The sequence below is a fragment of the Brachyhypopomus gauderio genome, chromosome 16, assembly GCF_052324685.1.
Source record: "Brachyhypopomus gauderio isolate BG-103 chromosome 16, BGAUD_0.2, whole genome shotgun sequence".
NCBI lineage: Eukaryota > Metazoa > Chordata > Actinopteri > Gymnotiformes > Hypopomidae > Brachyhypopomus > Brachyhypopomus gauderio.
The window spans coordinates 19,191,640-19,262,313 of NC_135226.1; the positions used below are offsets into that span (position 1 = coordinate 19,191,640).

Genomic DNA, 70,674 nt, shown 5'->3' on the forward strand with positions numbered 1-70,674 from the left:
GCCCATTCAGGGAAGTAAGGCAACCTTAAAAACCAGCTATGCCACCACTGTCAACCTGCAGATTGCTGGGAGTGGGAGAATTACATCCTTCAGTAATGCACAGGTTAGTCTCACGCAGACCCTGGCTCCAGTGACAGACACCCAGGGCATGAGACGAATCAGCATTCATGGCTGCAGCCTACCACTGCAGAACTGCAAGAAATTGTAAGTGGAACTTCTCCGAGGCCGTACGACGGTTCCTCGTACTCTGACACTTTACCAGGCACTTTAGGAGTCGGACAGAGATGCAGGTCCACCTCACTGGGCTGTAATGTTTTACAGGTGATAAATTACGGGTGTTGAAAAATTATGCTTGTGATCACTGACCATTTTTGCTCCTTATTTGCAAAGGGTGCTTTGCATACAACAAGTGTGGATTACTCTCTAACCAGGATTTCTGAAAATCATCACCAGTGAAGTGGTTTGTGCTTTTTAGCAGTGTTATTTTATTGTTCTTTTTATATAAATGTACCATATTCTAATTCCCTATGTATAATTGAACCAAAGCCTCTGTCACTAAAAGCTTTTCCATTGATTGCGATAGGCAGATCTTTTATTTATAAAGTAGTGTTTTATTACTTAATTCTTTTCTCTGTTTTGCAGTCTTTCATGTGGTCCAGACGCGTCTGTAAAATTATTGGGTTTCAGACAAATAACTCATAAGAAGAAATGTAAAATATGTTATGGTTTATATTAGGAGATCTGTCAAAATAGAATTCTATATGAAACGGGAAACATTATTGTTTTTTTATGAAAGTTACACAAGGTCTTTTGATTTTTAGAAAAGGTTCAAACATTGTAAATGCACACTCCATTTCTACAGTCCATTAACGAACTTATCCCATCATACCTATGCGGTGCACTTTAAAAGTATCCCGTAACTGAAGTAATGTTAAGGTGGTCTCATATTTTCATTGTAGATTACCACCATTTCATTTGAAGTGATCTCCAGTAGATTTTGTGGTCATAATGCCAAAGCCAACAGAAGATGTTAGTGTGAATGAAAATGAGCTTGTAATTTAATAAACGCTGTAAGAACACTTTGGACAACCTTGCAAGGACCTTGATGCAGTAAGTCAATCCACTACATTAAAGTGTGTAGTTCTTCACAGATCTGAACAGCCCCAATAATAATAATCATTATCATAATAATAATAATAATAAAAAGAATTGCAAATTATAAATAGTAGTAGTATAGGCTAATAATAATAATGTGCCCCCTGGTTATTTGTTTCCAAATAAAACAAACAAACAAAACTTTGTCACGTGAGGGATTTTGTATGTAAAATTTAAAAATAAAATTATAGTAAAATTTCATGTAACAATTCCAATCTAACAGATCATTTTCTTATTCTACAATATGGATTATTCAGTACTGAGGGAAACTAAAATTAGACGTTGGCTTTTTCCTGTCCTTTGACATAACAACCAACACTGCCACACAGAAGCACAAAGTGACCAGACGACTACAGATGCCTGAATCAACCTCCACACGTACGTGCCAGCGTCTCCTGCTGGTGCAGGTGGGCATCTCACCTCGTCGTTTACTTGTCTTAGGGCTTCAAATTCCAACCGATAAAGATTTAAGTGGAGGTTTCCCAAAAACCAGAGCTTTTCAGCTCCATCCATGATCTGAGTGGAAGACCCCTCTGCCCAATGCATTCACACGTACATGTCAGATGTACATTTAACTTACTAATGAGGCAGAGAAGTTGAAGACCAAACACACCCACCTCTGTGTGTGCACTGACGATATGAGGATAAATGTGCCATATTTTGTCAATTGTGATTTTTACACCGCAATCAAAATTTGTCCTCCGCTTTTAACCCATCTGTGCAGTTAGAACACACACACTAGTGATTACTAGGGGGCTGTGGATCACACATGCCCAGAGCGGTGGGCAGCCCTAGCCCGGCACCCGGGGAGCAGTTGGGGTTAGGTGCCTTGCTCAAGGGCACCTCAGTCATGGCCTCAGGTCTGGGAATCGAACCCACGACCCTCCGGTCACAAGACCAGTGCCCTACCACCAGGCCATGACTGCCCACGTCATGGTAGTCGATACCTGGCTTAGATGAAAACCCTCAAGGAAATAATCCACCGACAAATTCCAAAGTTTACCAATGTGCTTCCTGTGTGTAGAACACCATTCCCAGATCCAGATCCCTCCCTCCATATACCAATAGATTGTGAGTCATCATTATTGCTGAAGTACCATAGCAGTAATGATGAGACTCAAACCAATGCTGGTGAACTTGCAGTACTAGCCAGACTTCATTCACGAACACCCACAGCTACTGCAAAGTTTTGTGTTAAACCTGGTTTAATAATAACCAGATAACGCAGCGATTTTTCCTACAAATGCCTGAGTTTCTTCAAAATACAGACAGCAGCTGACCCTGGACCAGATCTAACCCGGATCCGACACGAATACGTAAATTCAGGTCACTGGACATTTTTCTGTGTTTTTCTGTCAAAACACGCTTGCAACATATGAAAGGAATGATGTGATATTGTAGGACATGTCTACTTAACTGTGAATATTAAATAACGGTGTGTGGGTTCATTTTTATAGAAGGATGTCATACACGTTGCACAGCTGCTACAGTAAAGCGTGGGCGTGATCTTCTACAAATATGTCGCAACTTCACTTACTCCGCGCTGTAGGTCTCCTGCTGCGGATCCAGACTAAACTGCATCGATGTCCTAAAACAAAGATTTTACATGATCCTGTCATAACTGTATATGAAAGCAGAATGAAAGATTTGGGTTTACTTTTTTTAGATTGTAAAAAAATATAATGTTTTTAGATATTGTTGATTGTGTAGCTTTGTAAAGAACTGTACTGACCTTTTTTCAGTTTCTTATCAAGAGCTACTGAGGTAAGAGATTTACGGATATGATTACATGTATATATGTCTTAGCTTAAAATGAATGCATAAATGTTCTTTACTGACATGGAGAGATTAATCGATTTGTAAACAAAATGTTCTTTTGAGAGAGCTCCCATCAATATATAACGTGTTGCCATGCTAGAGTAAGCACAGTACTGCCTGACAGTACACAATAATACCGTTAAAGTAACCAAGTAATAAAAACTTAGTTTAGAATTAAAGCGATGTAAAACATAACGGGAGGGAGCTTTAGTCATACTTTGGAAACCAGAACTATATTCAGGGCTCGATTTGGGGAGGGATGCGAGGAGATGCTATAACCCCCCAGGTAAAAGAAGCATGGGGACCCCACCCCCCTTTCTGAAACGCTCATGTCATCTCTGGATTAATGTGTTGTTGCGCATGTGCTGTTGATATTTTTATTCTAACCATAGGTGCAATTTACACTCATTTCAGGAATTCTTCATGTCGGACAACCATAGGCGCAGTACAGTACAGACGAGGTGGCACCGTAGATCTGCGGGTTTTCTCTTCATTACTCAGAGGAGAAATTCGTGCAGTTTGCATCTGCTAGAAATCTGTGTACTATCTTCAAACAGAAAAACAATAACTACCATTAACCAATGGAGCTAGCTAATGCAATAAAACTGAAAAGCTGTTGCTATAATGTTAGGGGATTGTACGGAGCCCGTAAGGTGACATCATGTAAAAAATATGATAACGCGTGGCCACGCCTTATTAACATGTGCGAACGACTTATTATTTTTTTTACATGATGTCACCTTACGGGCTCCGTAGGATTGACTTAATAATTGATGAAATAAAAGGTAAAAAATAGGTTCATATCAAAGTTATACCTCTGCATCATCAAGATAAGAACTGCTTAGCTGACCCTGATGGTAAATGTTGACTGCAGTGCTAATATTACCTGCATGTCTTCAAATACATACACATAAGACTTAAACTGCAATAATTAATTTTATTGAACAATATTCTTTGCTTATGTATTAAAATATTGTCTGAATCATCTCCTTCAATTACATCTATGTTCGTTACAACTTTTAATAAAAAGGATTGCCTCAGCCTTTCTAAAACAGACTGGTTAGTAACCAGAATATCCTAAATCAATAAATATGGTAGAAGCCCAAGTTTATGTATGAAGCTGTATATCAGGCGTACTCAACTAAATTTGTCCGCGGTCCAATTTTGGCAGATACCTGTGACCTGAGGTCCGGTGCGGCGGGGGTGGCGAACGTAAGTTGTTGAGCGGAGGGGGCGAACGTAAAGCCTGGTACTTTCGCGAGTGACTGTAGCACGTGACTCCACCCACCTCGCGCGACCCTGCGCGAACGGTGGAGGCGTTTATACTTTCGCGAGCGTCACTGCAGTGTTCTCCGAAACAATAGCTATGTGTTTCAGGTTTGAAAAGTGCTGGAATTTAGGTTAAAGTACTTTAAAATGCTTGAAATTGTAACTACTTGGTTTCACAACAAATATCTGTCTGACTGAATAGTTCTCTTGTATTAGGTTAACAAATACGAGCCTCTTGTAATTCCAGGACGAAACATGAGAGAACGTGAAGACGTGAAGATTGGGCGTTTTTAAAATAAACAACCATTAAATAATGTGATAAAAAGATAATTATTTTGAGTATATGTATAAATATTTAACTTAATTATGTTTAACATGCTGGGAAATATTGAAATGGACCTTGAAAGTGACGTACAAGTGCTTGAATTCCACCTTATAAAGGTGTATGAACCCTGAAAACGTGACTTTGTTCATTGCGCTGAAGCGCGGCGCGCGCGAAGTTACAAAATTCGAGGTGCACGACCTCGCGAACCGACAGCGCGCGAGGCACTCGCGCACACGCGGAGCCACAGCGATTACGTCATTTTCGCCGCGCGGACCCTCGCGCCGCTCGCGAAGCGTCAACCAGGCAGGCGAACGTAACACTCGTGACGGAGTGTTTTTTCAATAGCCCTGAAATAAATGCTCCGGTTTTGTTTTGGTCCGTATCCAGTTAATCTTGAGATTGGGTCCGGACAGGACTGCGTTCGGGTCCGGATCCGGACCGCGGTCCGCCAGTTGAGTACCCCTGCTGTATATAGTTACTTGGTTGCATAGTCACAAAGGGAGTGTTCACAACGCGTGTTTGATGCGCACTTTGTTTTACGCAGATGGATTAACCAAATGAACGTAGGATTTAAATTCATATCAGTTGTATGCAAATTTCTAACAGTGATGGAATTCGCGAATTTACAGAGTAGAACTTAAAAGTTGCGTATTGAATCGAAAGCGTAAGTAATTTCTAATCTTGATTCTATACTGATCAAAGTATAGACGCAGATCATATGCTTGTTTTAGTGTTTTATACAGTCATGGCCGAAAGTGTTGGCACCCCTGAGTCTTTTTTCCAGAAAATTATTGCAATTACACATGTTTTGTTATAGGCCTACACATGTTTATTTCCTTTGTGTGTATTGGAACAACACAAAAAACAGAAGAAAAAAGGCAAATTTGACATAATTTGAAAAAAAAAACTCAGTGAAAAAATGCAGTGAACATAGAATGGTCTGAAGTTTACAGCACTAAAACAAGTTTGAGCTAGTGCCGACAGAATGAAAGGTACAAGGGGAAATTGTCAGGAAATTGTCTTTGTTGGGGGGTGGGTCCCACATTCCTTCCCAAACTAAGCGAACTTGAGCTTTAGTTCAGATAATGTCAGGCAGATATATTTCTTAATCCGTGCCCTCGTGTGAAACGTCCCACCCCCTTTACTCGTTTTTTTTAATTTATCCAATTCGGCTCCTGTATTATTGGCTTACATGAGCTTTCATTTCGGAACCGCGTGTCTAAGAGTAGGTTAATGACACTGATGCTCTATTTTTTTTTTAATCTGGTTTAATCTCAGATCTAAAATAAATTTCTTATGGATTAGCTCGGACGGCAGGACACACCAGTGACCATCTGCACACCACAACACTGTGTAGACGTTTCTCTTTTTTTAATTTCCCACCAGATAAACCATAGGAGGGCAGATGCGGAATTCTAAGGACACGTATCTTCTAGCAAGGAACATCGGCACATTTGTGAAATGTTTCGCCGTAACTTTGCCGCGGATGATTGAGTGAGCCAAAGGTTGTCAGAAAATGCAAGCTGCCGTGCTCCTCACCCTGCGTTTCTCAGTGAGTGGAGTGAGCTGGGCTTGACACGCTTTTACTCAGGACACAAGAAGAGGAGCGCACCACATGGAGACCACCGTCTTGTTTCTTTATTTGGTCGCCGTTCTTCTGAGACAGGCCAAGTGTTTTCCAGAACGCAGTACCGAGGCTGTGAAGATGGTGGCGTCGTTATTGAAACTCCCCACAATGGTACCACGACATGTGTTTCTTTACCTCATGAATTTAAATGTTTGTCATGCGTCACACCGGGTTACTTGTGTGCGGTGGGTCAAAATTTGTTTTCATACCTCGCTGCACTTATTCATCGTAATTTTTGTTGATGCTTTCTTATTATTTTTTTCTAAACAGAAAGAGAAACTTGCTAGCTTTGTTGTCTGTTTGATCACTTATCTGCCTGCTTTCACTTATCAGTTTGATCCATATAGCTGCTGACACACCTAGTGCATGTTCTAAGTCCATGACGGTCATTTTCATAGAATACTCAGCACCCACTTTATAGGAAGCGCTTTACATATACGCTTTACATTACAGGAATTTCCCTCTGGGATCAATAAAATATCTATCTATCTATCTATATATCTATCTATCTATCTATCTATCTATCTATAAAGAGACCATTCGCTACACCTGTCTCACAGGTGTGCAGTTACAGACTGTGGCCCATCTGTTGCAAATCATAACTTTACCTATCCTCCGCTTCATATTTATATATATATATAGCCTACATACATAGAACTTAATTCAACTAATTCAACTAATTAATTAATTAATTCAAACTGCTGGGTTGCTAGTTGATCACTTGTTGATTTGAACAGGCTGTTTATCTTGTCATCTTAAGAGAATGATGGGTTACTGGTCCTTCCGAAGACAGTTATCATTTGCTTTGTTTAGTTTGTTTTATTCGCTGCTTTTTTAAAGCTTGATTATCCTCTCCACAGTCACAATCACTCATAATATTGTGGATAACATCACCATCTCATTCCATATTCAGGTTTGAACATGATTTCAAGCATCGAAGCTTGACAAGCAATAAAGTTATTCTGGTCCTGAACAAAAATGTATTACGACACTATAGCAACACTGAAAACCATAAGCATCAAAATGGGCGATGTGATATTGGTAATCTAAAAAAAATTTTTCGGCAGTGATCTGATGACTTGTCATGTTGTAACCACCAAAGCTCCAGGGGTTATGAAGCATGCAAGGGTCCAGTTTCCTCAAAAAAAATACATGTTGTTAAAAAAAATCAAAACAGGCTGTAAAAAGGTCTTTATTGCTTATAATTTTAATTGATGAATTCAAAATTGTAACAAAATTTTAACATATCTGAAGAATAATTATTGAAAGGAAAAACCTAAATCTAATCGTCAAATTTTTTTTCCCCTCAAGTCTGGTGCAGACTTTCCCATTACAAGGAAAAAAAATCATTGTCCTATAATGCTTAATGAGACCAGAGGACACATTGTAAGGAAACTAATCATTTTTCTATATAAAATGTCTCCTATAGATCTCAGAATCTCCTTTAGATTCTGAGGTCCATGCTGGTAGACTCTTCTCTTTAATGAATCACACAGGTTCTCTATGGGGTTTAGGTCAGGGAACTGAGATGGCTAGGGTATGTAGACTCAGTGAACTATTTTTGTATCGATGTTTAGACGTTCTTTGGAACTTTTGGACGGAGCTGGGGAGCAGCAGAGGGGGTTGAGGGAGGAGTCTGGAAACTCCAATTACACTACTCACAAAAAGTTATGGATATTTGAATTTTTGAGTGAAATTTCAGGATGAACCTAAAATGCACTCTTACCCTTTACAGATTAACTTAACATGACATTCTCTAAACCTTTGAATCACCATGTCCAAGTTGTTTCTGTACTTTTTGCTCAACGTCCTGTGCTCTAACAAGGAGGTTAATGGCAAAATTCACAACAGGTTGATTAACGAATCAACCAGTACATTTTCTGGTTCAATTACAATTAGTATTTAAACAGTTAGCAATGTTTTGAAGGTGAAAATAAGCTGTCTTGCATGTAGTCATGATGTGTGATTTGAAGCTGAGCTCATTATCAAAGGTGACGCCCAGGTTCTTAACATATTGTTTGGCATTCTGATTCATTTGATTTAAATACATCTGGACATCATTCCTTTGTGAATCACACTACCAAGAACAAGAACCTCTGTCTTCTCTTTATTTAATTGCAGAAAATTGTCAGACATCCATGTCTGTATATCATCTATGCAGTCAAACAGTGAGCAAATTGATTTTAGGGCTTTAGATTCTAGAGAAATGTAAAGTTGAGTGTCACCTGCATATTGATGATAACTAATACCATGTTTGTTAATGATATGTGGTAACGGAAGCATATATAGGTTGAACAGTAACGGCCCAAAAATTGATCCTTGGGGGACGCCACAAGTTATTTTTTGATGTGTGGAGGAAAGAGGTACCTAATGCAACATAGTAATCATGCCCAGTTAGATAAGACCTAAACCAGTCTAAGACTAAGCCACTAAGGCCTACCCAGCTCTGTAGTTGATCAAGAAGTATTTCATGATCAATGGTGTCAAAAGCGGTGCTTAAATCTAGCAGGAAAAGGACTGAGAGTTTGCCGGCATCCTTATACAATCTCAGGTCATTTACTACCTTAACTAGTGCTGTTTCAGTGCTGTGGAGAACTCTGAAACCAGACTAACACATTGTATCCAAACAGTAAGTAATCAATTGTATTTGATACTTTTTTTTTTACTAAAAATGTTTTAAAATCACATGAGCAAGCTTGTTTATCTGTGATACATATGTGGTTTTATTAATGTTTCAAAGTTTTGTCCCCAGTTTTTGTCAACACTATAAGTCATTCAGTAATATATAATAGAGTTAGAAAATATCAAGGGCAGATGCCACTCAGAAATCCTCTTTGCCTCATTTCACTTCTACAGAATGCATCAGTGTCAGACAGACCCTGGTATGTTTTATAGTTTTGAATATGTTAAATCTTAATATCTCATGTGTCACAACCATGACATGTCATGTTTGATTTCCAAAAGGAAAATTTTTAGATAACTTTATTCTTATGAAGTAAGTTCTGAAATCAGAAACAAATAACATGGCAAATGCATAAAGTCTATTTTTTTATATAATGCATAATTTGTCAACACTGTTAGAAGTCTACTCCATCAGAGGCTCATGGGAATAGGCTAAGGGAACACAAACCAAGAAGAAAAAAGAAACTCAAGAGACCAAAAACCAATAACAAGCTGTTGGAAAACCCTCCAGATAGTCCATCTAATGACTTTAATGAGACACCACAGCCAATTAACCCTCAGTGACAACTGCTCCATTAGCCAATTATCCTTGTACCACAACTTCCACTTCAAACCTTTAGACTGAACTACCCCACAATCTATTTGCTCTCAACCACAACACCCCTCCATGTCCAAATGCCTTTCAAAAGCCATAACCCCCCCCCTTCCAATCAGTCCAATATCCTTCAACCACAAATATGCTGACAATTAAATAATCCACTAACGTCATCTAGCCTACAGCCAAGTACCCCTCAACCAAAATACCCTTGAACAGCCAAGAGAATGTCAGTGACATCTACTTCTATCAGTCATGTACCCCACAGCTAAATATCTCTCAACCAAAATTATACCTATTGTTGGGATTTTCTTCTCCGGACCCAGACGGGCCCCAACATCGCCCCGATGAACCGACTGGTTTTGACTGAGTGGCCCAAGCAAAGTTTTGGCACCAAAAGTTCTTTTAGATTCATTTATATGGAATATAATTGAATACAATATAATCAAAGTATACGTGGTACAAACTCTTCAGTGCACTGGTGCTAGTTGCCTAAGAATCTACCTAACCCAAGTGGATCTCAGCAGTGTCCAAGCGAAAATCCTCTCGTGCTGGGCGATGTCCTCCCTTTCATACTCCTTGTCTCTAAGTTTCGATTCTTCTCTAAGTTTCGATAACTCCCCAATCCTGGCTGCTCTCCATGAAAACCCACCTGCCCCTCTCTCCCAGCCTGTCTGCCTGGTTATCTAAAAACTGCTTGCTACACATCCTGCACTGAATAGGCCCCATCTGTTCTCCTCAACGCCACTGAGGCCTCCTTACTCCTGCTTTCCCACAGTCTCTCTGAAAAACATTAAGTTATTCACCTTTAAATTTCTTTTTCCTTACACTATCAGCCAAAAAATCCCTCAACAACTACCCCATCAACCTAACAGCAGTGGTGGACAGTAACAAAGTAAATGTAATTTGTTACTGTACTGTAATTTTTTTGTGTTTCTTTAGTTTACTCAAGTATTTCAATTTTTTAACTTTTTACTCCACTATATTATGCAAAATCTGTTGTTCCTTCAGACACGTGTGTTCATTAAAAAAGTAACAAAAAACAAGCGCAAAGCATGTGCACCATCTAACAACATATCTTGCAGTTTCTTTGTATATCTTAAAATAAGTCTGAAATTAGCGTTGTATACATGGTTGGTTAACTAGCTAGCTAAGTAGGCTATTCCTAGTACACGAAAGAAAACGTTCTTAGCAACGCACTTGACATGTAACTAGCTATGCTAGGCTAGCAAGTTATTTGTTTTATCGTAGTTCATAGAATGTGGAGCTTCCAGCTGCCTAAATGCATTGATATTGTGAAATAATAAACATTTGAACATAGCATTTTATATTAGAAAGCAAATTCTATTTTGACACGTAGAGCATCATGCTCAATATTAGAGCCTTTACTTTTACTTTCAGTACTTAAGTACTTTTGAAGGCCAATACGTTTGTACTTATACTCACGTAGAGGACTAAAGGGGGGGGGGTCTTGTACTTGTACTGGAGTAATGTTTTAGCTTGGGTATGTGCTTTGTGTACTTCATCCACCACTGACTAACAGCCATCAACCACAACAACCCTGACAGACAAACAACCTCTCACCCTCAACGTCAAGACATCTTGTTTTCTGTTAAAGTCAAAGTTTTAAATTGCATTTCACAGTATAATTGAAAAAAGCACAGAAAGGTTTATAACTGATAAATGACATATTAACAATAATAATGTACAATTATAATTTTTTTTATGATACTACTGTTTTCTTTTATCACAACAGGAATTATATGATAGCAAGCTATACACACCAACTCCAAATGATTATAAGGTATGTAAATTAGATGTATTATCTATTACTTCAAACATAGTACTACGATGTGAATGTGTTTAAATTAATATGTGTAGTTTCTTGTGTATAATTTCTAGTCAATTGTGCAAATATAAATGAAATAGACCTGTATTAAGTATTAATACTGTATTAATATTCAGAAAGACGTGCTGGAATGAATGTCTGATAGAGAGAATAATTGGTTTGACACATTAGAACTTTTATTTAACAGTTTTTTGCCCCTCTCATATCAAGATGACATAAGAGGAATAAATTAATTCATTAAAACCTTGTTCTATCCATATCTTATCAGATCTATCCTTGAGGTAGAGAATGGTTTTACATTTCTAAATAAATTTACATTTAATCTTTATAATCTTAAATGACATATTAGAATTTATTCAGAACAAGTTCAGAACTCTGTCTCAGTCAACATTTACAGGCTCACTTATTGCCTAGTTTTCCCACTTTATGAAATTTATGAAATTTTACACTAATTTTACACTAAAAATACTACACATGCTGTAGTGAAGACTAAACTTGAGAGTTAGAGCTGGTCACTGGTCTACCCTCTTTTGCTATATTCAACCCCGGTGTGTCGGCCAGAACACCACTTGAGGCCAAAATGCATTCAACTCTTTATTCTTCAGTTCAAGGCAGGGATATGAATGTGAGGTGTGTGTTACAGGATGGCTGTGTATAGTGCAAATGTGTAGTTGTGTGTGTGGTTCTGAAAATACAAATACAGATATGAGATGTATAATCTCCATTTACAGATAACAAGCACAAATAGAATAAACAGTACAACTGGTGCCTTTGCACCCTCTGGTGGCGAATATATGCAATTGTCTTAATGACTTAACGCTGTACAACGAAATATGTAACTACTCATAACAGCGAAATAGTATGCTATGTAAATAGTTATAAGGTAACAAACATACAAACGTAAGGGTCGGACATAACACACACTGTAAAGAAACAAGTCATCGTAACTGAACTAACTTAATAATCACGTGCTAACCGCTAACAAGTTAGCTAAACCCGTGCGGTGAACTCAAAGCGCCGTGATCACACGAACGCAAACGTGATCATATTACATTACAACTACTACTACATTACATCCTCCGCCATCCAGAACAACAATAAACTTACATTAAGTCATGTACGCACGAACGATGCACTATATACAATCAAAATCCCTCGACGAACATCGCACAACGGGCTCCCCACAAAGACCAACTGAAACGAACTCGTCAACTGCCAGAGTGATGACGTCACGTCCAGCCAGTTAAATGGTTACGCTCCTGTAGGGCCTTTTGTACAGCCGCCCCCAAATGTATAGAATACATTTGCTTAAAAAACAAAAGGGCTCTATGGCTGCACACTGGTTGGAGCTGCGGGACTCTTCTCATCTTCATCAGACGGGAGAGCTGGAAGGAGGACCAGCCTGGCGACAGGTCGTGTGTATACTCTATCCTTTACCTGCACATCAGCCGATCTAATTCGTCCATCTGGACTAGGGTGGACCTTGATGACCCGTCCAATTGGCCACAGAGCTCTGGGGAGCTGGGGGTCGACAATCATGACTACAGAGTCCTCTGTTAGATCCGCTAGTGTAGAACGCCACTTCTGGCGTGACTGAAGACCAGGTAAGTATGAGCGGATGAAGCTCGACCAAAAGTGGTCTGCTAGTACCTGGGAGTGCCTCCAATGGCGGCGGCTCAGGAGCTCATCCTTAGGGTAAACCACCTGCGGGAGAGATCCATCTGGCCGCCCCATCAGGAGGACATTGGGTGTCGCAGACGTCGGTCAAAATCCTGGATCAGCAGCTTGGTTGTTGGATGTGCTGGCTCTAGGATGATTGGATGTAGGGTATTAAACTCTAGATGCTCCGATCTGCGAAGTCTCCCCCCCACGCGGATAAGCTCTACGCTTCCATCAAACTCGGGAGATAAAGCTATCAGTCGGCTGCTTTTGGGAATAGGTTTACCATCTCTCAGACGGTGGAATTCCTCTGGGAAGCTGCTCAGCTGGGCTCTGCTCAGGATAACTTGCTCCGCGTCGCGGTAATGTTCGGCCGTAGGTTGACTGCTCTTATCGCCCGTTCCACATAACTCTCGTGCAGTGCTCTCTAGGAGCTCCCCCCAGGTATGGAACTCGCTGTGGTCTGCATCTGAAGAGTTCAACACGGCAGAGGCAGTGCCGCAGGTTGTAGATCGACGGACCTCCGTGAGGTCATCTCCCAGCGCGGTAGTATGCTGCTCTGGCCATTGATCTGGACTCTGTAGAAGGAAGGATGGCCCTTGACTCCACCTATTGGCCTCTGCAAGCTGCTGCAGCGTCCTTCCCCTTGTGATGTCGTCGGCGGGATTCCTGGCTGAATCTACATACCGCCAGGCATGAGGATCTGTCAGGTCTTGGATCTCGGCAACTCGAGTGCCCACAAAGACCTTGAAACGGCAAGATTCAGACTTGAGCCATGTCAATAATGTGGTGGAATCTGACCACAGGACTGTTCTGTCTATGTTCAGGGTAAGCTCCCTTTGCACAATCTGAGAGAGTTGTGCACCTGTAAGTGCGGCACAAAGTTCTAGTCTGGGTATAGAAAGCAGTCGTTTGGGTGCAACTCTTGACCGGCCCAACAAGAATGACAGATAGGTCTGGCCTTGACCGTCAACAGTCCGTAGGTAGGCTACTGAGCCATAGGCTTGTTCTGAAGCGTCACAGAACACATGCACTTCTCGCTGGACATCAGATAGATCTGCATCCTTAGGTAAGTACGGCCGTGGCAAGACAACCAGAGGTAAAAACTGCAACTCTTCCTCCCAGTCCCTCCACTGCTGAAGGAGGTCAGGGGGTAAATTCGGGTCATCCCAGCCTCTGTGCTTGTCCCACAGGTGCCGGACTAACATCTTGGCTCGGGTGGTGTAGGGTAAGATGAACCCCAAAGGATCGTACTGACTGGCGAGCACCTTGTAGATATTACGCATAGTCGGGACGCCATAATGAACCGGACGGTGCTTGTAACCAAGGAGATCTTCCTGAAAGTTCCAACTAAGACCCAGGGTGGACTCGGGACTGTCAACCTTCTCGAGACTGAGCCAGAGTTCAGCACTGTTTGATCGGGCCTCTTCAGGCAGGTGACTAATAGCCCCGGGCTCATTGCTGGCCCACTGGCGCAAGTCAAATCCAGCTGACAACAGTAACGGTCTCAACTGATCAATGAGATGTCTAGCCTCAGTCACGGTCGGGAAGCTCTGCAGACAATTATCGACATAGAAGCATCTCTTGACTGAGGATCTTACCTCGTCCCCGGGCTGGCTGTTATCTGTAACATGTCGCTGCAGGGCAAATGTGGCGCAGCAAGGGCTGCACGTTGTGCCAAAGGGCAGTACTTGCCACTCATATACTGCTACAGGCTCATTCTGGGCTAAGTCACGCCATATGAAGCGTAGCAAGGCGCGATCCTCAGGGAGTAGGCGGACTTGGTGAAACATACCTTTGATATCACCTGAGATGGCTGTGGCATGCTCGCGGAACCTCAGAAGGACCCCTAGCAAAGATGCTCCTAATGTTGGTCCAGGAAGTAGTGTTCATTCAGGCTTTGCCCTTGATACTGATAAGAACAGTTGAACACTAATCGGTTCTTGCCGTTATGACTGACCATGTGATGGGGAACATACCAGGCTTCCCCTTCCTCAGACAGCTGTTGAGTCTCGAGCTTCTTCACTGATCCTGCTTGAATCAGTTTTCCCATCTCTGCCTTGTAGGCACTGGCCCACTCAGGATCTCTAGACAATCTCCGTTCAACCCTCCTCAGGCATGGCATGACGGCGTCTTTAGTGGCCTGAAGGCAGGGCATGTTTGTATGACGGAGCAGCGGTGTGGCATAACGGAGGACACCATCCACATCCACACGTGAGGTTCGCATCTCAAGGAGGCTTACAGCCTCATGATCCTGTCTGGAGCGGGTGACCAGCTTATCACTTCTGAATGGCACCGTATCAACTTGCCATAATTTCTCCACATAGCCCATCAGCTCATTCACCTGAGTTGGTACCGATGTCACCAAGCACTGGTGTGGGCAAGCCGTCTGGTGTACCATACTAGCAGGCCCCTGTAACACCCAGCCCAACCTCGTACGAACTGCGGCAGGGCCTCCCGGAGGCCCCAACCGGACCGGCTCCATGGGAGTAATGAGATGTGGGTGGTCACTCCCGATGAGTAGAAGGGGTCTGACAGTCTTGAAGGGCTGTATTGGCAGACCAACCAAATGCTTGTATTTTCGCTGAAGTTGCTCCATGGGGTAGGTATGATCTGCTAGGTCGATGCGAGCTGCAGTGAATGCTCCTGTGATGCGATACTTCCGTTTCGGGTTGGCAGGAGAGGAGATCGAGAAAGACACTGATGCACCATGGAGAGTTTGCACATCCTGTCGTATGGTACGCAGTGATAGATCTTCTGGGGCGCCTTGCAGACTAAGCCTGTCTGTCGCAGCAGGCAGCAGCATTGTTCTCTCCGAGCCATCATCTAAGACAGCGAAAGTATCAAGTGTCTGGTTGCCGTGATGAATGAGAATGCGGACAACCTTTAGCAGGACTCTACTGCCTGCTGTGGGTCTATCGAGGTAGAGTACCTCAGTGGTTGAACTCTCGCTAGGTTTCTCCATTGCGGCAAGCTTGGCTGGTCCCTTCAATGACCTGGCGTTGACCTCATGAAGCACCTGTAGGTGTTTTCCCTGACACAGACCGCAAGCCTTCTTTAGGTTACACTGCGCTGCCTGATGCCGTCGTGCACATCTCCAGCATCTCCGGCTGGTCCTTATCCAGTCCGCTACTTGCGTTTTGGTAAGCTTAGATATCGCTGTACACTGACTGAGGTAATGCTCTGAACTGTCACAGAAGGGGCAATAGGGCTGGCTCTTCCCTTGCGAGAAAGCCTGCTTGGGTGGAGTGCTCTCCTTCTTCGTTGCTTCGCCAGCGCCATGCAGAACTGTGGCTGATCTCCTTCCCTGACGCGGCTCTAATCTAGGCCTCTGTCCTTCCCTGGTCCCCTTTGCAGGTAGCTGGCCATCAAAATCTTGGCACCAGGCCTCATAATTCAGCCATGCTGCAAGGTCAAGCAGGGTGTAGCTGGTCCCAGAGTGGTAGAACATGCGGCGGCGAAACTCTGCCCTCTGCTCGGTTGGTAGCTTACTAAGCAGTCGGGCCACATGTGAGCCACACTGTAACTCCACTTCTCCTTCTGGGCCTAGTGTTCGGAGCATGCCCACCAGTGACTGGATCTGAAGCGCAAACTTCTCAAAGGCAGCGGTGTCCCCACGTCTCACGTCTGGGGAGTCCATTACTGTAGCGATTCGCTTCAGTGCTACCTGATGGGGCTGGCCGAACTTGTCACTCAACGCTGCCATAGTGTCTGTGTAGGGCGTTGGGGAGTGCAAGTAGGCGTCTGCAATAAGCGTAGCCTCCTCCAGTTTCAGGTGATCTACCAGTACCTGATATTTGAATAGCTCAGTCCCATCAGCGGGCAAGAGGTTCTCCAATGCGATCTTCAGTCGAGCAAACTCACTAGGGTCTCGGTTTGTGAAGTTGGGTATGGTGGGACGAGGCCCTCTGTAAGATGTCTCCGCCACGGAGGAGCTGTGATGGAGGGACTGCGTGTGAAGAGGTGGCCGCGATCGGGCGGGAGCTGCAGGCTGTGGAACTGTCGACTGTCGTTCAAGACGTTGCGACCTCATCGGTAGAGTCCAGGAACTAGGAGGGGGTGCTGTGGTCCTGGTGCTTACTACCTGAGGCGAGTGAGTAGTTCCACGTGAATGGCGTCCTCCATCAGCGTTTGCGTTGCGAACTGGAGCTTGAGGAGATGTCTTCGCCTTAAGATGTATACTCTTGTCAGTTGCCTGAGCCTCCATCTTGAGGGCCTGAAGCTCTCTAATCATCTGGTCGAGGCGGTCCGTTAGCGGTTGGTCGCTAGATGGTTGCACTTCTTCTGAATTGTCTGGCCAGGAAGGCGGCGCAGGCCAGTCATCCTCCTCGATATCTGGTTCGCTCTTGCAGGATGGCCACATCTGTGCTGGGGTTGGGTCCTGTCTACTAACACAGGCGTCTTGTTTCAGTTGTGTGCTATGAAGAGGACTTTGGTCAGACTGGAAGTGACGAGCTGTATCTACAAGCTCCTTCATATCTGCTCTGATGGAGCGAAGTTCAGCTAGGTCAGATGAAATGCGCTGCTGTGATTGTCGGAGTAAGAGCCGTTCATGCTGAATCTCCTCCAGCTCTACTCTGATATCCTCTTCAGGCTGCCGAGAGAGAGAGTATGGATGTGGAGTAGAGTAATCTCGTGTCGCTCCCCTGTATACTTGATCTGAGCGTAGCTGAGATGCCCTCTGGTCTTCTGCTTCAAGCGTCAGACTGGTGCCAGGATAGCATGCATCTGCCTCTGTCCAATCCTCATCATATCCCACGGGCTGGTGGCGTGGTGAACCGTGAGTGTAGTTGAGGGTGGTCATCTTGGCCCTTCCCTCCTGATACGGATTCCGCCCGTCATCGTGTCCATGTCTGTGAGGATGATAACCGGCTAATGCTACCTCATAATCTTCATAGCGAGTTGGGAGCCGTAGACGCCGCTTGGGACGTACATCCTCTGCCTCGTGTTGTTGTACTGCATCCATCTTCAGGGGGTAAACACAGCTCTATCCGGCTCGAAGGACCATTAAATGTAGTGAAGACTAAACTTGAGAGTTAGAGCTGGTCACTGGTCTACCCTCTTTTGCTATATTCAACCCCGGTGTGTCGGCCAGAACACCACTTGAGGCCAAAATGCATTCAACTCTTTATTCTTCAGTTCAAGGCAGGGATATGAATGTGAGGTGTGTGTTACAGGATGGCTGTGTATAGTGCAAATGTGTAGTTGTGTGTGTGGTTCTGAAAATACAAATACAGATATGAGATGTATAATCTCCATTTACAGATAACAAGCACAAATAGAATAAACAGTACAACTGGTGCCTTTGCACCCTCTGGTGGCGAATATATGCAATTGTCTTAATGACTTAATAACGCTGTACAACGAAATATGTAACTACTCATAACAGCGAAATAGTATGCTATGTAAATAGTTATAAGGTAACAAACATACAAACGTAAGGGTCGGACATAACACACACTGTAAAGAAACAAGTCATCGTAACTGAACTAACTTAATAATCACGTGCTAACCGCTAACAAGTTAGCTAAACCCGTGCGGTGAACTCAAAGCGCCGTGATCACACGAACGCAAACGTGATCATATTACATTACAACTACTACTACATTACATCCTCCGCCATCCAGAACAACAATAAACTTACATTAAGTCATGTACGCACGAACGATGCACTATATACAATCAAAATCCCTCGACGAACATCGCACAACGGGCTCCCCACAAAGACCAACTGAAACGAACTCGTCAACTGCCAGAGTGATGACGTCACGTCCAGCCAGTTAAATGGTTACGCTCCTGTAGGGCCTTTTGTACACATGCCATCTATTGTTCGCTCACACATAACACTGTTACATCTTTTTTTTTTCTTATCTCCAGGTACTAAGTGTAGGTTCTTAATTCCATAGGCCTAAAATGTAGACAAAATGACATGCCTGTTGGTGCATCTCCAGCATGCCCGTTGGTGATCGAGACAAAACATTGGCACCTCGTTTGACATGAAAGCACAGTAAGAAATCATTTGAGGTCTGGTTCAGAGGAGAAAAGAGAAACAGATACAGCCGAGGAGAGAAACAAAACAACCTCAATGATCTGATCAATGACCCTGCTCATCTTATTAAATTCAAGGAGACTGTGAATGACATGAACTGTGCTGACATGAGTTGATTTCTTAAGGCAGTCTTGGCTACAAAAAAAATTGACTTGGCACCAATGCGATAGTATTCCACACACTTACTGGTTGTTTCTGTTTAGACAAACAGAAATTTTATTAAAGTGATAAATTTCAGTGATAAATTACAGAATATAGCCGCAAGCGGCGATCTCGGGTTCAAGCAAATATAGGCTGTTTTAGTTCTATCCCGATTACAGATGCCTGCTACCAATCCTCTGAATTAGGATTGCTTGTTACGTTTTACCCAAAAGCTAGGTAAACTGTTCCTTTACAATGGTAAAAACCGTTCACAAAGTATCTCAGTATATGATTGTGACGTTGGGTGCGGCGTGAAGGACGAGACACGAGTCCTATGTGGCAGCAGACGTCACCTTTAATAATTTTCACATATAGCGCGTAAAGCGCACGGGAAAACATAAACGCACACGGAAACGTGCAGACTCAGACAACGACAAGCACAGGACACTGCGCGAATGCACATTAACATAAGCCCCACGTGATGACGAGACGAGCCACAGGTGAGACGAATCAGCACAAGACACAACCGCACCCACGGAGATCCACAGACTAGGAGACGTAGACGACGTAAACACACGCCCAAAAGGGAGGGGCCGGGGTCCTCAACGTGACAATGATATGAATATCAGAAATGACGTGCAAAACAGAAACATTATTTTTGTTTATATACAAATCTGGGACTTAAAAGAGCCGGCTCTTTGAACTGAACCGGTTCGTTCGCGACCGACACATCACTAGTAATCACCATGTAATGTGAAAAGTTATATCATGACTGTATTAGACAGGTACATTTTGTATTAATAAGGCTAGGTAATGACATGCATATGAATAGTTAATGTTTAACATAGCATGAATAAATTAAGTGTTTACTTTGTAGATCATAGCATATAACAGTTGTACACTTGCTTCAGAGTGGTCAACACAGACCACTAAATGTTTAGCTTGAGCTCTGAGGGTTCTGGTGTGTTGTTGTGTTCTTGTCTTTGAGTCCTCAAAATGTTTTCTCCTTTCCCTCAGCAGAACTGTTCCAGTTCCATGCTGAAATGCTTTCAGAAAGAAGCAGCTGTCCTTATTTCAGAGACTCTTATTGCAAATTTTAATAATTTACCCAGGATGCTCTCGCAGCTCAGACTACATGTGAGTATCAGTGTATCACAATGACAGTCGCCATCTGCAGTGCATATATCCTCTATATATGTGTGTGTGTGTGTGTGTGTGTATGTGTGTGTGAGTAAATTTACTATACAGTTATAGGCTTATATTGTGTGTGTATATGCATATACATACTGTATATGTATATACAGTATATATATATACAGTATATATATATATATATATATATATATATATATATATATATATATATATATATATATATATATATATATATATAAAGGACAAAAGACATACACAAGACAGACACAAGCATGAGAGTCTCATCTAAGCATGATAACTCTGAAAGCAAGGGGACAGTCCCCCTGCTTATATAAAATCCTAAACACAATTCAGCAGTTCTAACAGGCAGGTTGTCTTTAGCACAGCATGTTCCAAACATCTGCAGGGCGACTGCAGTATGGAGCATATGTCCTAATATGGAGCTTCCTTAGGTTTAGCAGGAGAAACTGATGTATCAGTTGAACGCAGAGACAGCTAAATGACCCAAATAAAATAGACTAGTGACAACCAGTTAACAAAGTGCTTTCACCCATTGCACTCCCCCTGACCTATATATGAATAAATGAATAAACACGCTAGGTTGGCTTTATTCAGCTTTTATTTATTTACTTGTTTATTTTTTTTTATGAAACGTTAGAGAACATTAACCGTCAGTGCACATTGCGCATATCGAACTGTCAGACAGGCACTGTGCAAAATGTCAAAAAATATTTTAAATAAAATATGCCTGCCTGAAAATATAAAAAAATATATATATTTTATATATAGTATAAGGAATTTATTTATATATATTTATACTTATTTATATATATTTATACTTATATTTATATATAGTATAATATAAGGAAAGGTTCATGTAACGGGGTTTAAAAGCAAACAACATCAAAAAATGTTTATAGGCCTACTTGCCGAGACGCACCGCGACGAGACGACACGACCGAAACAACAAAAAGTTTTTTTTTCGCCTTACGCGTTATAAATGGTAGGCTATGCAATGTTGGTTGTTGTCGTGCGAAATGAAAGACGTTGATGACATAACTTGCACTTTACTTAGTTTGATTCATCTTTATCTTTTTCAAAATATTTTTGAAGTTTTTTAGTAGCCGTTATAATCTCGGCAGATGCTGCGTATTGTGTTGCGTGTTCAGCTCCGCTCGTTTGGATTGTGCAACTGCAGGGTGTGATTTATTAATGTGTATTAAGGTAGATGCCTATTGGTAATGCGCAAACATCATTTTAAAATATTTATTAACAGAAATTAGGATGATTTTATTTCACAAAAGGCTATATATAACGAAAACAAGACATTTCATGTAACAACTAATGCTTAGCAGCAACCTTGGGCACCGCCATGCAGTTAGAATGGTACATTCGACTATGACGTTCATAGTCGACTAGGGGGTATAGTCGACTATAGTCGAATCAGCGACTATTGCAGGTCACCCCTAGTTCCTAGTGTCTAGCAGTTGTGTTCTGTGTGTATGTTCCCTGTCGTGTGTGTTTCATATATGATTTGTTCTCGCTGTCTGTAGTGTTTAGTGTACTTGTATTCATTGCTGCTCATAAGTTTACGGTTTGATAGTTTGTGTGTTCTCATGTCTTCGTGTTCCCGGTTGTTTAACGTACCCGTTTAGTTCATGTCCTCTAGGTTAGCATAGCTCCCACTGTCTTCTGTGTCTTTATCGTGTTTGTTAACCCCTCTTATTAAAATCTCTAAAAACTCTGCACTTGCGTCATGCCTGCCCGTCGCAAACGTAACAGTCACATAAATTAGATCCAATGGCCATGAACACATCCACCAAAGCAATGTCGTTCCATCTGGTACTGGCTGCTAAGGTCCTGAAGTCCAGAGCATACTCAGCAGCAGGGCAAATGCCCTGATGCATTCTCAATAAGCTTTGTCCACATGCACTTACCTGCCTCGGATGGTGGAAAACCTCCCAAAGCTCTGAAATAAAAGTGCCATAGACGGACAACAGCGGCGACTCGCTCTTGAGCAAGGCCGCCCCCCCACTCCAGCGCTTTGCTGGTTAAGCGGGAAATCACATATGCAACCCTCGCTTGATCACTCAATTTAGAGTAATATGTGAAGTATAGCCACTAGGGTGCACACACCAGTGTATTTTAATGCCGGTCCCAAGCCCGGATAAATAGGGAGGGTTGCGTCAGGAAGGGCATCCGGTGTAAAAACTGCACCAAATCAAATGATATGGATCAAAAACAGAAATTCCATACCGGATCGGTCGAGGCCCGGGTTAACAACGACCGCCACTGGTGCTGTTGTCCAACAGGGCATTAGTGGAAATTGCACTACTGTTGGGACAAGGAGGAGAAGGAGAGGGGTGGAAGAGGGTTCTGAAGCTGAAGGAGAGGAGGCAGAGCAGGAGGGTGGAGGTTAGAGTTGGTACGTTGAATGTGGGCTCTATGACAGGTAAAGGGAGAGAGCTAACTGATGCGATGGAGAGGAGGAAGATAGATATACTGTGTGTACAGGAGACCAGGAAGTTCAGGAAAGTTTGAGAGGAAAGCGGTTGGCTAAAAAGAATTGGGATTTTCAGCGAGATGAAGAAAGTAGACAGAGGTACAAGGAGATGTGTCGCAAGGCAAAGAGAGCAGTGGCAGAAGCTAAAGAGAAGGCATATAGCAAGCTGTATGAGAAGTTGGACACTAAGGAAGGGGAAAAGGATCTGTACAGATTGGCCAGACAGAGAAACCATGATGGGCAGGATGTGCAGCAGGTTATGATGATAAAGGATAAAGATGGAAATGTGTTGTCTGGTGAGGAGAGTGTCTTGGTAAGGTGGAAGGAGTATTTTGAGGAACTGATGAATCAAGAGAATGAAAGGGAGAGAAGGTTAGAAGAGATAGAGGTTGTGAATCAGGAAGTGCCCCAGGTGAGCAAGGAGGAAGTAAGGGCTGCAATTCGGAGAATGAGATGTGGTAAGGCAGTTGGACCTGATGATATTCCAGTGGAGGCATGGAAATGTTTGGGAGAGACAGCAGTGGTTTTTGATTGGGTTATTTAACAGAATCTTGGAAGGTCAGAAGATGCCTGAGGAGTGGAGACGAAGCATAATGTTGCTGATTTTCAAGAATAAGGGTGACGTTCAGAGCTGTAGTAATTACAGCGGAATAAAGTTAATCAGTCACAGCCTGAAAATCTGGGAAAGAGTAGTGGAAGTTGGGCTTAGTGGAGAGGTAGAGATCTGTGAGCAGCAGTATGGTTTCATGCCAGCTAAGTGCACCACAGATGCTATGTTTGCTTTGAGAGTGTTAATGGAGAAGTATAGCGAAGGACAGAAGGAGTTACATTGTGTGTTTGTTGACTTAGAGAAAGCTTATGATAGAGTACCGAGACAGGAGCTGTGGTATTGTATGAGGAAGTCAGTAGTAGCAGAAAAGTATGTGAGGGTAGTGCAGGATATGTATGCGAACTGTGTGACAGCAGTGAGATGTGCGGTAGGAATGACAGATGGGTTTAAAGTTGGGGTAGAACTACATCAGGGATCAGCCCTGAGTCCCTTCCTGTTCGCAATTGTCATGGACAGACTAACGGACTAGGTTAGGCAGGAGTCCCCTTGGACTATGATGTTTGCTGATGACATTCTGATCTGTAGTGAGAGTAGGGAGCAGGTGGAGGTGAGCTTGGAAAAATGGAGGTATGCTTTGGAGAGCGGGAATGAAAGTGAGCAGGAGTAAAACAGAGGACATATGTGTGAATGAGAGGGCAGATGGTGGACAGGTCCAGTTACAAGGAGTTGATTTGGTGAAGGTTGACGAGTTTACCTACTTAGGGTCGAGGGTACAGAGTAATGGAGGAAGTGAAAGAGAGGTCAAGAAGAGAGTGCAGGCAGGGTGGTGTGGATGGCATAAAGTGTCTGGGGTGATCTGTGATAGAAGGGTGTCGGCTAGAATGAAAGGAAAGATCTATAGGTCAGTAGTCAAATCAAATATATTTGTATAGCGCTTTTCACAACACATGTTGTCACAAAGCGCTTTACAGGATTTACAAGGTTAACAATACTATGGGTCCAAATCCCTAATGAGCAAGCCAAAGGTGACAGTGGCAAGGAAAAACTCCCTAGATGGTGGGGAATAGTAAGAAACCTTGGGAGGACCAAGACTCAAAAGGGAACCCATACTCCATTGGGCGGCCCATTAACACACAAATTACACAGAATCAATTTATACAGACGAATACACAAGATACAAATAAATCACACAATCAGGCTAAGTATAAGGTAACTAGAATGAAAGTTCTGGGTGTTGATATTGTCAATGTAAATGTCTTGTGATGAACGCCAGGTTTTCATTCCGTAGTGAGACCTGCTGTGTTGTATGGACTGGAGACAGTGGCACTGACAAAGAGACAGGTGAGGGAGGTGGAGGTGTCTGAGATGAAGATGTTGAGAATTTCATTTGGAGTGACGAGGAAAGAAAGGATCAGAAATGAGTTGGCCAGATGGAAATGAAAATGAAAATGAAATGAAATGAGCCATATTTTGTTAATTGTGATTTTTACACCCCAATCAAAATTTGTCCTCCGCTTTTAACCCATCTGTGCAGTCAGAACACACACACACACACTAGTGATTACTAGGGGGCTGTGGATCACACGTGCCCAGAGCTGTGGGCAGCCCTAGCCCGGCACCCGGGGAGCAGTTGGGGTTAGGTGCCTTGCTCAAGGGCACCTCAGTCATGGCCTGTCTGGGAATCGAACCCACGACCCTCCGGTCACAAGACCAGTTCCCTAACCGCCAGGCCATGACTGCCCCAGAAAAAAAGGTGGACGTGGGATTTGAACCCCTGTAGCTCCTGCCCTTTGCTTCGAATTGGGAGGGTGTGGCTCAACACGTTGAGCTACCACAGATGACATGGAGGAGTTTGATCCGCTGTGGTGACCCCTAAACGGGAATTGCCGAAAAAAGAAGAAGATGTGAAGTACAGTCCACACTGAACCAAGAAGCTCTCACACTTCTCGGGATCTCCTCCGTAGGCTTCAGGTGGAGCAACGTGCACTTTCTCCTCCTTGTCGGGTGTGGAAGAGGTATTTACCTGGGTAGAGAGGCTCTGCAAACAACTGGACATCAAGTGCATTAAATTCTTCATTTCATTGATCTCCTGTTGTTGTTTTCCTATGGTCCTACCTTGGGCCGCCAAGATTTCCAGGCTGCGCATTCTGTGACGCGGGGACAGAGGCAGCAGGAGGCAGAGGCTGAGAGCGAAAGGCTTTATTATCCATGGTTAGAATAACTTAAACACTCAGGCCACTAGGCAGAACAAACACAAAGGAATCCTCAAAAATATGAAGAACAGCAGAGAGTCCACAGACTAGCAGCAGTCCCAGTGCAGAGCAGGCTATCCCACGTAGCGAGGCGAGGATGCACGCTGAATGTGCAGCACTGGACAGACCGACCTGTGGGGATTTATGGAGCCCGAATCTGATTAGTCAAAAGATTCAAAAGATTTTTCCACTGAATATAGACAGTTAGGTCCTGATAAGCACTAAATATGTATGTGCAGGTAACAATGACAGTGTTTCTGAATGGTAATAAACATACTCATTGTTTTGTGACTGTGCCAGTTTGGTGTCAATAATCTACATAATGCCGCAGTGGTTTTGCTGAAACCTACTTATTATGTTGAGTGGTGTCTGTGTTCAGTTGCAGGACAAGATGAAGCCTTGTCCCGACTGCGAGGTTTACAAGGAACAAAAAGTGCAGATTTTCCTAACAAATTTACTTGAAGTTTTGGAAATGATCAATTCAAGGACTGAATGACTGTTGGAGACGTTCTAACCCTGAACTGCGCCTACAGAATATCCTTATCTCTAAAACATCCTGAAGATTTTGACTTGAAGTTCTTGACCAATTGAAAGGACATACATATGAGCAGCATATGCATTTTGTTTAAATGAGAATATATTTTCTGCAGAGTAATATTTGAATTTATTTTATAATTTATAGTAAGAAATTATAGTGTATCCCTCTTGTATTAACCACTTTTGACTGCAAACTACCTCCAAGAAGGCAAACCTTATTATGTGGGTGCAAAATGAGGGTGCATGTGTTGTAAATGCTTTGTGAAGCATTTTGTGTGGTTTTTAGCTTTGAGAATAAATGTATTTAAATGTTTCTCTAAGCTGTAAGATGCATTAAACACACTAACGCGGGACCGTATGAACATGTACAAGAAGGATCATTTCCTTTCTTTCTTTTTTTCTGCTTCAGCTAACATAGTTCATATTTACTAGCCAATATTATGCCAATCAAAATGGCAGTAGATGTGTTGTAATTATTGATCTTCATTTTTTAAACATTTTTGCATATATTAGATGTTTGTCACATCTCTATGTAGTGGGGTGTGTCGAGTGTGACCATGAGAACCGCAACCAGAGTATCTTTACAAGAATCATCCAAAATAAAGCTGAGGTGGCGAAGGTTACTCTGTGTCATTTATTTAGTAACAATTTGTACAGCAAAACACTAATGCCTTCTTGACTCTGTCATATTTGACAGTAATGCATGGACAGAAACACTCAAGTGTACTTGATTTAAAGCAACCTGCTTCTTTTCCTGCCCATAATCTGTGTGGAGCTGAGGGAAAAGTTTATACACTGGGCTTAACATTGGGTTACTTTCTAGATTTTCCATTTCACTGTATCAATTTGGTAAGTATTAAAAGTTTTCTTAACACAATGCGGTAGAATTAATTGCATTTGCTCATCAAATGTTAAAAGGGCAATGCAGTCTGGAGTTGTTCAAAAGTGTCTCCAGGGCACCCAAGATCTCCGTGACACCACCTTGGCCTGAGAAGAAAAGGGAGCCCTAAAAGCTTAAGGATGCCAAAACCAAATTCAGGAGAGCAGTTTGTTCACTAATGAATTGAATCCACTAGCTTAAACATAAATCCTACTGAAGTTTAGCTGTAAGGCAGCGGACAGAAATCCAGCTCTTTCTACTTGTGAGTGTCTTCTTTTAACAATGCTTCTTTCTCCATTACTAGTTCTGCCTTGATAGGGAGAGTCAAAAGCAAATGAGAAATTGTAACAAAATGTATAGAATATCCTAGTTAATATAGAATACGTACAGAATACGTATAGAATGTAGGTAGTGTTCGGCTGACATTTCAGTTAACGAAATGTAACTGTTGGTTGAGATCGTGAAGGAAATTTTAACAAATACGTTCCGCTAAGTTTTACTTGTTCGTCGGACGACGTTTCACAAACGTGCGTCTAACTCGCAGTACTTCTCCCAATACACGTGGCTGCGCTGTTCTACTTCCGGTTCCGCTGTGTCAACACCGGAAGAAGATTCAGAAAAAAGTCACCGCTCTCTGGACGAGAAGTAAAACAACAGCAACACAAGAAGACGCCGCTGGCCTACAACTGTGTGGTTTGCTTGCTTTTGTTCACCAAGCACGTCCTCCGCGAAGGTACGACTCTCGCCCAGTTGTAGTGAGTGTAAAAGGTTTTAAATCCGCGCGTATGGTTAAAATGTTGTGTTGTGTTGCTAGGCTAGTGTGCTAGGCTAGCGCTCCTACTTCCTTGTCGGGTTTACCGTCATTTTTTAAAAGCAACAAATGTGTTTTCATAGATGTAGATAATGTTTTAAAATAAGATGATAACAGGTTATGGAGTTGTGAACTGCTGTGCTGTGCTACGCGGACTCTTATTCACACTAGCTAACAGTAGGCCTTAAGGCTAGCTGTGCTAACTATATCGGTTCAATCTTGCGCACGCGTTTGATTTAACGGATGATTATTTCACCAAAACTCGGTAAATTCGCTCCTTCGTCTGACTAACATGGTGTCTGAAGGTCTCCTGCTGGCTGGTTTATAGAGGTCTCCTGCCGTTGCCTTTGGTTAGCAGGTTTACACACGGTGGTGCGATGTCTGACAGCGAGGACAGTGATTTTTCGGACAACCAGAGTGATCGGAGCAGCGAGGCTGAAGAGGTGGAGGAGAATGAGGTACAGAGTGTGTTACATTAACCTTAGATTACAATAACCTTAGATTACAATAACCTTAGATTACAATAACCTTAGATTACAATAACCTTAGATTACACTAACATTAGATTACATTCACCTTAGATCATTTCACACTGTCAGTGATGCTCTGTGTGTCTGTCTGACTCAGTTACATGTACATCAATCAATCAAATTTTATTTATATAGCGCTTTTTACAACAGTTGTTGTCACAAAGCAGCTTTACAAGTGCCGAGTCCTAGACCCCAGTGAGCAAGCCAAAGGCGACAGTGGCAAGGAAAAACTCCCTAGTTTTTTGCATGAGGAAGAAACCTTGAGAGGATCCAAGACTCGGGGGGGGGGGGGGGGGGGACCCATGTGTGGCCAGAGAGTGAATGGTTTAATGTTGGTGTTTCAGTGTGTTGTTTCCTTCTGTTCTTGTACCACGTTCATTTAATAAAGGGGTTTTGTTGATGCTAATGGTTACAGTACGGATTCTCAACCTTCTCTGCAAAGCAAATGTAATCCGGTGAGGTATTTTTTAATTAAGTGGAATATTCTTTGAAGGAGGAGGAAGGCCCAGGAAGCGTTGCTGGTAGTGACAAAGCAGAGGAAGAGGGAGAGGACTTGGAGGAAGATGAAGAAGAGTATGATGAAGAGGAAGAGGAGGATGACGACAGGCCAAGAAAGAAACCACGGCACGGAGGCTTCATCCTGGACGAAGCCGGTAAAAACATCACCAGTTCCACCACTTTCCATCACACGCCATGACATGTTAATTGTTGTTTTATAATATTAATTATCATGAAATTATAAGACAACTATTGTTGTGTAGCTAATGTTTTATACCTGTTTCTTGACTAGATGTGGACGATGAGTATGAAGATGAGGATCAGTGGGAAGAAGGAGCAGAGGACATTTTGGAGAAAGGTGAGCGTTTCAGAAAGGCACTTGGAAGATTTAAAGTTTCTCCTTTAGATGTTCCTATTAGATTAGATTAATACTTGTGTGTGTGTGTGTGTGTATATATTCCGGTACTATTTGGGTGGTATATAGAAAATATTGGCATGTGTAATAAGGCTTAGTCTTAGATATCAGTATGGTTAAAAAAATGATTGATTTGTGTATAAGTTGGCATGCTATATATCCAGATATACATAGAGAGCAGTGAACAATGTGGCATCTATTACCAAGTTGTAATGACAGTAAATTTGTGGCTTTTAAATTTAGTATTACTTAACTGGTGCTATTTTTTATTGTGCTCTCTGTGCTCATAATTCTTTGTCTCTTGTGCATGCCTTCTTCAGTTAACGGTAAACCAACTCCAGATTTATCTGACCTTTATTTTCTTTATCTTAATGACCTCTCATCATTTCCTCATATTATATAAAATCCCATCCCATACCCATACTATGTAGCCTGTATAACACATGTCTGTGGTGTTTGAAATTGTTTTGCTAATGTTTCATTTGCACATTTTCTGATCAAGGAGCATGGATGGCAAATACACGCTTTGGTCTTTCTCTTCAGACCAGGAGGTTGTTCATAGATTTAGTTCTAACTTAAATAAAGTTTTACTATTTATGAATTTAAAGTTCTTGGCTAATCTCTCAAGGGGGACCAATTGTGATAATTTGCCTGAAATTGCTCCTTTAAAAATATAGTTAGCTCCTCTCTTGAGCAGAATTCACATGCTTATTGTATTGCATCAGCTAACAATAACACGACATTGACATGACATTGTTTCCATCTCTAAAATAAACACCTTGTAGTGCCTGCTCAGTACTGACGTCTCCCCCCTTTTTCTTTCTTTTTCATTTTGCATTGTTTCTGTGAATGATCTGTGCCCTTGACTGCAATTGCTGTGTGCACATGACATTGTATTATGGCTCATCTTCCTCCTTCTCCACATCTACGCTGGACTTAAGCAGAGGAGGCTGAAGGTACGTGCTTGGTTCCTCTGATCTACATGCACTTGGTCTCTCGGTAGCTCAGAGGTGGTGTGTGTTTGTGTGTTCCTGCCAGTGTAAGCACGCTCATAGAGGCTCGGTGCTGTTAGATGAGGTGACACCATCATATGTGTGGTACGTTGGCATCGGTTTCTGAGTACAATCAAAATTCAGTGCTTAAGTGAGCAACTTCTTGTTTAATTTAAAACCCACATGGTTACGGTGGCCCAGAGAATCAAATCTCAGTGGCATTTAAGAAACCGACAAAAGTCAAGATTTCATGTACAGTGAGGCAGAAAACAGGTATTACCTGAAAACATAAATTTACATAAATGAAGCACTTAAGATAATCAACAGTTTTGGCTGTGGGGGAAAATGTAAATGTTGTACCACTGAAACATTGACATCATGCTAGCGTTAATCCACAACACAACGGCATTACCTGAAACAAAAAGCTAAAGCACATATTTGATGTCACTGCTCAAATGGCCAGAAGTGCTTGATTTTAGTGTAAAGTGCTGTATATTAAACATTCAAAAGAAGCAGCTGAGGATTGTGGGAGAAAGGCACCGCAAGCTGTAAGGTTAACACTATTTAGAAAGAAAGGTGAGTGTTTTGCTCATTTAGAGCAAGAGTGTAATTTCAGCAGCAGTGGGCACTTTGCTCACTCTTCTAACATTGTGTTCACACATTTGTATGGAATATGTCAATCACCTGCATCACTTGGGTTGTGAGTGACCTCAAGTGCTACTTTAAAAAATATGTTTTTTGTTTGTTTTTGTTAGATGCATTTGTAGTGTTAATTTAATGTTTGTTTAATAAAATTTTCCCTACATATGCAGTATTTTTAAATGGTTAATTTTTTGCATGTGCTTTTTTTTTGTTTTATGTCTGAAAATGTATTCTGCCTTAGAGAATTTGTGTTTTCACTTAATTTGGGTTTGTATGTACTGCTTAATGAAATTCCTTCACTAATGCTGTTGAGATTTAAGTCACAGCCACCATGTTATCCTGTAAAAGTTGCAAAGTTTTGTGACAAGAGCATAAAGATGCTAGAAATACGTAAACACATCACAGACACCATGAGTCCTGTGTACAGTTTTAATTGCATTAATCGAAACTTCATCCATTTCCTCTTATCAGTTTCCAACCTGGAGCACGTGGCTCTCGATGAGGACCACTCTGGTTCCCGCCGATTGCAGAACCTCTGGAGGTAAGAGGGTCCGGCTGCAGCTCTAATTAGCATCTGGACACTACGGGACTCGTCAGAGATCTGAACGTTATTTTTTTATTTCCTCTGTTCCAGAGATTCCAGGGAGGAAGCGTTGGGAGAGTACTACATGAGGAAATACGCCAAATCTTCAGGGGGGGAACAGTATGTTTCCAGTTTATTACTTATTTACAGAAATGATGCAACCATTTGGGGAGGGGGGGGGTTTACTATTGAATTAACTATTGTACAATTCCTCTCTTATGTTTGTGCTAAGCTATTTTTAGAAAAAAAAGTTGCGTTGTGGTCTTGAACATGCCTTTGTTAACATGAGCTCATTTTCTCGTAGTTTCTTTGGGGGTTCGGAGGATCTTTCTGATGACATAACTCAGCAGCAGCTGCTCCCCGGTGTCAAGTAGGTTCAGCCGCTGGTTAATTCACGAAGTTAATTCTCAAAGAAGGTTGAACCAAGTTCTACCTTCTGTGTCGGAGTGCGTGACCAAAAATGCCGTCTGTTTCCAGGGATCCAAATTTGTGGACTGTGAAGTGTAAGGTAAGTCGGGTCCTGGAGTACACGTGCAGAGCCCAAAATGGGCAGATGTTCCATCGAGTTTGGTTGTTCATGATGTTTCTGTTCAGATTGGGGAGGAGCGTGCTACCGCCATCGCACTGATGAGGAAGTTCATCGCGTATCAATGCACCGACACAGTACGCTATTGAGTCCCCATGTCACCCTTTCTTTATCCACCATCTTCTATCAAAACAGACAAGACAGTTGTTGTCATTTGTAGTTATTCAGTACATGTCTGGTGTTCATAATGACCTTGTAAGGTCCTGTCCCTCTTGCAACAGTGAACAGTTTATGATTGGAGCGTGTGCTGTTTTGTTCTCCAGAGCATCGTTCTTAAGAGTTATGATTGATTTCATTTCTTTCCCCCACCATCTACCTCCACACAGCCCCTTCAAATCAAATCAGTCGTGGCCCCTGAGCACGTGAAGGGTTATATCTACATCGAGGCATACAAACAGACCCATGTCAAGTCGGCCATCGAGGGAGTTGGCAACTTGCGAATGGGCTTCTGGAACCAACAAATGGTGCCCATTAAGGAGATGACCGATGTCCTTAAAGTGGTAAAAGAAGTGACTAATCTCAAACCCAAATCCTGGGTTCGCCTTAAGAGAGGCCTGTACAAGGATGATATTGCTCAGGTGGGTCAAGTTTGATTACGATGCATAGACAATAAAATGGGTCTGGATCTCAGACTCTACCGGCATTGTTGAATATTTGTTGTTATTTGTTACATGAAATCTGTTCTTGTTTTAGGTTGACTATGTGGAACCAAGCCAAAATACAATATCTCTGAAGATGATTCCTCGGATTGACCTGGACAGAATCAAAGCGAGGATGAGCATGGTGAGAAGAACGTTTGTTTGTTGTTTATCCTTGCACCACCTTCCTATGACATCAAAAAGACGTTTCCTGACCATAAGCTCTTCTTTCTAAACGCTTACAGAAAGACTGGTTTGCAAAGAGAAAGAAGTTTAAGAGACCAGCGCAACGACTCTTCGATGCCGAGAAGATCAGGTGAGGTTCAGGTTCCTTACGTTTACTTGTGGAGGATGTGATGCATTAGACTCTTTGGTTTGAGTGTGAGATTTCTCGTTTGCTCTCCACCAAGTGTGTATGATTGTGTATGTTCTCCTCAGGTCTCTTGGCGGGGAGGTCAGTCACGATGGAGATTTCATGATCTTTGAAGGCAACCGCTACAGTCGCAAAGGGTTCCTGTTCAAAAGCTTTGCCATGTCTGCTGTGGTAAGAGCCATCCTGGTCTCACCCTCCTCTCAACCGCAACGCTGCGGCAAGGTTGTCTCCAGCTCATCTGTTGTTCTCACCTGTCGACAGATCACAGATGGAGTGAAGCCAACGCTCTCCGAACTGGAGAAGTTTGAGGATCAGCCTGAAGGCATAGACCTGGAGGTGGTCACAGAAACAACAGGTTCTGTCAAAATTAAAAACGTGACGTGCGTGAGATAACGAGAGAGAGACGCAGCTGACGCTGCTTGGCACGTGCGTGAAGGAGAGGGTTTCACACGCATCTGTGTGTGCAGGTAAAGAGCGGGAACACAACCTCCAGGCAGGAGACAACGTGGAGGTGTGCGAAGGGGAGTTGATCAACCTTCAAGGGAAAATCCTGAGTGTTGATGGCAACAAGATAACCATCATGCCCAAACACGAGGATCTGAAGGTGCTCACCACATGGAGTAATGTGCTCTTAACACATTTGTCTTGAAGTCCTCTACGTTTAGAACATCTTGAAATCCATTTTGTGTCTTCAGGATCCTTTAGAGTTCCCTGCTCATGAGCTGAGGAAGTATTTCCGCATGGGCGACCACGTGAAGGTCATCGCTGGCCGCTACGAGGGCGACACGGGACTCATCGTGCGCGTGGAAGAGAACTTTGTTATTCTTTTCTCTGACCTTACTATGCACGAGGTAATCATAATCACTTCAGTGGTTTACTACTGTCACACCGTTATGGATTGAGTTCACCGTTAACGATTAGAAGGGTTAGGGTTCATATTGTGCCCTTGGTACTACTTAAGACTTGAGACTCACCCAGCTGTTCAGTGCTGGGGTGTATTGGGTATTGAATGACCGAACCGTGTGGGTGTGTGTGTGCTTGCCTACATCGTTTGTTCCAGCTTAAAGTCTTACCCCGGGACCTGCAGCTGTGCTCAGAGACTGCTTCAGGGGTGGACGCAGGGGGCCAGCACGAGTGGGGTGAGCTGGTGCAGCTCGACCCTCAGACTGTGGGGGTCATCGTCCGCCTAGAGAGGGAGACCTTCCAGGTAGTCAGAAGAACCTCTTGACCTTTAGCTCATGGGTGGCTCCATAGGGCATCGTTTTAGTGGCGTGGGACTGGAGCCACGTGAGCTGACGTTTGTGTGTGTGTGTGTGTGTGTGTGTGTGTGTGTGTGTGTGTGTGTGTGTGTGTGTGTGTGGTGTCGCCAGGTTCTCAACATGCATGGGAAGGTGCTGACGGTCCGGCACCAGGCGGTGAATCGGCGAAAGGACAACCGCTTCGCTGTGGCTCTGGACTCTGAGCAGAACAATATACACGTGAAGGACATCGTTAAAGTCATAGACGGGCCGCATTCGGTACGCAAGGACCGTTCAACCCTCTTGTCGTTGGGCCACAGTGTACAGAGCGTGCTTAGTAGCTGTAAGACAAGTATAAGCCAGTTTCATTCTGTAGATTTTTCAATCGTGTGTGTGTGTGTGTGTGTGTGTGTGTGTGTGTGTGTGTGTGTGTGTGTGTGTGTGTGTGTGTGTGTGTGTGTGTGTGTGTGTGTGTGTGTGTGTGTGTGTGTGTGTGTGTGTTTGCGTTTGCTTGGCAGGGCCGTGAGGGGGAAATTCGGCATCTCTTCAGGGGGTTTGCTTTCCTTCACTGTAAGAAACTGGTTGAAAATGGCGGCATGTTTGTCTGCAAGACCCGCCATCTTGTCCTGGCTGGTGGATCAAAGGTACGGGGAATGTGTGTTCTTGTTCTGCTAGTCTAACCTTCCACTGGGTGTTTTCTCAGCCGGTTCCCCTCCAGTCTGTGGGTGTGTGCTGGTTTGGTTTGGTTTGTTGGTGATCAGTTTTATTTTATCTGGCTAGTAGCTCTAACGGCTCGTGCTAAAGGCGTAATTGTTGCGAACGGAGGGAACACAGCCAAATACTACTGGCACACTACTTAGATGTTGAAATATTCTCCAATAAAATGACACACACATTTATATATGCATAGTTATGTGCAAAAAGTAGACAGCCAATTAAATATTTAGTTCTTTGTTGATAAATATGAACAAATATTTGAAAAACATCTTGATTAAATATGAATATATGGGGGGGGGGATCTATGTGTATAAATAAATGTGATGTAGTTGCCTTTGTAAAAAATGAAAATTTAGCAGAAAAATTATATAAATGTCTACCAGAAAAAAGTTAGCCGCCATTTTGCCATAACCTCAGTTAGATTTGTCCTGTAGCCAAACACCTAACATGGACTAGAAGAAGAGATTCACTCCTCCATGTATGACTCTTGCAGCTATGTGTGGTTTATGTGGTTTCTTTCATGCACATCCTGTTTCACAGCATCTCAGTACAATTAAGATCACAGCTTTGACCCGGCCGTTCCAGAACTCTCCGGTTCTTTCTTACTGGAATGCTGTGGGTGACTGACATGTTGCATGATCCTCCCCATTTCTGCTTTTGGACGTTTTTAGCCGAACGGTCTCACGTTTTCCCTCAAGCACACTGATACGAAGAATTCATAGCACTCTACGATGGAGATCTCACAAGGTCCTGCTGCAGCAAAGCAGCGAACATTTTAGCATTGTAGGAGACTCACCTTGGGCTCTGTTCTTGGGCTGAACTTGCAAGCTTAGCCTGACCTGAACAGCTTAGCAGTTGTTTTAAATGTTCTCCACTTCTAAATCGTTGTCCGGACTCATATGTAAAACTCGTGCACATCTACAACTTTCTCAAAGGCTGCAAAACTCTCTTGAGTCTCACCGTGGTGATGCATCTCGCTACAACAAACCAAACGAATGTATGCGGTTTAAAGAAGACCATCTCCTCCGAAGTCCCGTATAACAATAACTATATATATATATATATATATATATATATATATATAATTTTTTTAATTAAATTGCATTTCTAATAGTTGTTTTAAAAATTATTTTTAAAAGACATTTGTTCCGTTTTATTTGGTGAATTTTATTACAGTTATCAGTGTTGTTTTAATATTAATATTGTATGTGTGTGTGCGTGTGTGTTTCTCCTAGCCGCGGGATGTGACTAATTTCACTATGGGTGGATTTGCTCCCATGAGTCCACGCATTAGCAGTCCCATGCACCCAGGAGGAGGGGGTGGGTGTTGTCTCTCGCAACTGATGAAAATAGTAAATGGAAGCATGAATAGAAAACAAACGGCTCACCCACCATGTGCTTGATCTTGTGATTTACACTGTAAAATGGCTTTAGTCTTTATTCTGAAGTAGATGGGATTGTGTTGGACTCCTTCCGCTTCAGGTCAGATGCAGAGAGGAGGAGGAGGGGGTGGTGGAGGTGGGATGGGGCGTGGCCGTGGAAGACGAGACAACGACCTGATTGGACAGACAGTCCGCATATCTCAAGGACCATACAAGGGTATGCTAATTATAAATGGTTGACTTTGCAGGCCCATTGCATTTGATTAAGGGTCTCCTGAACTGAAGAGCTACTTGACTCGCGTGTGGTTTTTGCCGCTGAGGTTCTGGTCTCTACTTCTTCAGGATACATCGGTGTGGTGAAGGACGCCACCGAGTCAACAGCGAGAGTGGAACTGCATTCAACTTGCCAGACCATATCTGTGGATCGGCAGCGTCTCACCAGTGTGTACGTAAATCACGTTAAAGCACCACGTGTGTGTACGTAAATCACGTTAAAGCACCACGTGTGTGTACGTAATCACGTTAAAGCACCACGTGTGTGTACGTAAATCACGTTAAAGCACCACGTGTGTGTACGTTAATCACGTTAAAGCACCACGTGTGTGTACGTTAATCACGTTAAAGCACCACGTGTGTGTACGTTAATCACGTTAAAGCACCACGTGTGTGTACGTTAATCACGTTAAAGCACCACGTGTGTGTACGTTAATCACGTTAAAGCACCACGTGTGTGTACGTTAATCACGTTAAAGCACCACGTGTGTGTACGTTAATCACGTTAAAGCACCACGTGTGTGTACGTTAATCACGTTAAAGCACCACGTCACGCCCCCAGCAGAGAGGGCTGTGTTCTCACAGCCGGAAATGTTGACGGGGCAGATGGAGAAGGATATTGGAAAACCCCAGGAGCTCGTGAGATGTTTCTTGGTTGATTCCTTACACATAACTTGGAGTGTCTTTCTTCTTTAATCCGATTCAGCGGCGCTAAGAGACACGGTGGAATGACCTCCACTCATGCGCGGACGCCGATGTACGGCTCCCAGACGCCCATGTACGGGTCCGGCTCACGCACGCCCATGTATGGCAGCCAGACGCCACTTCACGATGGTGAGGCGAAGGGACCCGGTTCAGGAAAGTCTTTCCTTCCGCCGTGTGGGTGTGCGTGTCTTCCACAGACGTCTCTGTCGTTACAGGGAGCCGCACACCTCATTACGGTTCTCAGACCCCGTTACACGACGGGAGCAGGACGCCGGGACAGAGCGGAGCCTGGGACCCCAACAACCCCAACACGCCGTCACGGTAGGAGACAGAGACTCGCCTGGGCCAGCGCACACACTCGCGCGCACACACACACCACATCACTCTTTGATGAAAGATTTGCGTTGACTCGGACGGTACTGTGGGCCGTTTGCTTTTAACCTCCACGCAATCCCTTTTTTCTTAACAGGCCAGATGACGATTACGAGTTCGGCTACGACGACGAGCCCTCTCCGTCTCCTCAGGGCTACGGGGGGACCCCTAATCCCCAGACCCCTGGATACCCAGAAGTGCCGTCCCCGCAGGTCAACCCCCAGTACAACCCTCAGACCCCTGGAACTCCTGCCATGTGAGGAACTCGTTTGGTTTTGTTGTGATCTCGTTCAGCGTACATGGGTATACGGTCTAACCCGAGGCTGCGGGGTTGTTCTCCAGGTACAACACGGACCAGTATTCCCCGTACGCTGCCCCCTCCCCACAGGGTTCCTACCAACCAAGCCCCAGCCCACAGAGCTACCACCAGGTGGCGCCAAGCCCTGTGGGTTACCAGAACACGCACTCTCCGGCCAGCTACCATCCCACTCCGTCCCCCATGGCCTACCAGGTACCCTCACTGCCTGTTGTCACCCTATGAACTGCTGGGCTGCTGTAGGCTGTTGTGTACTGTGTTTAGGCTCTGTAGTTAACCTCAGTGATGTTCCCTTATATCTGATTAGATATGGCCTGTGGTGACTTGTTCTCATTCACTCATACAGTTTCTTACTAACAGTTTGGTCTTGGGTCACTTAATGGGGGAACCCAAGCTGAAGTAGATGATATTTTTTAAGTAGTCTTCTCCACCCTCATCGACTTTTGGAGCAGCGTCTGTTAATCGGAGTCTCTGTACACGAGTGCTGAGGCTAGATTGAAGGTTGGGGGGGGTGTACATTAACATCAGTACAGCCTAAGGTAGCACAAAGCACTAATCCACCGCACCCAGCAATTTGTTTCTGTGCACAACAGTTGTCGCTGGGTGTACGCCCGGTGTTAATCTCCAGCCCTGATCGACTGCTTCGTTATCATTTTGTGCCAGAATAATAAACCGCTCAAAAGGCTTTTTGCGGTTTACGATTTGACTATGCGCCTTGCAGGCGAGTCCGAGCCCCAGTCCGGTAGGGTACAGCCCCATGACGCCCGGAGCGCCATCCCCTGGAGGGTATAACCCACACACCCCCGGCTCCAACATCGACCAGACCTCCAGTGACTGGGTCACCACAGACATCCTGGTGCGCGTGAAGGACACCTTCCTGGACGGAGCAGTTATCAACCAGACCGGCATCATCCGCAGTGTGACCGTAAGTGGCCCTCCTTGTGTGGAATATCCACAAAATGCAGCTGCTGGAAGATCTGTCTGTAGTCGCGTGTTCCTCAGAGCGGGCTTCCTGTTCGTTAATCCTAATGCTGCCACATTCAGACGTCACTATGCAGGCCCTGAAGTGTTGGGTTGGCATATTTGTTACTACTGGAAGAGTTACAATAATGAAGTCCTAGAACAATAAGGCAACAGGCCCTGGGCAATATCATTGAACAGTCCTGATGTTGTGATGAGTCCCGAAGAGTTCTTTCACAAATCTGGGCTCCTCACCAAAAACTATAAACAGCATAGGGGAATATGCACATAAATGGTTATTAAATCAACCTTCTTTAAGTATATGTAGTTTTACTCAAAGGACATTTTTATGTCTGTTCTGGGTATTGTGCATCACTCTTCTTCTCCCAGTTTCAGTGGTTGTCGCGGTAACAGACAGGTGACTGTAATCTTACATTAAACTGTTGAGTTCCTCTGTGCAGATCTAGCCAATGGCCACCTGAAGTCACGACACACGCGCAGCTCACATAAAACAACTTCATTTGCTAATTGTCAGGTTAGCTTGGCCTTTAAATGGGAAATAAAAGTGAATTAAAAACTCATAAAAGTGGCTACAGTTCCGATACATTTTTGCATATAATACATATTCATGACTTAAAGCAGCCAGATTGCACTTTAACCTGATGGTCACAGTTTACATTCTGTTTAAATCAGTACTGAAGTCAACTAGCAAACCTTTCTAGGTTGCTGCATGGGTCAACCCGGTCTAGGTGGAGCCCGTAACAACAATAGCAAGATATGATGACCTGGAGATAGTGACAGTAACCACTGGATGGAATATGACCATGTCCAAGAAAGGACCCACGAATGTCTTATAGACAAGTGTGAAATGGATGGGTATATATTGTATTATATAGTGAAATATGTGATCTGTACAACAAAGATGAACACACCAGACAGACTTCAGGATGGCTGAAAACAAAATGACTAACTCAAGGAGCAATAACTGTCCTGCACCGACCACATACCAAACTAAAAGGCATGTGCTCCCTGTTCTAGCCAAACCCCAACACCACAGAGACAGCAGCCCCACACCTGGTGCGCTATACAAACAAAACAAACGACCTGTGCAAATATTTACACAATAGCGACGGTAGAAAAGGGCAAAGCAGAATCTTTGAAGACACGGAAACACGGTCAAATACCAGAGCGAGCGAAAACGCTCTCGGAAATGCCGATGTGAGGCGGGGCCTCCCAGAGTGTGTGTCCCAGAGTGTGTGTGTCTGTCTCTCTCTCTGTCTCTCTCTCTCTCTCATTGGTGGGTGCTTCTGGGTCTGCGTCCATGGGTCAAGTCAGGGAATACAGGTCAATAGGCAGGAATTCAGGGTTGACCGAAGATCAGTGTGACGTATGACATTTGACATCCATTAGACACGGGGATTACGGAGGATGGGACCAGTACCTGAAACGACACGAGCACACACACACACGCACAAGAGGAAGGTCGTAAAAACCTCACTGCTTCTTCTCACGGGCACCTAAAATGTGGTTTTGCGTTTTGCCTGAGGACCTCCCACCAAACCAGGTGTTGTAAGTGAAGCAACCACCACTTAATGAATGACTAAGTATCATAGAGAACATGATTTATTGTGTTACTTATGGGAATCTTTTCCTCTGGGATGGCGTAACCTATCTAAGCTTAGCACCATAGCCACAATATTACAGGGACTGGCACGTACCCACATTAGCAGAGCACTTAAAGCAGGGACACCCCTCCACACCCCAAATGATGAGAGTTTCTTGATTTCTCATTTGAAATTGTGGTATTGGCCTGCTGTCAGTCACAGTAAAGCTGTGGTGTTGCTTTTTGGTGTCTGCTTTTAAAAGGCATGTTTATTTTATTGTTATTAGCCTATATTAGCGTAATGAGAACCGCATAAACTGAACCGACATGATCAACCACTTTTTTTTTTTTTGATACAGGGACTCGTAATTGCATCGACTTTTACTTCATGTAAAGTTTGTGTATTTATATGTTTGGGGAAGGTGAACTGGTGAGAATCTGATGGAGTTTAGGTTCAAGTCACTCAAGGAGGTCAATTTATTTATTCGGCAATGTTATACCTTCCTGAGATCTGATGCCTGTGTGTGTGTGTGTGTGTGTGTGTGTGGTACGCAGGGAGGGATGTGCTCTGTGTTCCTGCAGGACACCGAGAAGGTGGTCAGCATCTCGAGTGAACACCTGGAGCCTGTGACACCCACCAAAAACAACAAGGTCCTGCCCTCGCAGTCTGCATATTATCAACCAGAGCGTTTTGTGTTTGTTTGTTTGTTGTTTTTTTTTTGGGGGGGGGGGGGGGGGGTTATAAGGAAACGTGATCACATCGGACCCTCGCGTTGTGTTTTTAAGCTACAGGACACACCATGCTTGCTTTAGTTGAATGATGTCGATCCTCTTGTTGTTCAACCATTGGCTGTCGAGCGTGTTCGGCAGACCTCGTGCTAACCCTGTGGTGTGTTGGTGTGGCCTGTAGGTCAAGGTGATTCTGGGAGAGGACAGAGAAGCCACAGGTGTCCTCCTCAGCATCGACGGAGAGGACGGCATCGTCCGGATGGAACTGGACGAGCAGCTAAAGATCCTCAATCTCCGCTTCCTTGGCAAGCTGGAAGTGTGAGCAGATGTCCTCTACGAACACACCCTAGCAGCCGCACCGACAGCAAAGTCCTTTTGTTTGTAGTTTTGATTTCCATCATAGCTTTATTACATATCACAGGGTCATTGCATTTTACAGTACATTTTTTTGTTTGTTTGTTTGTTTGTTTTAGTGGATGTGATGTCCATCTGGTGTAGAAGCTTGCTTATGAGCAGATTGGCTCCATGTCAATAAAATGTGAAATTTGCAAAGCCCTGCTAAATTATTTCAAAACAAAGATTCCTGCAGTCTACATTCTCATGTTGTAGCTAACATTAATGCTCATCTGGGTTATCTGAATCAATCATAATACCACACAGAACACTTGACCAGTGTCACTCTCAGTCGCAGGGGTGGTCAGGATGCACATGGTCTATTGGGAAGTAATAAATGGTGGTGTTCACGGGGCAGGGATGTCCTGAAGACGTGTTTGTGGCCTTAGCAAACGTCAGTGTCTGTTTCCTCTCCTCTTTATGGCAACCGAGAGTCACATTCTTAGAGATGTAGATCTTTAACTGCACCCATATCTCTCGATCCTGAATTCAAAGGGAAGAATATTTTTGCCATATTCATTAATTCATTACTTTGAGAAATGAGACTGACCACCACTCTGAGCCCAACATCAACTCACAGCTCTGTGACTGGAAGACAGCTTGAAAGATTTCTGTAAATGAGACTAATGACCCAAAAGGAGATGTTTAGGTTGGCTCGTTCACTCACCTTCTCATCTTTCACACACTGAAGCACAGAGCTGTCACCGAGAAGTGGGGCCAGTGCTCTGTGCAGGTCATCAATCTAAAACCACAGAGACCGGGAGCTGTATTTCCTGACAGGCCCAGAATATAAAGCTACTGGACTGAAGTGGTCACAGTACCTTATACGAGGTGTCGCAGGAAGGAACGACGCCTGCGTCTGTCAAAGCACTACGCAAAAGAGGAAACGAGAGCTAACACACGGTCCATATGGTCCCGGAGGTGCGTTACAGAACGAGGCAGGCAGCTGTACTGGGGCCTTTACCTGTCGATGTCGAAGAGCACTCTCAGCTTGAGCGAGGTCCTGAAGTAGTGTGGTGGAGAGCCCAAGTTCTCTACGCAGGCTGCACATGTGCCATGCTTATACCATTCATCCTTCCTGCCAACAAACATCCATCGTAAGCACTTAATCATTGCAAATTCAAATGTATTTTTTTTTGGTGTTGTTAAAAGCTGGTCATCACCAAAAGGTCAAATACAGAGACAACCTGTAAGAGGTGGTGTGTAAGGGGTCGTTCGGGACAGAGCAGGACTCCAGAATTACCAGAACGTGAAGGCACTCCTTGTTTTCACCAGTGATGGCCACAGTTGAGAAAGTTCAGGTTCCAACTCCTAGCAAAAAAAGAAGAAAATAAAGTGTCTCATGCTTAAGTAGTTGTAAAGTTTCAGTGGTTAAGTTAAATGTTAATTACCTGCAGATGGGAGTGATATATTCTCCAACAAGAACAGCAGCTGTGAGCGTGCAGAGGCCTAAGAAACATGAGCAGAAGAAGAAAGGAACGTGTATTGGATCAAGCTGAACACTGAATTGTGCAACTGATGGAGTAAATGGATTTGCGTTTCATCACCACAGGCCATGAATTGTCCACTTCTCAATACTCTGTGGTATCCTGCAGATGTTTTTGGCGTTGAGACTCTGTGAGGATTAAGTGGTGACAAACGCCAATACATTTGTTAAGCAGAGACATTAAATAGAGTATGCATGAAGATTTTCAAAGACATTCTCACTGCTGTATACGTGACTCACCAAACAAAAGCTTCCAGGCCACTGAAGGGTTAATATCATGCATGTCCAGTTACAAGAGCTATTAAGACAAAGTTAAGACACTAAGTAAAAAGTCATCCTTTAATTTCTGTTGTCTTTCAGAAACATCCACTATAACCTACATCTGTTGTCAGGCACAGTTTCTTAGATATTGTCCCACTCTTCTGATGGGACGCAGTCTATGAGCACAGATCTACAGGTGTTGCCTTCTCTCCTCCCACATGTTACACGCACGTGGTTAAGTACTCCATCAGTACTCCGTCAGTACTCCGTCAGTACTCCTGTATCTTGTGCACTTACAGTGGCGCTGAAGCCACGTCCACACAGCTCCACGTCTCTGCGTTGTTCACAGTGCTCTGTGAACTAGCTAACAGGAGGCGTTTCTAACATAAGCAAAACAAAAGCTTCCTCACTGGTTTGCCCAGGTGTTTAACCTCATCCAGTTTCATGTTCAAAATAATAATCTACAACCACAAGCATGAAAGCACCAAATCTTTGGCTTACTGTGTTAGTGATGAATATTTAGGTATAGAACATATACCATAGATAGAACATATTAATCTGTGATGATGCTACTTTCAGGTACCCGTCTTCTGATGCCCCAGCTTCGCTGTTTGTTAATGTGCTGAAATATGCCCATGCAAGTTGTGACATGTTATCTGTTCATCAAGTCTTATCACAACATATAAATGTTCATTTAGAGTGTGGTTATTATAGACACATAGAAACAAGCAAAGTGTACAGTATGTGCAGGAAATGTAACGAAGACAGTGGAATGCATTGTTTTAGAATTCTTTTGATGACTAACATCTGGTGTACATTTGTGATTGCACAAAATCTGAAATCTGTACATTTTCTAGTGAATGATAATCATGCATTATCTTCTGTCACCACAATGAACAGAATAAGGTAGTAATAATAATATAAAGTAATAATAAGAATAAGGTAAGCTTACTGGCTTGTGTCACTGGTGTTGTCCTGGGCTTGATCCAATGTGAGAACCCATCCAACCAGTAACACAGAGGAACAAGTCAAGATAATTGAGATTTTACCTGAAACACACATCAACACAGGCAAGAAGAACAACTCAGTAGAATAATGAAGGTAGCAAACAAAGTTTTTACAGAGTTCAGGGAATGTGTGGTGCTATTTTTTGGTGGATTTTGTTTGGAGAACCGCTGAGAATGAATACTTACACCCGTCCATGATGATGCTGCTGTTGAGAAACATCTCACATCCATGTGAGACTCAGATGAGAGTTCCCCTTTTCAGTAAACACAGCAAAGCAGAAGCAAAAGGAAACAACCACAGGTGGAATGGGCCCTTCTTTAAATCTCCGTAGAAGAAAGGGTGGGGGTACTAAAACACTAAATCAGAGTGTACGGCTCGTTTACACTGGCTTTAGTGTTTTTGTCTGGATGCAAATCCAGTTTATCTATTTATTGAAAACTTAAATAGCATTTGGAAGTTTCAAAGTGTATATTTGTGTTATATTGTGTTAAATACTGTATGTAGACACATTTGCATGTGTTCTCTTTAACCAGCTTCCTGAGTTAACCCCTATAAAGCTTTTCCGTCTTGAAGAAATTGTCTCATGTTAAGTAGAGATAGAGAGAGAGAGAGAGAGAGAGAGAGAGAGAGAGATTGTAAAGCTTCTTTGTGACAACAACTGTTATAAACAGTGCAATATACATTTTGATTGATTAAAAATTATAGTCAAGTACACAATGTTTCAAGAGAGGCGTTTTAATATCTCTACACATCTTAGAAACTACAGTTACTCACCTGGAATCTTCTACGATATCCATCAGGTGCATCCACACTTTTGACTGGTACTTAGCAGTTATATTTATCAAACATAACATTTTGAATTTTTTTTTCACAATGATTAATGCACTACATAGCTTCAGTCACTTTTCAGATGAAGACAGTACATCATATGTTTACAAAATGAAATGTTCTCTGTAATAAAAGCACTAATTATGTCAGAAGCTATTAATCATGCTGTATTAAAGTGTCGTTCTAGATACATGAAGGACTTTCAGCTTAATCTATCCTACAGAAGTTTGATTACATTCACTTCCCTCTGCCAAACCACATGACTCACATTTCTGCAAGTTAATTCCAATCCTATTTTCCAGTTACAGAAGGAAAGGTAAACAGTAGGATATTGTACATGTCATGGCAAATTGAGTCTCTTTATGAATTCCTTTTGATTGAAAAACTCATTGAAAGAGACATAACACAGATTGGAATATGTTTATTCTCTATCTGTTAGTCCAGATCCAAACAAAGCATAAAACAAGATTTAAAACTGGTTTAAACAAGTGATGATTCAGAATTGCCACTGCAATTTTTTCCAAGTCCTGGTTTAATCCATGTCTGGGAAACCATTTACATTTACATGTAAGACGTTTGGCAGACGCCCTTATCCAGAGTGACTTACAAAGTGCTTGGCATCTGTTCACAGAATTCATCCTAGATAGTAGCACAGATAGTTCCGAATTCAAGATACCTTTGAATACCTACAATTGCAAACATAGGCTTAAAGCAACAGGACTTAAAAACAGACACTCAGAAGAATTGTAAATAAACACAGGAACTACACAAAACAATGTTAAGAACAAGTGCTATTGTATATTTCTAAAAGTTTATAGACTTATAACACTGTAGCAGTAACACTGTGACATTTAAATCATTACTAGAAACTATGCTTACGTTTGTGACATTTAAAAAACTTCTATATTTACTGGCTGTGTGCTTCCCGGTTGTGTACAGAGTTTGACCTCTCCTGTCTGCCGTACTTGGCTCTTGATCAGAATTGCAGGGCTATGTATGTGCGTCCTTGTATGGCCCCTGTCTGAAGAGTTAGAGAAGAGTTCACAGAGACCAGCGTCGGACATGAGACACTTACTGGTAAATACCTCTGCATATTTCAAACAAATCTCATAATTTTTGCCTACAGAAAGGTTTGATGTGTAATTTTATAAAAGGATTTTAAACAGAAGGAGGGGAATTGATTTGGAATGAGAAGTACTTTATATAACACGACAATAACAACCACACTGACCTCTGATGCACTTGTGTCTTAGGTGAATTTTTCCAAAAACAAGATAATTGGCATTTTAGGCTCTTATGTTACAAAAGTTTTATCAGGTTCTGGATATAGTAAGTAAAAAAGAAAAAGCCACAAGATTCTAAAGTGCTGGATTACTGCAGGTCAGAAATATCCTGTGTCAACTGATATGGAGCTGCTTTGTGAGGGAGCACCGTTTCAGAAGGCTGTCGTCTGTAGAAATATGTCTTAAATCAAGCAAAATTCATTGCATATTTTCTGTAAATCTTTCCCCGTATAGAGAAGATAACAACGCAGTGTGTATATACCTTCACTGTTTAGAAAGCGTAAAAGCAGGTCACGTCATTGTCACATGTTCCGGGCCAAGCGTGTGTGCATGTAGCACTGCACATACGCTGCACTCCACCCCCTATCAGTTAACTGCGTTCTGATTGGTCTGTTCTACACTGTTACACAATCCTAACTGGCTAAAATCAAATGCTACTCCAATTTCAGTTGAACATTTGACCTTGGGAACCAGTGGGGTAAACCTACAGTCATGACCCAAACAGTCCAGCATGCAACTAAGATCATGCTTGTAATAATACTGCATTTATATTGGTTTCTGTAAACTTAATGTGGCCATTTTTTTTTGGGGGGGGGGGGGGGGGGGGGGCAAGTTGTATCATGTACAACTTTACAGTATGAAGGACTATCTTCCCCTGTTATTTTGAGAAAGTCGTAACAGTTTTCAGGACAGCAGAATTAATTCTGTAAGGGATGAGTTCCTCCTTAAATCCCAGGGATCACGCAAATCGATTAATGACGCTAAAGCACGCAAAAAACAAGAAACACACCTCACATTAACAGGGTTTTCTGTGGCTTGCAGGTTTCATAGTAGGTGCAATTAATTTTTAGTCCCCTGAAATCTGAATAAAATGGCCTTAGTGCCCAGGGTTTACCCACTTTTTCAAACCCAACGTTTTACATTACAGAGCTAAAAATGGCTCACTGTCTAAATATTAATGTGTCAGTAGGTGTGGAAATGAAAGAGCAGCAAGAGAACTGATCGCTCAGTGTGTAGTGGGGTCTCATATCTGTGAGCACAATCTGCTCCTGAGGAAAACGTATTAACTGGAATGATCTCAAAGACCTGCGAGATGAATTTAAAGTGTTCCTAGTTACTTCGCATACGTTGTAAGCTCCCAAATGTCTTCGGATGTTTTCTAAATTTGTATAGTTGTAAGGGCTAACCTTTAATATTCAGAATAACTTGCACTTGGCCCTGGTGCTATGGAAGTTAAACTTAATCTTCTTAATCAGGATTAAGCAGATAAAGTGGCACTGAGTGCATTTAAACAGGAGGATGAGGCTAGATGTTGTCTTAATAAATTTCATCACCAGATATATATGTATTATGATATATTTGTGTTCACAACAGTTTATATGAGTGTGTGTGTGTGTGTGTGTGTACGCACGTGTCACAGGGCCTTCAGCGGGTGGCCTCACAGGCCTTCAGCACAACAGCCAGGCAGCTGAGGAACAAGGTTCCAGACAACCAGAAGATCTTCCAGGTGAGGAGCTCAAAGTACAGAAGAGAGACAACGGGGCCCAACACAGCACTGGTCACTTCATAACCACCTGTAGACACACTTTCATGGAACTCAGTGGGTTTGAATTAGGACACGGAAGGATGCACCTGAGACTGTTCTACATAAACGAGAGAGCACACACACACACACACACACACACACACACACACACTCACACACACACACGGCACTTATCCATCATGTGCTTTTCAGGCGGACAATGGTCTCCCGGTCCACATCAAAGGCGGAACCACCGATGTTCTTCTGTACCGTTTAACCATGACTCTCACTGTTGTCGGTAAAGTAGTGCTCACACACGTACACACACACCAAAGACACTGCATCAAATCTGCTGCTTAGTACGAACATCCCCTTGAATATTTCTGAATCTGTCCTTCCAACATCATGTCTTTTCTCTGTTTAGGTACCGGGTTTTCATTGTACTGGCTCCTGGTGGCCTCTATGCCCAGGGGCAAAGCCAGCTGAAGCCGCGGACCCCACACCAGCAAAGCCACTGGTACAAATTCAACTGAATTCACTTCCATATTGTACAAATACAATTCTGCTTAAAGGGAAAATGTATAGGGTGTATAAAATAAACCTCGACTGTGTGACTCTTTCTTAAACTAGTTTTGGAGTTTTTTAAACACCTTTGCTCTGAGTTGGTGTGAAAGCAACATACGGTGTCTTCCACAGCAGTCAGTTTCCGTCTTTAGGGGTGACTTCACTGCCACCTTGTGGCAAAAGTGAGTCTATACACGAGATTTGAAAAAATCCAGTTCAACCAACAGAGCTTAATTTCTGAGTAAATAAGATAAATAAGTGGTGGGATAATGTTGCATTTAACCTCATAAAAGAGATCGAAAGGTTTAATTTTATAATCTGATCCAATTACAAAACCAATTTAAAAGGACACACATTTTTATTATTGTAACAGTTAATACAAAATCAAAAACAATTTCAGAAACATGCTTGCTGAAGCTGGCTTTGTTGGATTCCATCAAGCTTTTTCTATATTAAACACAGAAGTCCACTGTTTTAACTCAATAGAAAAACTCAAAGTTCCAGGAGTTAAAAATGCTATTTGCGTAGCCTGCATTATATCAATTAGACTAATATTATCAAAAGAGCAATATTTAGTGTAAATAGCTTTTAAATGTGAATACATCTGATATACAGCTATTAAACTGGAGGCTGTACTGATGAATAATTGAACAACCGATCAACAATATTCAGCACAGATGAATAAGGACCTCCATCTTTCATGTTAACCGTGGAGGTTTTAATTACATTCAGTATATCAATATCCATTATATCCAGTCATTTTCATCTTAGTGGTTTTAAAAAAATTACATTTTTCATATTCATTCACTTACTAATAATTAATGTTAGAAGACCTGTAAATTCATTTGGTCTCAAATTCATCCATTACTATTAGTATAAATATATATTCATATTTAGTTTCTTAATTAATTATTACCTTGAATTCATCATACGACTGTCAATTTGCACTCTTTGAGGTCAGAGTCTTGTACAAGACCTGCAGGTTTACTGCATCTGGTATATATGCAGTGGAAAGATCCTGGTATACAGCTTATACAGCTTATATACTCTATATAGTTTATATACTCTAGTGTGTTCCCCAGTAGTTACATGCAGTAGCTGAATAAACATATTCCAGTTGCATAAAAAGCATAGTCACAAGAGTCAAGCGTTGTCACAGTAAAGCCAGGTACAGAAAGTTAAATTTATTTAATCATCCAAGCTGTCTTTTCTAAATACTGCATCTCTGTCTGCCCAACTTTGTTCACTTCTAAGTGTCTCTCAGCTCAGGCCCCGGGCCCCGAGCCCCAGGTCTACACAATCATTCTTTTGCAGTAAACATTTCACTTTTCTTTTTGCACGGTAAACATAAAAGGTCGCAAGAATGATGTGAGTTCTGAGAGAGGCACTTAACGATGGGAGTGGTGGGACACGCTTCTGAAGACTCCGGCCCGTTGGGGGCGCTGTGCAATAATACTGAACTTCCTTGGTGCTCTACTGCTGTGCTGGAGCTCGGTGACTAGCGCAGGAAACGGATGCTCATCTTGTGTTCAATGTTGACCTTTTCCAGAGACTAAAGCAAAACAGGAGGACACCAAATCTTACGATGCTTATGAGTTATGGACTTCCAAAGAAAGAAAATAAAACCAGGCTGCCTGAATGTATAAAACCAAGTTGCCTTCAGCATTAATGAAACTGTATGTTCATTGCAAACATACATGCAAATCCAGTCAACCGTGCAAGTGTGTGAAATTTAACAGCTACAGATTTTTTTTTTTTTATTTGCGGACATTACGCCAGAATTCGTGTTACCTTGCGGAACTCGTCGAAGGATATGGCGTCGTCTCTGTCCAGGTCTGCCTCCTGAATGGCACGTTCAGCTATGCTCTCCAGCTGTTCCTCCGTTACCTGCTTCTCCAGCATGGCCCGTAGAACCTGCCAGTCATGTCAGCTGACACTTATTTACGACAGAACTCTGAATCAGCTGCATGTGTATTACAGATATGAGTTAGAATATGAGCAGGAGCTTATGACGAGCTTATGATGAGCTTATGATGAGCTTAAGGAGCAGATGCATTTCTCTGCTTACTGCAACCACAACAGAAGAGTGTTGTTGTATAGCCTTATGAAATCTAAATAAGGAATTATATATAAACCAGACAGGCCTTAAAAAGCAAACCATCAAGCACAATAACACAACTGGTATGAGAAAAATACAAACTGATACAACACACACTATACACTAACCTGTAAAAGCTCTTGTCTGGAAATCTTGCCATCCTTGTCCTGATCATATAACTGGAAAATAACTATCATATAACCAATGAGTTTACATGAGATCATGATCTATACTTACAAGAAGACAGAAGTATCAATTACGTTACGACTCTTAGTATAGTAAAGGTAAAATGCAGGCATTATTCCAAAGCACTGTGAACATACATTTGAGTTTGTTATTCCTGCTGTTAATGTGTTCTGGTGAGTTGGGATCTTTGGAACGAATCTTGTCATCCGGACGAAAATGTGCCAAGATCCTCACAAAGGATGGGAAGTCCAACACTTCCTGTCTGACAGTGATATTATTTCATTTACACCCAAGCATTTTGCCCAAGGAAGCACTGTGTATATGTTATTGTAGGAGCTGTTACAAGCAGTTTGTGAAAAGTCTGTGTCATATTTAATTTCTTAAAATTAATTTGTTAATGACATTACAGAATTATATCTTGACATTAATAACGAACTTATATTTTTTAGGTAGCACCTCATGCACCTCTAACTAAAATGAAATATAAGTGATTCTGCTAGGTGTCCTAAGGGTGCCAATAACCACTAGGCCTATAAATAATCGTAATGGCACATTTTACAGTACATTGTTTCTGGTGGTGGTGGTGGAAAGACTCCAGATTAGTCCCGGTGGGTATTGGGGGGCAGTAGAGTGTTCAGTAGTGTGACTGACTCTGGAAATAAGTTGTTGTGAAATAATCTTGTGTCTTGGTTTTGTTTGCTATCTTCAAATGTCTTTTAAGAGGCACTGGAACGCTCCTATTACATCCTGACTAAACTTGACTAAACGACTATGAGAAGATGCTCTTACCCCGAAGAGAAGAAGGCGCCTATTATTCTGTCATTAATAGGATTCGTGGCCAGCTCCTTAATGGCTCCAAAATCCTGTGGACTTAAACGAAATTGGTTTGATGAGACCCATTTTGCTATTTTGAATCGAATTTCATTAATGCATTTTAAAACGTGACGTGTTCGAATAACGTTTTATGAATAATGCCGTTTTAAAAAATCGGATGCTGAAATCATTCTTTACCAAAGATGACCTTTCTTGTCTTTGTCCAGAGTTGTGTAACGGTCATACAGGCGCACAATATGTGCAGGACTGACTGTAAGAGGCACATGGTATTGATCACTCACACTGCCTCACACAGGGCCACACAAATGAAATCTAATCAAAGTCAATCACTAATCAACTGAGCACGCGGTACCGTGCGGCGACCTTTTGTGCACATGGATTTACATCGTTTGCACTAAAGCCAGAGAAAGCTAGTGCAACTATGGCACATGCAACTGTGATATTTCTGCAAGCAACATACGCTTAGGCACCGCTAACTGCTAAGCATAACCTGTGTCCACAGAAAGGCATTTGTGCACGAAACATTTGTGAGGGCGTTTGCGGGGTGTGAATGTGTCCGAGTCCTCCAGACGTCAGATAAGATGTAAACAACTACAGAAATAAACACAGGCGAGGTAAACACAATCAAAACAACTACTTACAACCAGTCTCCTGAATCAACACCTCCGCGTTTGGAATATTTGATATGGTGGAGTTTGTCGAACCCATTTCATATTCGTTATTTTGTTATGCCATATATCGAGAATATTACCAAAACATATCAGACTCAGAGAATCTAACGATTTGACCACAGGACACAGTTTGGATCCTGCGGACGTTCCGAGCTTGAGTTCGCTGAGCGACGTGAAATCCGACCAATCAGCGCGGGCGTCCAGGTCAACGTCACCCATACTTTCCAACAGAGGCCCAGTCATGCTAATAGAGCCTCCATTCAATACATTAATTCATACATTTGCATTCATCTGCTCATGAAGAAATGCTAAAACAGAAATATTCAAAATCACAGCAGGCTCTCGAGTATTCTGGATTTCACCGCGTGAATCCATTAATCAGAATAGCATTTAAACAATATGTTTAATTAATTATTCATGAACTATTACCAAGCCCCCAGTCAGTCAAATCAAGCATTTCAAGTCAAGTCAGGTTTGAGTTAACTGTCACTTGTCCACATGGATCACATTGGAATGGGGCGTTGTTCCTTCTTGCCTGCGGTGCAGCGTGTAAACACTTCAGAACCACAGTACACACGACCACAGCAGGAGCTGTAGCAGAGGGGGGTGAGTGTAACAACAGGGTGGGGTGAGTGTAACAACAGGGTGGGGTGAGTGTAACAACAGGGTGGGGTGAGTGTAACAACAGGGTGGGGGATAGATGTTCGTAGCCACTGGATGGGGGTTACATGTCTTTAGCAGCTGGATGGTGAGTGTCTGTGGTGGCACACTAATCCTTGTCTCTGGGGGGCAGTTCACATGCCGTTTCTCTGCTTTAACATGCAGGGTGCAGTGGTGTGAAGGAAAGGTGTGTGTTCACTTAGGGTCTGATGATGTGGGGAATCCTGAGGTTGTTGTTTGTTTCGCCAGAATGTACATAAGAATTGCTCAGTGTGTCCAGGTGTGAAGCACCTGTATGACAGATATGTAATGACTACGCTGGCCTGAAACCCTTACCACATATTCTGAATGTCTTTGGTCTCATGAAGGAAAAACAAGTGTCTGAGCATTGTTACACTTTGCGTGTTGTTTCTTGTTGTGTAAAGGGCTGCCTGATAAAATTTGATCTAAAAGCAGCATCCAAGGTCTTAGGTTCTGGTTAGCGTGTGTTGTGATTGTTGTCACGTCATCTACACAATCGCTGATGTAAGTGCTCACAGGAGAGGTCTACTCATCCTGGTCTCGCTGAACATGGTCTAGCTTGACTGCTCAAAGCAGTCCTGAGCTGCGGAGATGGCTTCCTTAGATCCGGTGTGCCACATTTGATGTGTGGTCTGTATGGTGGAATTTGCATAACAGAGGTGCAGTTGGGTCACACACTGTGGCTGTTTGTGTAATGCTGCCTAGACACTGTGGTGTGGCTCTGTGTAAACAATGTCTATTATATAAACATGTTGCAACTGCAGTATGCTGGGAAAATATTACAGCGATAACTTTATATTTGTGTTTCATTACCTGCAAATAATAGTAAAAGAGCCGAAATAGAAAAAAAAATGTAATGGTAAAACGTGTGTGTGGGGGTGGGGGGGGGGGGTGTGCGTGTGTGTGTGTATTATTTATGAACAAAGAACGTTACAAACAGAACTTAATTTATTTGTTGCTATGTAACACTAGATGGCGCCATACACCATCTTAAATGGTATCTTGTTTCTCCCGAGGTTTCTTCATAATTCCCACCATCATAGGGAGATTTTCCTTGCCACTGTCGCCTTAGGCTTGCTCATTAGGGATCGATTGTAAAGCTGCTTTGTGACAACATATGTTGTAAAAAGCGCTACATAAATAAATTTGACTTGACTTGACTTAAATTTATACGGATTCTGTCGCTATTAAGATAAAATATCCTGCTGTTTTTTTCTTTGGGACATACGTATATTACACATATTTCAGGACAGTGTCTTATAAGATCCTGAAAAACTTTAAAAGTTATTTAAAAAAGTTATTTAAAGTCCAACTTTAATGTTTTCAGAATGCCTGCTGCATGTCATACATGTTGCATGAATCAACACAAAAACTAAAATTCTTCCGTAATATTTTTTCTACACATTTCCATTATTCAGTACTTTGACATTTTGCAAAATGGCAAAGAATGACTGCTGCATGTACAGTTTATGAGCACTTTAATAGGTCAGCTTAAAGGAAACATTATCCAATTTCTGTACCCATAAGCAAGAAAATATATGTACATATATTAGTGTCGGCCTACTTCCTCACATCCAAAAAGCATTTGAATCTCACAGCCAGTCGAGTGCACAAGCATGTAGGCGCCCCTGGGGGAGAGGGTGACCCCTGCTGCCTGCAGATAAATAGGGCAATATTTAAGTAAACTGGAGAATATTCATGGACATAAATATCAATAAATGCATGTATGTGTAGATTAAATGTATTCCACTTTTGATATATTTTTAAAATTTACATAGCCTAAAATGTATTTAATTTGCATATATGTAGCTCAAATAAAATATATTGAATGGATATCTTTATACCTGTTGGTTGAGGTTGTTATAGATTCAGTAACACAATATTACAAACTAATGTTTCAACATATTAACTGAGAAAGACTCAGCATTATAGCTGAGAGGTTTATGTTGAATGAACGTGTGAACAAAAGTGATATACGTAATTTTAAGACCTTTAAAGGTGTCCGTTTCGTTTCTGGGTTAGCTTCTGTGGTGAACCATGCATCGCTCAATCCTAAAGTGAACTGGTACTGTGAGAGAAGTGAAAACACACTCACTCACACATCTTCTGCCTCCTCAGAGTTTTGAAGATCTGTCATCTGTACCTTATGATGTCCACAATAGTGACCAAAACGACCCTTATGATTCACAAAGAATCTACACTTAAAACTCCCCGTGAGTCTCACTAATGCAATGGTTTTTTTACTAAACATTTGCATGGATTTATCTTGGAGAGAATCTTGATATAAAGGAGCAGGGGGATGTTACTCAGATACTGTCTGTTTTTTTTGCCTGTAACGCCCACACCAGAGTAGAGACAGAACAGGCTGACATTACAACATTCCGCTTCACCACTGTCCACATCTGACAGATACGCCTGTCTTCTTTCTGCGTCTCCAAGCTCATGTACATATACGTAGAGATTCCGTCAGAGTGATTCACTGAATTCGTGCACTAAACAGCAAGATTTCTAAAAAGGCATAAGCAAAAATTCAGTTCCTGAGCAAAAGAGTTTATCTTTAAGGAACAGAGTAAGCGTGCCTACAGAAATATCACACTGTGGTATTGCACAGTCTGATTATTCTGCTCCACGTAACAGAAATCACTGTACATAATGCTGGCTGCATCATCTAAGAATGAACACTTCCCCAAGTTGATTTAATGTGCAGCATCTTTTAACAAGGCAAGATTTGCCATATACTTCTGAAACAGCTGTTGCATGCCAGAAAAACAACTGACTCTTACCAAATTTAGGAAATACATTTGTATCTGAGTTACCCCTAGAGCTAGATCATTATCCATTAAGCAGGTAAAGTTTTAAGTGGCATGTGAACTTCCTATTCTGTTTTTATGTGGGCAGTCCCACAACAGTTCTGTACAGTCCTAGCAGACCCAAAAGTGGCGTTGCGTCCTTCTGTATTAATTGTTAACCTGAAGTAGTGTAAGAGGAACAAGTGACACGTTGGTGAATGTAGTGTTTGTATGTCAAGTCTGGGTTAATATATTCCATGTGACTGACAGACATGCTTATTCTCACATAACAAGAACGTCATTGCTAAGTTTTAATTTGTAGTAATCTAGGAACATCAGTGTGCAAGCAAAATGTGTTTTGAATTTAGATTTGACTGCATAGTAAATATTCAGACCTGTCTGTACAGTGACAGCAAAATATTCTAAAAGAAACTTTTCTATCTAGACTGTATATATAATGAGACATTAAGTTGCGGAAAGCATTTTCCTGACAGAAATTACATAATTAATGTATGAATATTAATATGAATATTAACATCCTCTTGATCAAACTATGCACGCCATGACACTAATGAAAATTTGACACTGTAAATATGTATGTAGATTGCTCATAAGAACAAGTTACAAAGAATTGTGAGACCTTTTTATGACTCACTCACCAAATAAAGGCACACAGACTCTGGCTTTAGTACAAGCTTTAGTATCCTGTCTTCCCTCACCTGACCAACAAACCATGAATCAAGTAAATGGCCTCCCTGGTCATACCTGGATTTACCTGGAGATCACCCGCCGAAAATGTTTGTTTTCTCTCTTCAAACATTATCCTCATAATATGTAATCTATGGAAACAATAGGACGAAACGAAAGTAATCTTAGCAATGTTGCCACTTACAAAGTGACTGCTACTGGTCAAACGACACGTCATCGGGACTCTGCCTGTTACACTTTCGCAGGAAGGAACATTAGGAAAATGCCCTCTCTAGTTAATTATCAGTCATGCCCTCATCATGGATTTAATTCTGGGAAAGACAAGGAGGGACGTGAATGTGGGGACATTTGACTGCGTTGCTTTAAAGACCAACAGTGAAGGTCACTGGGACTCACAGTGACTCTAACGTAGAGGACAGCACCGTACGTCTTAGAACACAGCCTTAGTTTTCTCGGGGTATTCCATTTTACACAATTATGACGCAGCACATTTCAGTAAAAAGTACCGCTATATTTTACAGGCTTGCAAGCATCTAAAGTGTTTAAAATATGATGGTACTTTTTACAGACCTGTGCTAAGTCACTAAATGCAACAGCTAGGGGATTTCACAACATGTCCACTGTGTATAGCAGCATCACATTCATGGTGCCATTTGTGCATGTGCAATAGCCATGTAAACACAATGGGCTTGGACTGGGAACAAATTGGGGAATTTCAACATTTTTCCTCTGTCAACTTCCTCTGTTTTGTTCCACACTGGAGGAATGCAGGGAAGATCTCACCCGAAGCGAAAGGCTGAATAATTAGAATAATTAACCTTGAGCTGGGCACACAACGCCATTTATTCCAAGCTGCATCTCGAAATTCCACATGGGGGGTGGGGGGGGGGGATTTAAGAGTGCACAGTTTTGAGTAATAACGGTGCTATGCACCACTTCCTTCTACAAACAATCTTTAAATATGTAAAGTAAATACACACCCGTTCAAAGATTCCATGATGAAAAGCTCTGGATGGGTAGGAATTCTAATTCAGGTGGTAACATTTCTGTGTAAAGTATAAACGTCCTCGGGGGCTTTTCTATTCCTGTGTTCCTTCAGTAGCAGATGGCTCATATGGAGCATTTATTAGGCGAAATTATGAGAATCTGCTTGCAACACTCTCACAGGAGTCCGGTGAAGACCCAAACGACACCCGTCAACAAAGGTCTGTCTACTCAGCCTATGGTCCCTGAGAGATCAAGGTGTAGTACTTTCTGACTACTTTGAGACCACAAGTTAAAACCACAGACTAGTGCCCATGGCTAAAGCCATAACCAACATGTATTTCTTGTTGTGTGATTGTTTACAGGTTTTCCCCTTTATTTGACATTTTAAACCCACATGATTCATTGGTGGGGAATCTCATTCCTCACTCACCTTTCATATTAGTTCTCTTACTGAATAATACACAGTAGTGTCTTAAGAATGGGCCTCAAAATGTACAACGAAATTATAAGCGAGTTATTTTAAAGGTTCACATGTATGATATTAGTAATAATTGTAAATGGGTTCTGAATGGATCTCATTTTTTAACTGCTTAGTCAGCAAGACTGATATAGAAACACAACTTCTATGACATTTTGAACTTGGAGGTGTGCAAATACAAAGCACATTGTCCTTCAGGGCCTGAGAACAGAAGGTTTTACTCGGTTTCAGTTCTTGTAGGATATTCCAAACTTCTACCCCAACTCTGATCATTTGAAATCTACAAAATTTTGTCAAGGCATGGAAGAAGTTTTTTTTTTTACTATTTACAAAGGTGTCATTGAATGCCATTGGCACCACGGGGAATTCACATTGGTGAAATCAGTGTCCTTCGTGACCTGGGGTTTTCTCAGTAGTAAAGACTTTAAATAGAAAATTTCAGACCATCCTGGGAGTTCCACCTTAGTAGATGGACCGCCAACATATGGACCTATTCACCCCTCCCTCCAAATGAGAAGGACAGAGGAGAGATAAGGTCAAACTGGGGCAGGTGTCAACTTTAATAGAAGAATCACCCGGGGATGCCCTAATACTGCCCAACCAAACGGAGATCTTATAATGACCGCTGAACCCCAGACAAGTTTCATAGAAGTTTCATTATAAAGGCATTGCACAATGATCTTAAGTTACAGTAAATGTAAAATCCAAAAAAGGGTGGTGCGTTTGCCAGCACTCTGTCTGAAAAACGAGTCTTACCAACTGAGCCCAGCAGCAGGAAGCGTGAACAATGCTTCCAGATTGATGCCTTGCTGACAGATGAAGGGGGAGGAGCTAATTTCATGGAAAACAACCAGATTTTAATTACAGATTGTCTGAATGGAGGGTGGATGTCTCGTTTGTACAGGAAGCACTAATGACTGGTAGTGAAGAGGGGCTAGCACCAGCCTGGAGGAGGACGGGACTTCCTGGTGACTCTGATTGCACAAAATCGATGAACCATCATGCTTCCTGCAACAGCATCGCCACACAACGCACCTGTGGTGGAGAACGGAAAGGGAAAAAACTGTACGGTCTGTGGCCACACAGGACCAGAGGATGTGAAGGTTCAGGCTGAACTGAGCTCAAGACCCCGTGGGTGGTCTGCTGTATTCCTCCAGTAGTTCTGGGTCAGTGATGATACCTTGTCCTTTTTGAGTGGCAAAATAAGTAAATAAATACTAGAAACAACTGCACGTTCAAAAGTCAGAAATTGAGTGAAATGTTAAGGTCAGATAGGACAGAACTGTCACTTGTCGGAACACCTTTTGGGTGTATGTTTTGCGTCACTGTTGTAGTTATGTGGAACTGTTTAAGCCTCACTTTCGAGGCTTCTGCTGGTACAGACTAGAGAGGGATTATTGCAAGGAAACATGATAGTATACAAAGAACGTTTTCTCTGCCTCATATAGTAACTGAAAGTTTGAATAAACTTGAATACTATGAGGCAGGAGACATTCATTGTGCTGCTACGAAACTTCGATGTGTCAAAAAAGAATGTCCATCAGTGCTTATCGTGTCACATCGCATCCTTCTTGTTTTCCAGAAACATTACCAGAATAGTAATTCTTTATTGAGTGATAGGTATATCCATCCCAGAACACAGACGATTCCAAGAAACTCACACCGTACCCCCACTCAAACGCAAGGGATAAAACACTCATTTTATATACAGGCATCTCAAATACGTTAGTTTAAAAAGGCGAGTGGGCAGTTTGGTCAGTATCGATCATAACGATCATCATTTTCAGAAGTGAGACCCGTGTGATGTGAGGGAGGCTTGATGAGTTTGATTGCTGGTGCTGGTGAGGTGTTCAGTGTTCACATCATCTCAGGCTCTGCCACTCTGCAAGAACTCAATCCCAGATCTTATCTCTGTGGAAACATCTATGGAAACACCCTTTCCAACAATATTATTTCTCATTAGTGAATCATCATTACAGTTTAACTTAACAAGATGTAAATGTCTCTTTTTTAAAACATTACAGCCTTCAGTCTGAAATCTCCGCTACATGATGCTACATTCTATTATAAGGTCAATCCTAAATCTTATCATTGTAATGATCGACTAAACAACTGCACAGCAATCAGTGCTACCTATGTCAGTGTTTCCTAAACATTATTCTTCTGGAAAATGCATATTCTCAGAGAACTATATCTTATTCCATAGGGTTTCATTTACCCTAAGTACCCTAAGTATTCCAAAGCCTATTGTTTAATTTGAGATTCTTTAGCATCCGTCTAAAAGCCCCTTCATGGATTGAACAGGGAATTTCCAATCACTTTAAAACTGGTTCCTGTCAAACTTCAAAACAAAAGTCAAAGTTGTGATTTACAGTAAGCAATTACGAGAGTCCGTTTGAAAATAACTCAAAAGTGAGCAACTTGAATGTAAAATAACATCAGACTTCCTGTTAGGTTTCAAAGTCATGTATCCGTTATCAGCATCTCAGCTCAATCTGATAATGGTGGGGTGGAGGATTGGGGGATAATCTGGAATTCTTTGGGTTTTCCTCACAGCCCAGCAAACAAGGGTTTCCTGTCATCAGTTTAGAAAAAACAAAATCACCATTTCTTCAGTGGCAGGTTGAACAAACAAATTATAGCTAATAACTGAACTTATATGTTCTTGAAAAATTGTTAGTTTTCTGCAACTTATTTTTCATTGCTAAAATGTCCAATTTATATAAACCATAAACCATATTATTATTTTTATATTTTACAAGTGAATGTAAATGTGGTCTTTAATGATTAAAAGCAAAGAAAGTCCCACATGAATTAAGATTCCAAATGACTGATGAGTTTAACACGAGTTTAACCAGCAAAACTATTAATCACGTCATAAACACAAAGGTCATATCATAAACACAAAGGCCATGTCTATAGATTCAATTACTCTTGTCCATAGCCTGCAGAACAAAAAAAATCAATGAATTGTAAAAAACAAATACTGTATACATTTGTATAAATAAAAGCTTTTAAATGGCTCAAGGCACCGAGAAAAGACATTTGCCAACCAAGGAAATAAAGTCCAACCAAGCTTTCGGTTTTGTTGTTACCTAACCTGTTATCTAACTGTGTTATTGTTACTTTACCTGTTATCTCCCTCCTCCATTGTTACCTGCAGTGTTAACATTCTGTCGTGAACAGATGATGACCATATCACTGAGTCCTGTTGGTAATTTCCGAGAAAACATGCACGTTACTTGAAGTTATTTGTCCAGCATAACATACAGTACAGGGTACATTTTAGAAGGAGACTTGAATTAAAGTATGTTTATGTTAAATCTTCACAATGAAATAAATAGTAAAGTTCTTTCCGTTGCTCTGTAGAGATCCTGTAATTGTATTGGTAGGTGGACTCACTGTATTTCTTGGTACTTAATGGTTAGAATTCGCCATTACTCAATCACTCATTGCTCAAGTGACACACATGTCACAATTTCCACATCAGACATTATGCAGTTTTTAGTTTTGTGTAAGGATTTGTTCAAACCAATTTATAGGAAAACCTACAAATGGTTGACCATATGTATGAATGACCTTACGCTGTCAGTATTCCGAATCCATCATCATCTCTCTCACAGCCCAGACATTGACAGAACTGTACTGTTGAAGCAGGTTATCACAGAAAATCATCAAATCAAAAATATGTTTTGAAGAGTCCAGATTCCTTCACATGGGGTATGATGGTAAAGAATGATCTCAACTTCTCATGGGTTGTGAAATGGAATTACAGTGGGCTGCACATCTGGAACAATCAGAATCAGTACCACGTGTGAGGGACATCAGGTCATCTCTTATACTGCCCAAGGATCTTCTATGACACATCACCTTGCTTTAAAAATACAACTGTGCTAGATTTGGCCATTTGAAAATGTTTTCTTCTGTTTGTAAAATCCTGTTAATAACTTGCGTTATTACAACCTCACTCTTAGATCAGACCGTGCAGGCATGCTTATTACTATTAAGGAAACTTCTACCATGTTATATACATGTGTCCTTTTCAACTGAAAGGCAGGTAAGTTCAAGTATATTCATTCATTCGTTCATTCATTCATTAATTTGTTTGTTCGTTTGTTAATTCATTCATTATTCATTCATTGGCTCGTTTGCGTGTTCGTTCGTTCGTTCATTCATTCACTCATTCATTCTTTCATTCATCTAAACTGCTTATTCCAAGTCAAGGTTGGAGTCTACACTGGCAGTGAGGGGTTCAATGCAGTATGAATATTTCAGCGGTGACAAAGCTGCCATCACACACTTGCACATTCTCCACTGTAAACCCCTCATGTCACACAGCAGCTCCCGCATGTTAATCTCCAACGTGATAACTGGAATAGGAGGAGGGGTGGGATTTGTGCAGATAGGTAACACAGAGGCACAAAACGTGACATTAGACTAGACTGACCATAACATTGAACTCCCGTATAATACAGTATATCACATTATAGCTGCAGTAACAAGGGTCTTGCTGGCTATTTTTAAATCTTTCAAGCAACACAAAATTATATTTAGATTCTTACAGTGAAGAAGCATGGTGCAGTGTAAAGCGTGGTGCAGTGTAAAGCATGGTGCAGTGTAAAGCATGGTGGAGTGTAGTGTGGTGCAGTGTAAAGCATGGTGCAGTGTAAAGCATGGTGGAGTGTAAAGCGTGGTGCAGTGTAAAGCGTGGTGGAGTGTAAAGCATGGTGGAGTGTAAAGCGTGGTGCAGTGTAAAACATGGTGCAGTGTAAAGCGTGGTGCAGTGTAAAGCGTGGTGCAGTGTAAAGCGTGGTGCATTGTAAAGCGTGGTGCAGTGTAGTGTGGTGCAGTGTAAAACATGGTGCAGTGTAAAGCGTGGTGCAGTGTAAAGCGTGGTGCAGTGTAAAGCGTGGTGCAGTGTAAAGCATGCATCGCTCCTGTCTGGATCTGCAGTGCATTCTTCGCCTAACTTCACAACCATTAGACATGAAACACACATCAATGAATAAAAAAAGTAAATATTAACATGCATATAAAAGAGAAGAACGTTCCTTGGAAGTCTTGCTTCAGTCCACTAATGCAAAGGATTGTGTCCCATGCGTTATAAGCGTAGGCCGACTCTTTTTTTTGGTAGGCCTACTAACTCCAGGATAACTGAAATGGTGTGTTTTTGTCATTGTCCATAACAAATCTGTCCAGTTTAGAGTAGACGCAATCAGAAACTCAATCAACTGCAGTAATGTGAACAACGCATTCATTTCACCTCAGCTGGCAAGCCCTGTTTATCAGTGGGTGTGAAATTTGCAGTCAAGCTAAAGTGATCTCTTCTTGAAACAAAAATATGAAATGTTATTTACTACCATATAAATAATTTATTAACATCTTTAAATCAGGGGCTATTCTTTCAGTGGCCCACTGTTTCCTTCCTCGTCTCCTGACCAAACTTATTTCAGTTTTGGACAGGGAAGTGTTTAAGTATCTTGAAGTAGATAATTAGAGCTACCATAATAGTGAGACTGGTGAGTTATGAGATAAGTACTCAGTGAGCTGGAGGATATTTAGAACTGATCCTGCCAACACAGGTCAGAGTCTGGAAGGTTTCTTACATTATTACATCAAGTTAAACACTAACAGGTAGTTGAGGGACTAATTTGTCAGTGAGGCATATAGAGACTCTTTACAAGAACAGGGAGGATTTATTAGGAGACTCTCTGACGACCAGCAACGGCTGACTGGAGATTACAAGCACAGGCAGATTTGCAGTGTGGGAGAGTCAGACACCAGACTAACAGAGTATGACCAAGCAAAACGAGAGGAAATAGGGAACAGATGATTGGTTTTTTTTCTTGCTTTCTTTTTCTTGTCTACACACATGCAAATGTATTGTGTTTTTGTATGTAGAATATGTTCTGTTCTGCTCTGTGCAAAATGCTATTTTGGAAGTGCACAAAGAATAATGCCATGTTTGTTATATTTGTTTTGCAAATGACAGTTGTTATAGTGTCTGGAGAGGTTTGAAGTACCAAAGGTGAAGACTGAAATCACTGAAGCCCTTTGTACTACCACTTCAATAGACTCAATAGGGTTTCTGGAGGTTAAGCTTTGATACTTATTTTGCTGTTGTTGTGGAACCTATGAATTGCAGCAAACATTTCAAATTGCTCATTAGATACCTCCTTAATAGTCTAAACAGAACCCGTCAGTCAGGAGAACTCTTTATTGCTCTATAATAATTTAGAAAACCGAGAAACATCTGTACCTCCCTGACTATGTGAGATCTATTATTCGTCGTTGGGATCAGTATGGTCTCCTGGAAGACACATCGTGCTGAGCCGACATGCTGAGGCAACACGCCAGGAACCCAGGCAGTAAATCAGATTCATCTTTCAAAGACTTCACATTTCACGACCATTGAAGATTTACTTACATTAACAAAGGTAAACAGCATGTATGTAGACAAATTCTAAAAGCTTTTCTGAATATCTCTTCACATAATTATCTAACCTAGCAAAACGGTGACTTTGAGATAAAGTAGTCTGGGTCCTCACTAGTCCTAAGAGTTATGAGGAGCAGAGGACAATGGAAATTCTGAGGGGTTTCACCTGTTGGACTATAAATTAGCCGTTATGCTTCCTCTATGTGCCTCTGACAGGTCACTGCAGCATTGGTCTGTCAACACTTACCAAGGCTAGGACAGTGTGTCCGACCTGCACACGTGTGTCCACCTGGCCTGCTACTTTTGCTGCATATAAGTTATATGACGCAGGCATCTGTCGTGTCTGTTACACTTGTTACATTTAGATTTGAAATAATTTAAGGTCCAATTTAGTATAACAATATTCTTCATTCAATAACTGATACAGGGAGTGGAGGAACTATGAGGACGTTTGCCGTCATACCGAAACCGTCAGGAGATAAATAACACTCTGAATAACTCTTTTACAAACTCACTGTTTTTTAAACTGTGCCAGCAGGTTTGTCACTGCCTTTGAAGGATAACAGGTTTTATGATCTCTTCAGTTTCACCTCAGTTTCAGTGGATGGTGTGCTACCACTTCATCAGTTTATATCCATCAGTAAAACCCCAGTCTGCATCTACATCAGAAACTTTGAAAATCTCATAAATGTTGATTTCTCCCTGGGTTACAAATAACGCTACATCTGTTGGCTTCATAAGATGCTGTTTCTGAAGTTAATATCGCCTGTGCAGTTCTCTCGTGTTCTGTAACTGATCACCCCTGACATAACAGTCGGGCCAGCGTCTGCTCTTGTTAAGACCTCTGGCATCTCATCACGGTTGGCTGCTGTGGGCTCATATAACACCTCTGTGTTTGCATTGTTGACAAGCTGCATTTTGAAAAGCTGCAAGTTGTATTTGATGTTTTCATATACTCCCTAGTATAGTCCCTTGTCAGTAAAGACAATAAATTATTACTCTTGAAGCTCAGCTTGTCTGTCTGGTTCTTGTGTGTTCACAGTCCACCGGATTTCATGACATCAGTGTTTCCCCAAGACAAAATACCTGACAAATAAAACAAATGCAACTAGCCTAACCTATAAAAAATGAACAAAGAAAATACAAACATACTCTACCTACTCTTCACCACAAACAAAGAAAATACAAACATACTCTACATACTCTTCACCATAAACAAAGAAAATACCAACATACTCTACCTACTCTTCACCATAAACGAAAAAAATAAACATACTCTACCTACTCTTCACCAAAACCAAAAAAATACATACATACTCTACCTACTCTTCACCATAAACAAAGAAAACACAAACATACTCTACCTACTCTTCACCATAAACAAAGAAAATACAAACATACTCTCTACTATTCACCATAAACGAAAAAAAATACACATACTCTACCTACTCTTCACCATAAACAAAGAAAATACAAACATACTCTACCTACTCTTCACCATAAACAAAGAAAATACAAACATACTCTACCTACTCTTCACCATAAACGAAAAAAATACAAACATACTCTACCTACTCTTCACCATAAACAAAGAAAATACAAATTAAATGGCAGGTTACCCCTACAAATCCTGATAAAAAATGAACTACAAAAACAAACAAACCACCGGTCAGCATGGCATTCTGGGTAAAATAACAGAGCAGATACCCAGCTGCCTGAGCAAAGAGAATCATCTCCTGCCCTTATGTCTGGTCAGTAGGAACTGAACCCAGGCAGAGTGGCAAACGGCCAATATCCTACAGAGCTGGGATCACCTGAAAATGATTAACAAAAAAACACTTAATATGTAACACCTGCTATAGTGTTAATCTTCATCTCAAGGCCTTATCTAGGCAAAGGTACAATTTTAATACTTCTTTGTGTAAATAAAGCTCCAAAATCATCCCCTTAGTTTAACTTGAACATAAATATTTCTGTTTACCAAACAAAGCATACGTGAATGTGCAGGTAGGAGCTAGCAGAGGTGAAGTCTGTTAGACCTACACCCAAAAGAACAGCCAGGATTCTGCACCACGGGGGTGAATGTCGTAATGCTAAAACTTAAACACTAAACTATGTCCATTTTCCATCTTCATTTATAGGCCAAAAAGACCTTGTGATGTACATGTAATTAGGGTCTTAATTATAATATATTTCCTGCAGTATGAATATCTGAAAATCATCTAAAGTTTTATCAGAACATCAGCAACAATAACAACAAAAAATGCTGAAAGTTACGTAACTGTTATGAATGTTATGTAAGTTATCTCTGTCTTTGGCTCCATTTTATAGCACACATTTACTTCATGCATAATGCTTGCCAAAGTTAGGATGCAAATGCGATAATTCAGGAAATAATTTAATGCCCAACTAGTGCCCCCGCATGGCTAATGACGAAAGCATCAAACATCATGAAGACCATGAAACGCCTGCTCCTCCTTCTACTTAGACCCCAGGTTCAACAAGAATCAGGAGAAGGTTGGTGTAGAAGATGACATCCTTTATCTTCTTCACCTGACCTATTCCTTATTCCTAATGTTTTTTTTATTTCTCCAGTCCCTTTAACACAATACAGCCCTTACTGGTGGGAGGAGAGCTGGACAGGATGCAGGTTGACACCTTCTAACCTGGATCATGGATTAACTCACCGACAGACCACAGTATGTTGGGTTGAGGGACTGTACATCTGAGCCTGAGGTCAGAGGGTCAGGAGCATCACAGGGGGGCTCGGATGACACGGCCATGGCTGGGACAGGAGGGTGAGTTCAGGACAGTGGTGGATCAGTTCGCTGGTACCAACTGAACTATCTGCACCTGAACACTTTCAAGACCAAAGAGATGGTGGTGGAGGTCCGTAGGTCTGGACCACCCCCTCTACCCAGGGCGATGATGTGGATGTGGGTAGGACCTATAAGTACCGTGGACTGCAGTTGGATGACACACTGGACCTCTTTACAGGAAGGGGCAGAGCCGGCTTTATTTCCTGAGGAGACTGTTAAGTATTGCATATTTATGTATTGAACTCATTATATTCACAAATTTACATACTTGTAACTCTATTTTAATAGAGTTACTGGTTAATCTTCGCAAATCGTTGTCACTTTATCCAAATATGTCAAAAACAAATGTTTTATTGTTCTTTTATAATGAACTCAAATGTAAATGTGCCCTAAAGCATGCTGGGTATAAGTGAGTGATGTGTTGCAGAGAACAGGCAGTATTTTACTTTCAATAATGAATAATATTTATAAATTGTATAGCATAAATTGCATGAGCTGCAGTGTATCTACTGTGGCTTTTTTGGCAGGTCAGTAAATGGTGTATAATAGGGATCTCACCATGAGAAAAGGTGGGTGGTTCTCTTCTTCTGTCATGACAGTGCAGTTTGATTACAGGTCTGACTAGTCCTGTGTTTGGAAGGCTTGAACGTCCTGGGCTACTTCAACCTTTTGATCTCTGCTTCATGTCTGCTGTCTATGATGAGGGTATCTGTTTTCTTTTCATTTAGTTATTATGCATTCTCAGGTTTTACAGATTGGATTTTATAGATTATGTATTGTCAGAATTTAGTCATCTTGTTCCCCCTGAGGTTTGTTTACGTAGACCATTTCTGTCTATAAAATAAGAATTTTTATAAATTTTTTTAAATTAATACTATTTATTAATTATTATGTATTTATGAAATGTTCATTTACTATTTTCAGTACTTCTGCCTCAGTGTTATTCACTATTTTTTTCCATAAAAACTGAAGAGACTGATCTAGACTGGGATTCTCAGCACAGATGGATCACAGTTGTCTTGAGGGCATAATTCTGAAAAGTTGTCATCAGAATCACCACCTGATACTTATTAAGCACTTTTACAAAATGTCAATATTTAGACGTTTTCTTTCTGTATTGTGTATTATTTATCTGTGGACTAGCACTGAGTCTTAGCTCTGGATTAATACTAGTCTCTAAACTATTTCTACTAATTAAAGTAGTAGAACACCTTGTTCATCACTCTGGATGAGAGTGTCTGCTAAATTACATGTGAATGTTTAGAATATCAAATATTGTCATACTGAAAATGCATTTAAAAATGGAGCAAGGAGTTATGTCTTTCAGACATTCAGATTAAGGCTGAACAATGCAATTGACAGTTTCATAAAGCTGATCTTTCAAAAATCAAATCATGCAGCATGAAGGACCTGCTTCGGCGTGCCAGGCCAATGTGGGAGGATTGTACTGTAAACTCTATGCAAACATGAAGAATTCTGGGTCTTGTTACTATTTATATTTATATATGCAATATGTGATTGCCTCTCCATCTGTGTCTTGTTATAAACAGCAGTGCAGCATCTAAGAATTTTATAGTGCATCATTAATTTTATTTTCTCCAAGCCCTTCCAACTTTACATCAGACAGTACTCCCGTTTTTGGAACAACTGCTCAGTTTTCCATGGCCTTTCCAGCAAAGACGTGTTTTTTTAACCCTTTCTGGCGCAACTAAATCAAGAAAATTCTTAAAGCTGACCTCAGAGCAACATCCATATTTTCTAGTCCTGCACTTTTAGAAGAAGGATCTCAAGAAAGCAGATAAAAGAAAGAGCTGTTATTGTAGTGAAATTCTATTTCTTTCTCACCTTCGATTCCTAGAATTTAATGACCTGAGGCAATGACATCTCAATTTCAGTAATTTCATCTATGCATAGACATGTTACTCTCATAAATAAAATAAACAGAAGTATGCCCTGGGTGTTAAGTCAAATTTTATATATTTAAAAGTTTTCAATCAAAATGAAAATGAAATCACGGATGGAAAACACGTATGGACACCAGTTCAAAAGGTTTATGAAAGTTTTGGTGGGTGTAAACCATGAGAAACAGGTAAGTTGTTTCTGACCTCACCTTCATGTATTGTGCACCGAGGACGCCTGTGACATTGTTTAAATAACTGCGTGTTTCAAGGTTTACGTCCTTAATGTAAAATCTCATGTTCTATTATGTGAAAGTATCATGTGAAACATAATGAATCCCCCCCCCCTCTCTCTCCCATCGTCCTGCACACTAGTGTCCTGCGCATGTCACACTTGTGAACGGATGCCATGCACGAAATCAGGAAATGGCCAGATAGAGACTGATTGCTCCTCTATTTTGGTACAGAGGGTTAATGGAGTAGCTCCTCTATTTTGGTACAGAGGACTAAAGGAGTTGCTCCTCTATTTTGGTACAGAGGGTTAATGGAATAGCTCCTCTATTTTGGTACAGAAGACTAAAGGAGTAGCTCCTCTATTTTGGTACAGAGGACTAAAGGAGTTGCTCCTCTATTTTGGTACAGAGGACTAAAGGAGTTGCTCCTCTATTTTGGTACAGAGGACTAAAGGAGTTGCTCCTCTATTTTGGTACACAGAGGGTTAATGGAGTAGCTCCTCTATTTTGGTACAGAAGACTAAAGGAGTAGCTCCTCTATTTTGGTACAGAGGGTTAATGGAGTAGCTCCTCTATTTTGGTACAGAAGACTAAAGGAGTAGCTCCTTTATTTTGGTACAGAGGGTTAATGGAGTAGCTCCTCTATTTTGGTACAGAGGGTTAATGGAGAACTAGAACATGAAGCTGGCACATTGCCAGCCAAGCAGCAGCAGAGTCACAGGCCTCTGATCTGGGGCACATTCCCAAAATTCCTCTCACTATTTGTATAAACATGGCTATTTCTATGGAAATGGATAGACAATAATACAAAAAGAACTTGTGATAATATAATTGGACAAACATGAACATGGCAGTCATGGCATGAGGCCATGACTGAGGTGCCCTTGAGCAATGCACTACTCCACGGGCCCTGTGCTAGGGCTGCCCACCACTCTGGGCACGTGTGCACCACAGTGATCGCTAGTGTGTGAATGTGTTCCAAGTGCACAGATGGGACAAATTTTGATTGGGGTAAAAATCACAATTCATAAATATGGCAAATTAAATTAACACAGTAGGTCCAGAAGAGGTCATAGTCACATGAGATGGTAAAGATCAC

The 70,674-nt window shown here is 41.8% G+C and overlaps 4 protein-coding genes and 1 long non-coding RNA gene across 14 annotated transcripts; 3 read left to right on the forward strand and 2 right to left on the reverse strand.

The window, feature by feature from the left end:
* Nucleotides 1–1,644: 1,644 nt before the first annotated feature.
* Nucleotides 1,645–26,789, forward strand: LOC143477630 (uncharacterized). 4 transcript variants are annotated; one of them, XR_013121596.1, is made up of 5 exons: nucleotides 1,645–2,919; nucleotides 5,954–6,305; nucleotides 11,228–11,275; nucleotides 20,190–20,306; nucleotides 26,009–26,789. It is a non-coding gene; the product is annotated as an uncharacterized LOC143477630 (long non-coding RNA). The 4 variants fall into 4 exon arrangements; XR_013121597.1 differs by lacking the exon at nucleotides 1,645–2,919 and adding an exon at nucleotides 4,744–5,231; XR_013121595.1 differs by lacking the exon at nucleotides 1,645–2,919 and having other exon boundaries at nucleotides 5,529–6,305; nucleotides 24,666–26,789.
* An 832-nt stretch (nucleotides 26,790–27,621) lies between these two features.
* On the forward strand, nucleotides 27,622–41,961 carry supt5h (SPT5 homolog, DSIF elongation factor subunit). Of its 4 annotated transcripts, none has more exons than XM_076976319.1 (30): nucleotides 27,622–27,779; nucleotides 28,213–28,315; nucleotides 28,881–29,040; nucleotides 29,178–29,243; nucleotides 30,242–30,256; nucleotides 31,406–31,475; nucleotides 31,569–31,637; nucleotides 31,822–31,887; nucleotides 31,995–32,025; nucleotides 32,112–32,180; nucleotides 32,430–32,681; nucleotides 32,797–32,886; nucleotides 32,987–33,057; nucleotides 33,180–33,285; nucleotides 33,376–33,469; nucleotides 33,582–33,718; nucleotides 33,810–33,965; nucleotides 34,175–34,321; nucleotides 34,485–34,631; nucleotides 34,871–34,996; nucleotides 36,305–36,389; nucleotides 36,552–36,668; nucleotides 36,794–36,896; nucleotides 37,431–37,558; nucleotides 37,645–37,750; nucleotides 37,899–38,057; nucleotides 38,144–38,312; nucleotides 38,839–39,042; nucleotides 41,236–41,331; nucleotides 41,591–41,961. In XM_076976319.1, exons 2-30 carry the CDS (start codon nucleotides 28,235–28,237, stop codon nucleotides 41,729–41,731), a joined length of 3,261 nt encoding a protein of 1,086 aa, XP_076832434.1. In that variant the 5' UTR covers nucleotides 27,622–27,779; nucleotides 28,213–28,234; the 3' UTR covers nucleotides 41,732–41,961. The 4 variants fall into 4 exon arrangements, with proteins under 4 accessions (XP_076832434.1, XP_076832433.1, XP_076832435.1 ...); XM_076976318.1 differs by having other exon boundaries at nucleotides 28,216–28,315; XM_076976320.1 differs by having other exon boundaries at nucleotides 28,216–28,315; nucleotides 30,245–30,256.
* A 96-nt stretch (nucleotides 41,962–42,057) lies between these two features.
* On the reverse strand, nucleotides 42,058–45,749 carry rnaset2l (ribonuclease T2, like). Of its 4 annotated transcripts, none has more exons than XM_076976324.1 (11): nucleotides 45,332–45,749; nucleotides 44,743–45,123; nucleotides 44,502–44,598; nucleotides 43,529–43,586; nucleotides 43,350–43,417; nucleotides 43,194–43,251; nucleotides 43,046–43,113; nucleotides 42,767–42,880; nucleotides 42,624–42,672; nucleotides 42,470–42,544; nucleotides 42,058–42,285 (listed from the first exon to the last, which is right to left on the reverse strand). In XM_076976324.1, the coding sequence occupies exons 2-11, from the start codon at nucleotides 44,774–44,776 to the stop codon at nucleotides 42,091–42,093; spliced, it is 816 nt and encodes a 271-aa protein (XP_076832439.1). In that variant the 5' UTR covers nucleotides 44,777–45,123; nucleotides 45,332–45,749; the 3' UTR covers nucleotides 42,058–42,090. The 4 variants fall into 4 exon arrangements, with proteins under 4 accessions (XP_076832439.1, XP_076832438.1, XP_076832437.1 ...); XM_076976323.1 differs by having other exon boundaries at nucleotides 44,743–45,137; XM_076976322.1 differs by having other exon boundaries at nucleotides 44,743–45,749.
* A 561-nt stretch (nucleotides 45,750–46,310) lies between these two features.
* Nucleotides 46,311–48,813, forward strand: cox7a1 (cytochrome c oxidase subunit 7A1). The gene is made up of 4 exons (XM_076976327.1): nucleotides 46,311–46,462; nucleotides 48,089–48,175; nucleotides 48,407–48,491; nucleotides 48,618–48,813. Exons 1-4 carry the CDS (start codon nucleotides 46,382–46,384, stop codon nucleotides 48,677–48,679), a joined length of 315 nt encoding a protein of 104 aa, XP_076832442.1. The 5' UTR covers nucleotides 46,311–46,381; the 3' UTR covers nucleotides 48,680–48,813.
* On the reverse strand, nucleotides 47,525–52,728 carry chp2 (calcineurin-like EF-hand protein 2). The gene is made up of 7 exons (XM_076976326.1): nucleotides 52,517–52,728; nucleotides 52,053–52,125; nucleotides 51,831–51,911; nucleotides 51,179–51,303; nucleotides 50,984–51,045; nucleotides 50,549–50,671; nucleotides 47,525–50,309 (listed from the first exon to the last, which is right to left on the reverse strand). Exons 1-7 carry the CDS (start codon nucleotides 52,581–52,583, stop codon nucleotides 50,256–50,258), a joined length of 585 nt encoding a protein of 194 aa, XP_076832441.1. The 5' UTR covers nucleotides 52,584–52,728; the 3' UTR covers nucleotides 47,525–50,255.
* Between the last annotated feature and the right edge of the window lie 17,946 nt (nucleotides 52,729–70,674).

Coding starts and splice junctions, on each gene's coding strand:
- supt5h (XM_076976319.1), top strand. CDS start 28,235: ATGTCTGACAGCGAGGACAGTGATTTTTCGGACAACCAGAGTGATCGG. Junction 34,997..36,304: donor TCCTGGCTGGTGGATCAAAG/GTACGGGGAATG, acceptor TGTTTCTCCTAG/CCGCGGGATGTGACTAATTT. Junction 36,669..36,793: donor ATCTCAAGGACCATACAAGG/GTATGCTAATTA, acceptor CTACTTCTTCAG/GATACATCGGTGTGGTGAAG.
- rnaset2l (XM_076976324.1), bottom strand. CDS start 44,776: ATGTTTCTCAACAGCAGCATCATCATGGACGGGT. Junction 43,587..44,501: donor AACACCAGTGACACAAGCCA/GTAAGCTTACCT, acceptor TTGTCTTAATAG/CTCTTGTAACTGGACATGCA. Junction 43,252..43,349: donor TGGACAATTCATGGCCTGTG/GTGATGAAACGC, acceptor CATGTTTCTTAG/GCCTCTGCACGCTCACAGCT.
- cox7a1 (XM_076976327.1), top strand. CDS start 46,382: ATGTGCGTCCTTGTATGGCCCCTGTCTGAAGAGTTAGAGAAGAGTTCA. Junction 48,176..48,406: donor ACAACCAGAAGATCTTCCAG/GTGAGGAGCTCA, acceptor TGTGCTTTTCAG/GCGGACAATGGTCTCCCGGT. Junction 48,492..48,617: donor CATGACTCTCACTGTTGTCG/GTAAAGTAGTGC, acceptor TTCTCTGTTTAG/GTACCGGGTTTTCATTGTAC.
- chp2 (XM_076976326.1), bottom strand. CDS start 52,583: ATGGGTTCGACAAACTCCACCATATCAAATATTCCAAACGCGGAGGTG. Junction 51,912..52,052: donor GACAAGAAAGGTCATCTTTG/GTAAAGAATGAT, acceptor ATTTCGTTTAAG/TCCACAGGATTTTGGAGCCA. Junction 51,046..51,178: donor CAGGAATAACAAACTCAAAT/GTATGTTCACAG, acceptor GTTATATGATAG/TTATTTTCCAGTTATATGAT.